Here is a 72089-nt window from a genome sequence, read left to right as displayed (position 1 = left end):
GGCCTCTTGCTTTTTCCTGTTGATGGTTTTCTAGTCTAGACTTTGAAGCTGGAGAAAATGGTTTAATTTGTGATTTCATGGCTCACTGGCTTCATGGGGATAATAATGTTTTTAGGAAGCTTACTGTGGGTCACTCAGCGAGGTAAGTGTTCTACAACCTATTTAATTTACTTCTCACTATGACTGTGAGGTGGGTCCTTTCATCATCCCTATTGTATATATGAAGAAAAGAAGGCCCTAAACCTGCCCCAACCCTTCTGCGACACTGGACTCTGGAACACTGTCCATTCATTGCTTCTGGACAAGGGCCAACTCACACCACACAGAAGAGTTAAGGTCTTGGTGCCACACAGCCTCTGTTGACATCCTGTCTTAGCCACCTATTAGCTGGGAAAGTTGCTTGGATTCTTTTGGGCTTCGGTTTCCTGACCTGTACAACAGCAATGTTAAGAATGGTAGTGATTTTACCTCTGAGGGCAGCTGAGAGATTTAACCAAGAAACATTTTCAATGTATATGCCAAAACAGTACAACTACTGCTAAGGTTGCAAACCACAAGTTGAGGATGATAGCTTCTGGGATTAACCACTAGGAGCTCTGCTTGGGCACGGACATTTATTTATTTACATTAAACTGTGAATGACTCGCGTGGAACTATCTGGATTGTTAGGCACCGAGTGAGTTGGGGCTCAAAGAAGGTGAAGTATTTTTTTTTCCAGCTTTGATGTATTTCTGTTCATTTTGTCCAGGACATGATTTGTCTGGTTTTTGCTTTCCCTGGGTTGAGTTTGCAGGCCTCCTTCTCCTATAAGCACGTGCTTGTAGAAGTGGGTACAGGAAGGTTGGAGTGTGCCTAACCAGGCTTGAGCCATTGCTTTCCAGCGTAGTGGACTGATCCCCCACCTCACCCTGGGGAGAGTGGTGGCACAATGCTCCCCACGGTCTCTATGGCTTATGTTTCTTTTGCACTGATGAAGGCCACCTGAGAAGGCTTCTGCTTTTTCTTTTGATCCTGTTTTCTCAAGTTTAGAAGGAAGGAAGGGACTGCAGGAGATGACAGGGACGTAGGTGGGAAGGAAGCAGGAAGCAGGTTCCCAGAAGTGACAACATCTTGTTCCCAGAAGCCTCTGCAGGGAGAAATGGCAGGAAGGCATGGTGACGGGCATCTAAGCAGGACCAAAGAGCGGAAGGGCTCAGCTGGGCTTCTCCTAGATGACTCCCAGCACCCCGTCACAGAACCAGCACCAGAGGAGGCCTACAGCCCCGAAAGAATGACTTTCAGTTTTGTTCTTCATTCCCAGCATCCTTTTCTGAGGCTCTCCTCTCCTTAACTAGGTCCTGAAGACGCTTGGCTGAGTCTTTTGGCTACTTTATTGAAAATGAAAGGGACCGTTGTGGCCTGAGGAGACGTCACAGTTGGTGAAGTATTTGATTAGTAAGCATGAGGACCTGAACTGATCCCTGGAACATGTGTTAAAAAATTAAAAAAAACAAACAAACCAACAACCTGGGAGTGGTGGTACACAATTCTAATCTCAACACTGGGGAGTTGGAGACAGGTGGATTCTTGGGGCTTTCTGCCCAGCAAGCTCAGTCTTATGGGTAAGCCTCAAGTCAGTTAGAGATTATGTCTCAAGAAACAAGGTAGACAGCTTACACACACACACACACACACACACACACACACACACACACACACACACACTACTGGGGGTCTATCCTCAGCTACCTCTTTGTCTCTGGAGACAGAAATGAGGACAAGAAAACACAGCTTGGAGGGAAGGAGCTGGCTTTCTTAAGACTGCAGCTTTCCCAAGGATGCTTCGGCTTTCCTTGTGCATTTGTGGGGAGATGTGAGGTCCAGCCCAGGTGGCTGCTTGAATGTGGAGTGTAGTACGAAGCCTCTCAAATTTTCAGTGTCATCATGGACAAGGTGAATCTTTGTGGTGGGGGAAGTGCTGTCCTGGGCTGTGTGGGATTTTTAACAGTCTCTCTGGTCTCCACCAGTTGAGGGTAGGCAGCACCACTAATGGTTGTAACTAACAAAGATGTCTCTAAACATTGTCGGATATTCCCTGGGGACAGAATTAGTTCTGTGGCTGAGAACTGGGGCACAGAGGGGTCCCGCTGTCCTCCAGGAAGTGCTCTGGGGGCTTCTGTGGCTTATAAGAAAATGGGTGGGTTACCTTGGTCTGACATTGAAAGTTTACCCAATGAGTACTTATGAGTACTTATCTATAAGTGTGTGTGTGTGTGTGTGTGTGTGTGTGTGTGTGTGTGTGTGTGTGTGTGTGTGTGTGTTATCGTGCTCTCTGGTAAGTACCACAGATTTTCAGGCATTGCAACTTCAGGTAGTCTACTATCTGAAGCTGCTTTTTTTGTGTTAAATGTGGAAATGCACTTGACTGGGCACCAAGTGGGCAGGTGCCAAGCCTGACTGCTTCCAGCAACTGTTGACTATGGCATCTGCTCTGGTTGGAGTACTGTCTGTCCCCTCAGAAAATCTGCACTGAAACTGAATCTCCATTTAATGTATTAAATGAGTAGGGACTTAATTTGACTATGATGTGTATAAGTGGGGCCTTTGGGGGTGGTGGTGGTTAAGATCATATAAAGTCACCGAGTAGAGTCCCAGCATTGAATACAGGTGACTTTATAAGAATGAGGAAGACCATGATTCACATGTGCTTCCTGTATTTGCCTTGGGACTGTCACAGCAGGAAGGCCACCAGCAGATGTAGCTGCCTGACCTTAGGCCAGAACGTGAGCTAAATAAACCTCTTTTCAGCATAAACTTACTCAGTTAGTGGTGTCATGCTATTAGCAACTGGAAAGAAACTCAGCGTCTTTGCAAGGAAAACAGGACCATGGTCTCCCTGTAGCTTACACAGCTCCACCTCTGCTCCCAAAGTATACAGGGTAGTGATGGTGCAAAACCTTGGAATAAAGACTGGGATATTTCAGTTGTCTTTGACAGTGTCTGTGCGTGGTCCAGGGTGTAGTGTGGCCAGGAAGTGGTACTGCCAACTGGGACTGAACCTATAGGGCTAATTTGTGCTTGTGGTTGTAGCTGGTACACGGTTGGGGAGGATCTGGTCTGAAGTGAGGAGGGGCTGCCACCTGAACAGTATCCTGGGAAGTGGTGGCAGCTATAGATGGAGGGAGCTTGAAGGAGAGGATAGAACTGCACTCAGGACCGATCGGGAGCTGCAAGACCAGACAACCACTCTGCCTTGGGTCTGCAGCTGGGATAGCTGTGGCAATGTTATTCTAAACTCAGAGACAGGATGACCAGGCTTTACAGAGGAGCCAAGCAAAGTGGAGGAACCGAAAGTCTCTCACGATTACTACCGAAAGCGCCTCCTTGCTTGTGCAGCACGCTTGAATGTGGGTGTGATGGTAGTAGAGGCCTTCTGGGAACCAAGAGATAGGCCAGGCAGACTGCACCTGGAGCAGAGGCTGGAGGTTTCTGCTGTGAGTTTTTAGGCACTGTTTAAGGACAAGGCCCCTTATCTTTATTCATTCATCCAGTCCTTCACCAAACATTTGGATGTCTACCATACTGAAGCACAGAGCCAGGTCTATAGGCAAGGGCAGCCAGGCTAAGCTGATGGAGTTCAGAGCTCATCCTTGATTCATGTGGACTGAAACAGACAGAGGGTCACGGTTCATGGGCCCACTCCTTATGGGTTTCAGTGGTTGGCTGTGGCCATCCAGGATGCACTTGCTTGGAACAACTCTCGAGGGCTTGCTGATGCTTTCTTAGAGACTGAGCTTGGGCTGGGCCTTAGTAGCCACTTTTCTTGCCTGACTTTGGAGCCCCAGAACCCATGCAAGAAGCTGGGTGTAGCCGGGTGGTGGTGGTGGCGGCGGCGGCGCATGCCTTTAATCCCAGCACTTGGGAGGCAGAGGCAGGTGGATCTCTGTGAGTTTGAGGCCAGCCTGGTCTACAGAGTGAGTTCCAGAACAGGCTCCAAAGCTACACAGTGGAACCCTGTCTTGAACCCCTCTCCCCCAAAACGAGAGAAGCTGGGTGTAGTGGTCTACACTTGTAATCCCAGATGGGAGATGGGAGGCAAAAAGGCAAATCCCTAGGAGCTCTTAGACCAGTTAGCCTATCATACATGGCAAAGTTTAGGTCAACGAGAGACCTTGTCTCAAAAACAAAATGGTGGAAAGTACATGAAGATAGACTCCTGAAATTGTTCTGTATCTCCACACATACATGTGCACACACACCACAGGTAAACCTACACATACATGCACACACACACACCACATCTGCATGCACACCTGCACACACTAAATAAAAGACTGAGTTTCTCATTCAGTGGATCACCCCTCCCCCCCAATAAGGCCAGAGCTTGGGGGTCGATTGCAGTGTCTGCACAGAGACCTCCGTGTCTTTGAACATTCTGTCCCAGCCTCCTGCAGTGACAAAGACTCCCCCCCCCCCCCGTGAGCGTCGAAAGAACTTGATTCCATCCTTTCTCTCAGCCCTCACTCTTAATAGCATTTGTCTAGACTTTCCCAAGCCATCTCTCCACAACATAACAAAAATATTGACAAAAATAATGGAAAAGATGGCTATTACCCTGCTTCTACCTCCCACCCTGTCTCAAGTTGTCACCACAGCAGATAAAGCTTATTTTATGGGACAGCAACCCACCCCTGCCATGTCTGAAGTAAAGTTTATTTGCACGGAAAAATACAGGCAACTTTTTAAATCTGCCACGTTGCTGGGAGGAAATACAATCCCCTCCCCTTGTTTTGTATTAGCCTTCCTCTTCCTGGTGCGTTTCCACCCCACACTGTCTTGTTACTTCACAGAAATCACGTTCTGTGCTTTTGGCCTTCCCTCCCATTCTTGTAACATTCCAGTTTTCAGAAGCTCTGTCACTGTCTGTCATTTTAGGGGGGATGGAGGTGGAGACACAGTCCCAGGCTGGAGTATCCATGGCTCTGGCCCATTTTTTTTTAAACAAGGCTCGTGGGCAGCTGGCTTTCCTGTGTGACGGCGGCTTGTCCCATAGCCACTCTTTCATGCAGCAGGGGCGCCAGCATTGATCAGTGGAAAGTTCAAGGTGGCTTCGACAGCGGGTTCCAGACAAGGTCTGCAGTAAATAAGGCTCAGTAACAAAGAGTCATATGTCCTTCCTTCGTGTGCATACCACCAGATCTAAATTTCAGAGTCTGGGCGTGGGTGTGATCTCCCTGCCCTGCATGCCAGACACAGGATGGCGTCTCTCTCTGAGAAGCTGCCTCAACAAGCATCTGTAGCTGTCTTTTTCTTAGAAATAGTCTGGAAGTGATGGGGAATTGGCAGACTGGAAATGTTTTGTTGACCACTGATAATATTTAAGGATGTGCTGGAATCTATTTCTCACATATATTTTAATTGACTCAATCTCTCCTTCAAACCACTTTCCCCCAGTAATAATTCTGAAATTTCTTTGTAAATATATATAGAGAACAATCTTTTGCTTTAAGTTATGAAGGGGACATTTTTTTTTTTCCTTCTTCAAATGGCAGTGTGATAAACCACACACCCGATGAGTCCCTCCAAGATTATTGCTATTGATTTCTTTCTTGGAAACGTGGGAACGTTACCAGATGGGGTGTGGGGAATAGGTGTGTGGGTGCAAATGCAGTTTATTGCTTGTTGACTAAAAATCCGTGAGCGCCTTCACCATCTCTGTGTCTGTGCTGCATGCAAAGATGGATTTTGCTCCCAAACCTGTCCTTATCCAGGGAAAGTTTATCTTTGAAGGACATAAGCTTCACGGCAGATTCAAAATACGCATAGACCCCGAACGTTTATTCTGTCTGGTTTGTTGAAACCCGGTGGTATTTGGAGTTCATACCATCGATGGAATTTACTTACCACAACCAGACTTCTATTGTGTCTGTTTTCCTCTGCACGCCATCATGGATGATGGGCTCCTCCAGCTTCCCCCAGGTCCTTCTCAGCAAAGTGTTAATCAAGTCACTGCAGGTTAGAGGAAGCCAGCGTCTGGGCCTCGGGGAGGTGCCCATTAGGGAAAGAAGCTGACCTTCTGCCCGTCTCCTCCTCCTTTTAATGATTCCTTCTCGAAACTTCAGAGGAGATCTTTCATGCCCTTTGACCCCTGCTGGAAGAGGAAAAGCTTAAACAGCTAAAAGGACCTCAACATGGAGGCTTGTCTTTCAAGCTAAGCTCCACAGGCCTTTTAGCAAAGGCTGAAAGACGGAAGCCTCAGCTCTCCGTGCGTTAAGAAGGCAGATCCCGAGCCCAACACCATTTTCTCCGTTTATTTCAGAGACGAACTGCGTTTCTGTGGTGAAACCCTCCCCCCGCCCCCACCCCCACCTTGCCATCGCCTGTCAGCAGTGTTGGCATCCACAGGTCTGCAGTTGGCTTCTAATGACAGTCCTCAGCGGCATGAGAACTGTGTGCTCTTTGAAAAGGAGCAGGGCAGACGCATTTTAGCTGGGTCCCCAGTATGCCACTCTGGGGATCACAGACCCACTACAGTAAGCATAGAGAACTATGTCCGGGGAGGCTGCTGCTCTCCCCCGGACTGGTGAGATGTGGAGGGCTGACGTGCAGATTCGCACACAGGTTTTCTGTAGTCAAGATACGGAAATTAATGGTATCTAAAGAGCTTAGAGTGATTTTATTTTTCCTTCACCAAAAAGCTGACACACGGGCTTGGATTTGGTTCCATGTCAGGGGTGAAAGACTACCCAGTGTCTGCTGGAGGTAGCCACGTCTAACTCAGGCACAGAACTAACGCGTGGCTTGCAGTCACCGAGTGGTCTTTTTGTATGTATGCACACACTTAGTTTATTTTTTTATTTTTATTTTCTGCCACACTAGGCATTGAACCCAGGGTCTTGTGCACGCTGGGCAAACACTCTACCATGGGGCTACACTGTTGACCCATTCTTTATTTTTTTCTTTTGAGATCGGATATTACCAAATTGCCAATAGGGGTCTTGAGCTTATGCTGTAGCCCAGGCTGACTTTGAACTTGTGATCCTTCTGCCTCAGCCTCCCCAGTACTTGAGCTGATAGGTCTGTGTCAGCCTGCCTGGTTTAGTCGATTGTTCACTTCGTATTATAAGGTTGAACGTTTCTCTTTATCATTAATGCAGTCATTACTTGTTGATGGATTATGACGCTCTCACGGCAGAAAGCAACTGAACGGAGTTAGAACTGTCCTCTTTAGGGGTTCCAGAAGTTGGCTGTGTGCAGCTTAGCCAGTAGCAGCTGCTCAGATTTTCCTTCCTGATGGTTTTGAATGTGTTATGTATAGGCAGTGTATTAGTTACCTTTCGGTTGTTGTGGGTAAAATACCAGGGACAAAGGCAATTTAAGGAAGAGAGGGTTTATTTTTACTTCCAGAGGGACAGAGTTCACCATGGCAGGGAAGCTATGGTAACAGATAGGAGCAGGAACATGGCCATCATATTTTCACCCATCACAGGAAGAGAAGAGAAAAGAAGAGGAGAGAGAGAGAGAGAGAGAGAGAGAGAGAGAGAGAGAGAGAGAGAGAGAGAGAGAGAGAGAATGAATGTAAGAGGAATCAGGCTACAAAATCTCAAAGCCTCAAAGCCTGCCTTTAGTGACATACTTCCTCTTCCAGGGCTCTACCTAATGGGTCCATAACTTCCCTAAACAACATCACCAATTGGCGACCAAGCCTTTGGGGGACGATTCTCACATCATTCAAACCACAACAGGCAGCATGTTATGTAGCAAGTGTCTTAAATTTTTTCATCATGTATAAATTTATAGTCATTGAAATAATTTTCCATTTCCTCCTTATGGCATCTCAAAGCAGCCACTATTCTGTTTTCTGCCCTTGTAAGCACAATTATCTTAGATACTTCATGTAAATAGAGCTATGTAGTATTTATTGTTCTATGACTGATTTATCTTATTTAATACATTATTTTTCCCATCTATTAATCTTATTGGAAGGGGTCAGATTTTCCCTGTTCTAAAGACTGAATAATGTTTCTTTCTTTCTTTCTTTCTTTCTTTCTTTCTTTCTTTCTTTCTTTCTTTCTTTCTTTCTTTCTTTCCTTTTTATTTTTCTTTGAGACAGGGTTTCTCTGTGTAGCTTTGTGCCTTTCCTGGAACTCACTTGGTGGCCCAGGCTGGCCTCGAACTCACAGAGATCCGCCTGGCTCTGCCTCCCGAGTGCTGGGATTAAAGGCATGCGTCACCACCGCCTGGCTGAATAATGTTTCATTGTGTGTATATACTGCAGTTTCTTACCCCATTTGTTGATGGACAGCTGGTTGTTTCTCTACTGTGATGGTTAATTTTAACTGCCAACTTGGCACAGCCTAGACTTGCCAGGGAAGAGAATTTTCTTAAGAAATTATCTAGATCACATTGGCTTGTGGGCATGTCTTGGGGGATTGTCATGATTGTTAATTGTTGTAGAAAGACTGAGCCCATGGTGGGACCATTCCCTAGGCGGGGGACGGGGGCGGGGGTTGAACAGTGTAATAAAGGAGAAGATGGCTCGGCACAAGCAAAGGGCATGTTTGCATTCAATTTTCTCTGCTGTTGGCTGTGGATGAGATGTGACTAGCTGGTTTGAGTTTTGGCCTCAACTCCCTCTCAGTGGTGTTTTGTAACCCAGAACTGTAAGCTGAATAAACTCTTTCTCCCCTTAATCGCTTTTTGTCCATCCGTCCATCACAGAGGCGGAAATGAAACTACAACACTCATCTTGGCTCTGGTGGCCAGTGCTGCAATGAACAGGGGAAGGCAGATATTCATTTGGGATCCCGGTACCAGTTCTTCCAGATGTACATACAGAAGTGGATAGGATGGATCGCCCGGGAGTTCTGTCTTCTGCTTTTTGAGAAACTCCCACATGGTTTTCCATGTTGTCTGTGCAGTCTTTTATTCTCGCTACCAGAGTGCAAAGGCTCCATTTCCTTACATCTGCTTGTTGCCTCATTTGCTTGGCCAGGAGCTGCCGTGTATGTGAGATGGTATCTCACTTGAGTTGTGATTTAGACTTTCCTATGCATTTGTAACCTGTGGCCATCTGTAGAGGTGTCTACTTAAACCTTTGAATTTGTACATGAATAAGCATGTTATATATTTGCTATGGAACTGTAAGAATACATTAACTCCTTATCAGGACTGGAGTGGGTGTTCTCCATTCTGTCAGCTGTTTTTTCCCCCTTTGTTGATTATCTTCTTTGTTACAGAGGCCATTTGATTTTTATTTGAGGTGTTGTGTTTTTCTGTTGTTGCATGTGTGTGTGTGTTTATGTGGTGTGTGTGTGTGTGTGTGTGTGTGTGTGTGTGTGTGAGATATTCAAGACTGACCAGTGTCATGAAGCTATTCTCATGTATTTTTTTTTTAAGGAATTTGATAGCTTCAGATTTACATTTAAGTCTTTAGTCCATTGTAAATTGAGGTTTTTTTAAAAAAAGATTTATTACTAGTTATGTATGTGTATTTGGGTGCAGCCTGCAGAGGCCAGAAGAAGATGTTAGATGCCCTGTAGCTGGAGGTACAGGAAGTTATGGACCACCCGGTGTAGGTGATGGGAACCAAACTTGGGTCCTCCGAGGAGCAGTAGTCACTCATAACTGTTCAGCCACCTCATCCCTTTGTATCTGGATACATAGCTACTCATCTGCAGTTATTGAATAGGTTCCTCTGTCCAGCGTGTGTTCATTGCTGAAGATCAGCTACCAGTTCGTGTGTGAATTCATTTCCAGGTTCTTGTTAGTACTGGTTCATCTGTTTATAACGCTATTACCATGTATTGTTTTAATTACTTCTGTTTTGCAAAATAGTTTGAAGTTAGGATGCACACTTTGCATTTTGTTCTTTCTGAGGATTTTTGGGTATTATAAGTCTTTTTATTTTTCATATGATTTTTTATAATTTTTTTGCAAAAGTCATTTCATAAAATACCATAGAAACACTGCACCACTTTTAGTCCATTTTAGTAATATTAATTCTTCCAGTCAGTGAACCTGAGATCCTTTGTCTTTTTCAATTTATTTTATCATTGTATCCTGGCTTTTAGTGTACACATCTCTCATCTCTCTCATTAATGTTGTTACTAGGTATCTCATTATTTTTGATGCTGTTATAAATGGGACCATTTTCTCAATCTCATATAGTTCATTGTAAATGAATAGAAATGCAACTGATTTGATTTTTATATGTTGACTTCATATCCTATAACTTTACTGAATTTGTGTTTTAAATGAGTTTTGTGTGTGCACATATATGTATGAGTGTGCACACACCTGTGTACATATGCACATACATAGAGGCAAGGTGTCAAAATTGGGCACTTTCCTAAATTACTTTTCCATCTTGTTTTCTGGGATGGAACTCTCACTGACGTGGTGCTTGATGATTGGCTGGGATGGCTCCGGTGAGCTTCAGGGATCCTCCCATCTCTGCTTCTCTAGTGCTGGTTCACAAGAGGGGGCCACCATGCTGTTTCTTCCCCCTGTGTTGGGGATTAAACTTAGATTCTTTTTTTTTTTTTTTTTTTTTTTTTTGGTTTTTCGAGACAGGGTTTCTCTGTGTAGCTTTGTGCCTTTCCTGGATCTCGTGCTGTAGACCAGGCTGGCCTTGAACTCACAGAGATCCGCCTGCCTCTGCCTCCCGAGTGCTGGGATTAAAGGCGTGCGCCACCACCGCCCGGCTTAAACTCAGAGTCTTATGCTGTGTAGCAAGTACTTTACTGACTGACGGCCCTCTCCAGCCCCTGAGTGTGTGGTTCTACCTTGGTATGTCTGGAGGACCTGGTCATTCTTTCTGAAGCAATACAATATCCACTTTGGGGGTTTTATGTATCCGTGGACTCTGGAGACAGGACTGTTAAACTCAGGGGCTGGTTTTGTTTCTTATTAGGTATGTACTGGTTCATTTTCCCAGTGCTGTGATAAGATACCCCGACAAAAAGCAGCTCAAGGGCAAGAGGATTTATTATGGCTCACAGTTGGAGGCTACAGTCCATCATAGCATCCATCGTAGCCGGGAAGTCCTGGCAGCAGACGCTCGGGATAACTGGTTCAAAGGCATCTGCAGGCAGGAAGCCAAGAATGATGAAGGCCTGTGCCCAGCTCAGTTTCTCCTCTTCATTTAGTCCAGTATCCTAACCCAGGCATGGTGCTGTCCAAAGTGGGTGTGTTTTCCCACATCAGCTAATTAACCAAGATAATTTCCAGTTGTGCTGAGAGGCCCACCTCCCAGGTAATTCTAGATCTCATCAAATTGACAATTGAGATTAACCAGGTCAGCATGTAATCTCTTTGTGCTTCAGTTTCTTTACCTGCTAAAAGCAGGGAGTATGTCTCCTTTTTGGGAGTTGTGGATATTAGATCAGATGGTACATATAAGAATACCCCAACACTGGGGGCTGGAGAGATGGCTCAGCAGTTAAGAGCACTTGCCAATTTTTTATTTTATTTTATTTATTTATTTTTAATTTTAATTTTTATTTTGTAGAGGGCTCCAGTTAAGGTCCCAGCACCCACATTATGCATCCACAACTGCCTATAACTCCAGTTTCAGGGAAACTCTCTGGCCCCCAAGGATACCTGCATACAAATGGTGCACATAAACTGATGTAGATACACACACATACACATAAATAAAAATAGTAATAGGGGGTGGGCTGGGGGGAAGGTGAGGGGGGCGGGAGGGGGGAGAACAAGGGAATCCATGGCTGATATGTAGAACTGAACTGTATTGCAAAATAAAAAAAAAATAGTAACTAACTAACTTACTAAATAAGAACATCCCAACAGAGTACTCAGGGAATGGTAGTTTGACCCACCTCTTCTTTCCTCCCTTCATGTGCTAAATGAGTTCAAAGATGATTTCAGAACTCTATTTTAGACTTAGTATATTTAGGACTGGGGCAGGAATTTATTCTATTTGTTACTCACTTATGAATGAACCAAAATAAATCATTTTCCAAGGAAGACATGTTTGAATTCTGTGCTTAAGTGGTGAAGTATTTCTACTTGCTCATTGAATAATGAGCTACTTGTGTAGTAATAACTTCTGAGGTATGTATATGTGTGTATGTGTGTATCTGCATGTATGTGTGGTGTGTGTATGTGTACATGTGGTTATGTATGCATATGTATGTGTGTACATGAGGGGAGTCAGAAGGCTAATATATGGAAATAAGTGCCCCACGAGTGATCCTTATCATTTAGACCAATTAGTGCTCTATGATTACCATGAAACTGGCAGGACACAGCACTCAAAAATCACTATGCAGATTACAGGCATGAGCAGGGCGGAAAGAGGTTAGTGAGAGTTCACGGTTGAGTAGCAAGAAGATGGACTGAATTCATTTGCATGCCAGAATCTGTCAGCACAGCTATGTTCTGCAATAATTCCTCTTTCTGAAAGTGAAGCATTTGGTCTCTAGGAGAGGAGGGAGTGGCCCTTGCCCCGTCAACAGACCTCGGTTCATGCAGATTCTCTTGTCAGCCTCCAGTAGAGCTAAAGAGGTAGACATGTAAAGTTGATACTGAGTTCCATAAGTTGATGGGATGGAATTAAAATTCTGAGGGAGCCAATGAAAATGACATGCAAACACTGTGGCCATTTGTTATCATTATAAAATGTGATAATGTCATTGCTGACTTATGGAGATGATGACCTGAAAGGCCATGACATTATGACATTACATTTTATCAATAATGAAAAATTGCTGCCCTTGCATGGTGGTTGGTGCGGCTCAGGTGACCGTGGAAGGGGGCTGCAAGAGAGAGAGAGAGAGAGATGTTTCCTTACCCTACCTGCCAGGGAAACAGGAGACCTAATCAACCCAAGAGGTTTAATAGTTATTAGTGAGAGGCTTACTTCCAAGTCATTTCAATGGGTGGCAAGGCTGCCTTCATAACATGTTTCCAGACGTGAGAGAAAACGAGTTAGCATTATTTTTGGAAAGGGTCCTGGGGCCTGGCAGATGGCTCTCAGTCCAGAAATGGGACACAACTGATGTGGAGACCTCAATTAGCTTATTAGCTTGCTCTCTGATGAAACTACAGTAAAGGTTTCCTGGCTGCTGAGATATCCGTGCAGAGGACCTAACGTTCAGAGCACATATTGGGGCAAAAGGCCGTCCTGAATCGTTCAGGTCTGACATGGCCTTGCTGTACTTTTTTGACCACAAGGAGGGTTAAATATGGCACTTGTAGCTGGTGTGGGAGAAATGCATGCCCAGGTACTGTGGCTGGAATGCTTGTCAAAGCTGTGGCTTCTAAAGCTTTCTTAGTAGATCACGCCAAGGTGGAGGCTTTTGTGTTTCAAGAAAGATGTTTTTCCACACAATGGGAGGATGGGACCATGTGGTAACTTGGCTTGTAATTTTCTCTCTCATTTGTTCTATTAGAGAGCTATAAAGGATGGACTATGTGTATAAAAATGCTGAGTCTTAGCCTTCATATAAAAACCTGGAAGGAATGTAAAATCTTGAGATTTGAGGTATAAAATAGATTTTCTTGCCTTTTCTATTTTATGCAGGTATTTCATGGCAGACACATAAAAATACCTATTTGCTGTGTTTTTCCTCTTTGCTCCATGCTTCTGCTTAGATTTGGAGGAATTCATGTCAATGTCAACATTTCTGGAGAGAAATAAACTGATCTCCCTGTTTCTGAGGTGTGTGTGTATGTGTGCATTTGTGTATCTGTGTATGTATGTGTGGTGTATATTATGTGATTATGTATGTATATGTGTATATGTGTGTATATGTCTGTGTATTTATGTACATGAATATGTATATATGTATATTTGTATGTATGTGAACACATGCCCAGTGTATGTGCATCTATTTGTGCACATTTTGTGCATATATATGTGCATATGTTATGTGAATATGCATGTTTATATGTGTGTGCAAATGTATATATGTACATATATGTGTATTTGAGTGTGTAGGTGCTATTGTGTGTATGTGTGTGCATATTTGTATGTGTATATGCATATATGCCTATGTACACGTGTGGTATGTGTATATGTGCATGTGTGTTTGTGTGTACATGATATGTATATGTATGTATGTGTGTGTGTGCGTGTGTGTGTGCTCCTCTGCTCTCCCTTCTTGGTTCAGCATGCTGTATCCTTTTGGGCACTGTCTTTCCAAGCTGGAAGCCATATCCCTGTGCTGCTGCTGATGTGACTGTCTCATGGTGGGTGAGGTGGAGGTGCAGCAGGGTTGGAGTGGATGTGTAGAGGTTCCAGCCAAGTCTTCTTGCTGGTGCTCACACCTCAATCTGACCTCTCACTAGCAGGCAGTTTTTTCAAGGCCTCTGGGCAGCACTGACTCTCATGTAAGCTGTGGCTCTCAGCTCAAGTCTTAGCTGGATCGCGATACATTAATGTGTTTCTCTTGATGCTTGCCATAATGTCTGGTACGTTTTAGAACTTAATACATGTCAAGGCTGAGAGCAACTGCTGGACAGAAAATTGATAGTTCTCTAATTTAGTCCAAACATTTAGGGAAACTCAGGACATCCTTTCTTGACTGGAGAAGAAACGGTGTTCTCAGGATGTGATCTGTGGACCGACAGCATCAGTGTTACCTGGGAACATGAAGAAACACAAAATAAGAAGCCCTGATTTGGGACTCAGCAGTCCATGCTGAAGGTCTCTGCAGGTCATTTTAGCAAGAGAGCCACTGGCTGAAGGGAACACTCAAATCTCTTCTTGCTAGTGTAGCAGCAATGGGGGAACTGTCAGCGAAGCTGTACTTAAAAATAGTTTCATTTTCTAACGGTTACAATTCTTATGCTTCGTACTTCTGAGAGAATCCAGAAGGAATGCGAAGGTAGTCTGAGTCTGGAGATTGCTCAGTCTTCCCTCAATCAGGCAGGATCCTGTAGGTGAGTAGACAGATGGTGATGTCATATAGTGAAGTTCAGATAGATCTAAAATCCACTTTCCCCTCATCAGGTGCTGCCTGCTGTTCAGTGGTTGGCTTCTCACCTCTCTGGTTTAAGATAATATCTGATGGTGTGTTCTACCAGGAGGAGAAAGTGAGTTTTTCAATCAGCAACACACACACTGTTGAGTATGGGTCTATGGCAAAGTCTTGGTACATCAGGACTTACCAGTTAAGCTTCAGTGACTTGCAAGTGATCTTAAAGCTTCATGGTGCTTTGTTTCAGTACCCAGTTGTGTAGAATGAAGTTTCTCAGTCCCAGGCAGCAGCTGTTTTTATAAAATAATCACTCAGAGGTTTAGTATTAATTACAAACTGTTTGGTCTATCTATGGCTCAGGCTTATTGCTAGCTAGCTCTTACATCTTAACCCATTTCTGTTAATCTATGTATCACCCTGTGTCTCATGGCCTTATCTGTGTTCCATTACATCTTGTTTCCCTGGAGGCTCTCAGCATCTTTCCCACTCTTCCTTTCTTCTCCCTGTATCTTTGCTTGGATTTCCCTCCTGGCGATAACCTGCCCTGCCATAGGCCAGAGCAGCTTCTTTATTAACCAATGGTAGCAACACATATTCACAGTATATAGAAAGACCATCCCACAGCACAGTTGTATCTGATGGTTGATGTAGCTCTGGAGGATGCCCAGAGTTTTTATTTTATAAGCAACTTTCTTCCTTCCCTTCTCTTTCTCTTCTTTTTTCTCCATTTCCTTCTTTTCTTCCTTCTTTTCAGCTTTATCCTTCTTCTCCTCTACCCCTCCTCTTTCTAGTCATCATTATCACCACCACCACCATCATCTTTGTCAGTCTGCTATTTAAAAGGGGGTAGGGTAAAATGACATTGACCTAATGGGGTTTCTATGAAGATTAAGTGACTTGGAAAGAACAATTATGTAGAAGGAGGCCAGATAAGGACATGATACACTTACAGTATCATTGTGACCGAGCTTCTCTTGTTCTTCTGGTGTGAACTCTGTGGTAGTCCTGACTGGGCAGTGGGATGAGAGAGAGTCTCTGTGCTGAAGCTGCATCTTGCTGGAGTGAGGTATGGTAGTCCTCTTCCAGCTCATCAGCAAATACAGCTTCTGCCAAAGGAAGTGTCAGATTTGAGGTGCACACAAATCCAAGTAGTGTCCAGGGATGCAGACTAGTGGGTTTTTAATTTTTATTTATTTAATTTTTAATTTTTATTTTTTGCAGTGGAGGGCCAGATAACAGGTATTTCTGCATAGTACAGTTGAATAGTGAGATTGCACAGGAGTCTTTTGAAATCTTCAGAGCTCTTGTAGTGATGCTTAGCAAATCTTGTTTCCTGGAGAAGCAGAATCTCAGGATGCCTGCCAAGATGTATTACTTAATGTCCTCCATTTCTCAAAGGCTCAGTAAGCAGAAGGGGTTATTCCAAGCAAGCCTCTTGGACGAAGGCAGGAACAAACACCTCAATGTATAAATCCCAGACCTTTAACCCCTCGGCTGTCAAATTTCAATATTTCTGGTCACAATGTTAAATGCACTCCACTATCCACTTCAGAGAACTCTGATAGCAAAACAAATGTGTGCTTCCGTATTTGGACATGGTTAGGAGCGGTTAAAATCAGTGAGACCAGGTGACTGCTAGCAGGTTTTGCACTCCTGGCTTCACACTCTCAGAATAATGGAACAGAACCCATTTCTCCTGTGGCTTGTAGCACACTCCAAACAACTGTTCCTGCCGTTCAGCGTCTCCTGCCTTTTAAAGATGATAAACACAGCATGTGAAGGTGACACTTACAGTCAGGACATAAAGGGAGTAGGGAAATATGGGCTAACGAGTGACTTTAAGGCCCTTTTGCTTGAAATCAAATGTATGTGTGTCCATGAAGGGCACAGTGTGTCATTGTCTCCATCACTCAGACATATGCAGAACCACCTAAGGCAGACTGTTGGAATGGAGAGCAGGGTCTGTGTTCTGTTAGGTGGACTCGGCATCGCCTTTTGGTAGCAGCACTAGTCTTTGTTTGGTTCTGTGCAATTCTGTAGACACGTCTTCCATCATAATGACCTTCCTGACAGCGGATGGGCAGGGGGGAAAAATGGCTGGAGAAAACCATTTTCCTTTCACCCAGTGAGTAATTATTACTTGAAGTGGCCAGGCTGATGGGGTGGGCATGGTTACCAAGGACTCACCCTGGAAACTTCCTGTGATTCTAGCTTGTGGTACCCTTTGTCAATGCACTGCAAAGGAGAAGGCTTAAATTTTTACCCTTTTAGAAATCTGTGGAGCTTCAGAATGAGGCAGTTTTACAGATGTTTTTAGGTTTCTTATGGGGATCTGTACACTAGATTGACCAGAGCCCAGGCAGGTTCTACTGATGTCCACTTGACACATTTCTCTGCCTGGCTGGGAACTGCAGCCACGACACCATGGAGAAGGCCACCATGGGCCATTGATGAGAGAGTGGACAGTGACAGAGGAAGCTGGGCTTCCTGTCAGGGCATGCATCACAGGGTCTGGGAATATGAGTAATGACCTTGTGCCTCTTGGGCCCCGGCAACTGAGTGTTCTTTATACACACAGAGTGTAGCACCTGCCTATGGCCACAGCCTAAGTTCATTTTCTTTGTGTAAGTCCAGCCCCAATGCTGGTAAACTGAACATTTAGGACAAAGATCAATGTGGAAAATATGTCCAAATTTCTGACAGTGGATATCACCTGCATGTATCAAGCTTCCTGTAGGGAGATGAGCATGGTGAGGGCTGCGTCTGAGGAAGGGTGCCTCTTCTCAGGGCTCTTCTCTTGTGGATATAAACAGAGTTTGTGGAGGCTGGGAGATGACTTAGTGGATAAGGTGCTTGCCAAACAAGTGTGAGAGACTAGAGTTCAGATCTCCAGCACACCTACAAGTGGGGTGGGCGTGGCAGTCTAGAAAACCCAGCATTGGAGGGACAGAGACAGAAATCCCAGGAGCAAACAGTCTAGAGCTAGACTAAGTGAGTTGGTGAGTTCCAGGTTTAGTGAGAGACCCTGCCTCAGTGAGTAAGTAGAGTGATAGAGGAAGATATAACCCTATGTCAACCTCTGGTCTACACACACACACACATACACACACACACACACACACACACACACACACACACACACACACACACACAAATACATATACACACACCCCTGACAAACACATATACACATATGCAAACACCGCATAATGTACGTCTGCACTTGTGAACATACATGTATACCTACACACATGCATACCTCCACCCACAGCAAACAGCAACAATCTTCATAGTAGTTTCTAGAAAAGACATCTTGGGATCAAAGCACACTCATGCTTTTCTAATAGACAATTTCATTCTGTTGTATGCTACTCTAGTAGAATACACAAGACTGGGTAATTTATAAAGAATAAAGGAGAAGGTTCAGAGTTCTCAGAGGATGTGAAGGTCAAGGTGTTGGGAAGGTTGGATCTGGTGAGGGAGCCCTTTCTCTTGAATGGTTCCTTGAATGTTATGTCTTCCCAAGGGGAGGAATACTGGATTCTTGAATGGCAGGAAGTGAAAAAGCCCAGAGAGAAAGGAGCTGAATTTTTCCTCTTGTACTGACATTAATCTCACTTATGAGGGCAGAGCCTGAGTGCACTACTCATCTCTAATGTCTCATCTCTTCACACTGTGACAATAGCAGTGAAATTTCAATGTTAGTATTTTAGGAAGCTCTATATTCATTCTAACAGTAGCACCCACATGCTAGTTAGCTTTTGTCCACCTGACCCAGACTTAGACACACCTGGGAAGAAGGGAAGGTCAACTGATGAATTGTCTCCCTCAGACTGGCCTGTGGATATGTCTGAGGGACAATTTCTTCATTGTTGATTGATGTAGGATGGCCCAGCCCACTGTGGGTGGTACCATCCTTAGGCAGGTGGTCCTAGGTCATATAAGAAAGCAGGCTGAGCAAGCCCATTCCCCCAGGGTCTTGGCTTCAATTCCTGCCTTGGCTTCCCTCCACGGTGGCCTGTAGCCTGAAGCTAAATAAACCCTTTCTTCCAAGTTGGTTATGGTTAGTGTTTTATGACTGCAACATAAAGCACTGTAACAGAACAACCCTCAAATACCTTCCAGTCCATGCCGCAACTTCCTGGTGTACCAATCATAACAGCACACTTCCTGCTTCTTTAGGCTAACCCTCCATGTTGGTCCATACTATTCCCTTGATAAAAAACACAGGGCTCTCCTTCATTTGCCCATACAAAGGGACATCAGTCACCTTTTTCTTCAAATTCTTGCCCTGGCCTTGATCTGATCCAAATGTCTATACTCATAATCCTTGTTAGACTAGCTACCTTTGAGAGCACTGGCAGTGGAGAACACTTAGCATCCACACTGCTAATCACATCAGGTTTAGTCCTGAGGGATAGACTTTAGATGTGTGCTTCACGGCCTTTAAACTGGTGTCTCAGATGCCAAGACATTTACATATTTAGTTAACTATAAAAATCCACACATGCATGAGAAGAAATTCCTTCGTTATCAATGATCCGCTGTTGGTGAGTCTCTTCAAGACTTCAAGAACAAGGCATAAGGGTTGTGTAGATTGTCTTGACGCTAAGAGGGGAAAGAAGTGTTGCCTAGAATGGCCTTTTAGAGTTGCTTAGGAATTTCTTTCTAGCTCCATCGAACTTTTATATGACGATATTTAAGTGGGTTGTACAAATTACTTAGTGAAATTTCATTCAGATTTATCTCCCTCATGTGTGTATAACTCGGTGTCATGTTATTATACATTTATTAGTCTTCCTTTGGTAGGAAAAACCACTCCATATCCTTCCAGGGATATGGAGACTTACAGCTAAATATTCTTTTTGAAGGTTTATCTTAGGTATTTCTAAGCATGATAGTGCTTGGCACTTAGCTCATGTGCAATACACATTTGCTAAAATAACCAGGTTATAAGGAGGGCCTAAGAGGGGATGCATGGATCTCCCTGGGAAGGGGAAATAGAATAGATTTTGTGGTTACACTGGGGCAGGTGGGTATGGGAATAGGATGGATTAGGTAGGGGAGGTGGAGGGAGAGAGTACTGGAAGAGACCTGGAACTGGGGACATTTTGGAGGCAAGGAAGAAATTTGGTCCAATGGAAACTCCCAGGAGTCTATGAGAGTAACACTAGCAAAGACTCTTAGTAATGGAGGATATGGAACCTGAACTGGCCATCTTCTGTAATTAGGCAAGGCTTCCAGTGGAGGAGTTGTGTGACACCAACACAGCCCCCAAACCACTGACCTATAATTAGTCCTGCCTGCAAGACATGCTGGGGTAAAGGTAGCACAGAACTTGTGGGAGCTGCCAACCAATGACTGGTCCAACTTGAGACCCATATCACTAGAGGAATGAACAAATGTATGCATGGGTAATCACCTTGCTTTCCTCACTCTTACACAGTTCAGAATCCCTGCCTAGGGGATGGTGCCATCCACAGTGGGCGAGTCTTCTCTCCTCAATTAACCTAATCAAGACAACCTCACATAGACATTCTTAGCTCCGGGAGTCCAGCTGGGAGACCAGCTCCCACATTTTACAACAAAGTACTCTTGAGGAATGAGGGATAAGAGATATTAGATAGAAAAATAGAGGTGAGAGAAACAAATAGAAACACAGGATAGCCTCAGGAGGGCCTGGATCAATATCTACCAGCCCCTCCTGTCTCTTCTAGAGGGCTATTTATAGGGATGCCAAGGGGTGGAGCAGAAGATCTCCCCCTAGCTCAGTCAAGTGTAGACCTTTCCAATCACCTAGTAACAATGCACATGGTCAAGCAATCCTCTAATGCAGCTCTGCTGGGTGAAGCAAGCTCAGATCTCACTAGAAAACTTTTGTGGGCCTCCACAATTCCTCCTTGATATAATAAAGCCCCCTCCCCACCCCCTGTCACATATACTGTGCCTGTCTTAGGTCATTCATCTTGATTAATTTTACATACATGCATTTAGGAAGCTATTAAGAAAGTTGCCCGTCTTTGGCTACCAGCCTCTGACAGGAGTGGGTACAGAGCTCTGATCCAGATCCCTATAGAGCTTGCAAATATCCACAGTGATCTCCATAGCTGCCACTCCTCCCAGTAAAGGAGTAGAGGATAATAAAGATGGAATATCCTTTTGGATTAGGTCTAAGATGACTACAGCAGTCTTAGCTGCACCAAGCCCTTTTCTAAATCAATACTATCTCCTAGCAGATGTTCAATAAAGTTTTCAAGAGACTATTTTGATTCCCAGGAGAAAACAGTCATTCCAAAACACTTCAAAGTATCCACTCAAGTAAACAAAAACCCATGCTAATTATAAAGACACTTTTAGCTGTTTAAGTAGCTCATATTCTAAACAGAAACAGAGGAGTGGAAAATTTTAGGAATAAGACAGAAAAGCTCCCCTAATTATAACACCTTCACTTAAGCTTTCCAGGGGCCATTGAGAACATAAAATTATATTTTAAGCTATCATAAAATGTGTTCAAATATATCTGAAGGTAAAAGAGTAATAAAAACTATTCTAGTATGAACATCACTACTATACAATTCTCACAAACTTACATTCAACATTTACACTTTTTCCATTCATTATTTACTCTTTTTCCATTCAGTATTTACACTTTTGACATATTTACAAATAGCATGAATATCACTATACATATTTATACTTTTTACAAACTTTATTCAAAAGGAAACTCTATAGAACCATTTTACAAACTTTAGCCCATATCTAGAAGAGATTTCTTAAAATAAATATTTATATTATTTTTCCAAGAAGACAGAGTTCACAAATCATGAGTAATTACCATAGTGAGCTGCTGTAAAGCTCTTAGAAAAACTTCCTGCACAGCTATTAGGTCTCTGGAGGAGTGTCATCGGAGTTGACGTTCCTCTGTTCCACACTCCTCACCAAACTCAGACAGCCAGCAAGCTTCTGAGGGTACATTTTCCCCCTTCTTAATTTTTTGAAGCTGCATCTTAAGATTGCCATGAGCTCTTTTAATGATGCCAATGTTTCTCTCTCGCATTTCAAGTACAACCCAAGTTTTTAATTTGCCCATAAGTTTTTTCCACACCCAAAACAACTTTCCAGTGTTTGGATTGCTTTCCCTTGCTTTCCAAAGGGTTTCAAAATGACTTGAGAAGTGTCGTTAGCATCTTCTTTGCCCTTTGACAGATATTACCTGTTTCTTGCTCTTGGGAAGTAAAGCTAGCAGCACTTGGAAAAAAAAACAATGTTTTTAGCTGAAGAAGCAGAGTTTTTTGGGCAGCATTTGAAAGTTTTTGTCCCAGTCTATCTGCCTTTTCTCCAGGCCTTCTTGTCTATGCCACCTCACTTTTATGAACTACATTTCCCAAGCTGACTTTTGCTATAGCATCACACTACTACAAACTAAATTTCCCAAGCTGCCTTTCGGGTCTGCCACAGTCCCCTTTTCATTTTCACAGTTTGTGTTCATACTGAAAATCAAGATCAAGTGAGCTTTTTCACCATGGGAGGATTCTGCTCTCCCTGAGCTGGCATTGACAGGTGTACTTCCTTCACCTGATATTTTTCCCAGAGTGAGCTGCACTCGCCCATGTACACACTTACAGATTGGCGCTTGTTTCCTGCCTTACCAGGTCAGTGAAAGAAAATGAAAGTACTTGAAATAAAAGCTTTTCAGAAAGATTTTTTCCCTGATAGATCTCCTTTGTCCCTGCTTGTCCCTTCCCCCAAGATGCAGGAGTTACTGATGCCTTAGCTCAGTTCCTCTGCTAAGTGCTTTCTGTTCAGTGGGTAGGAGCTTGAGTCCCTGATCTAGGAACTTAGACCCTGCCTCCCCCATTGCAGGGAGGATTTCAAAGCCTCCATTGCTGCCTTCATGCCAGCAGCCCCTCCCTGAGTCACATACCACCTCTGCTGTAGTTCCACCCTGGATGAAGCTGTCCCTGCTGGGCTTTCTGCCTACACTTTCTCAGGGATAGGCTCTGGCTGCAGGGGATTCTGGCTGCTGTTTTTCTAATAATGGCTTAAAGGAGAGACAGGACTAGCAGAGAGGATTTGCCATATTCCAAGAGGTTTTTTGTTGTTTTTTCCTAGGAAAATTACAGGTGTTTTTCTCAGTCTGATAGATTTTCCAGGTAAGTTTAATTTTGCCTTTGTAAGAAGAAAAAAATCTGACTTTCCCTAAGACTTCTGTTCCCTAAACTCAGCTTTTTCAAGAGGAAACTGACTCTGATGATATGATGCTATCAGCAAGCGTTTTCATCCAGTGGCACTGGAGTGTAGGGTTTTGTCTCATTTTTGTACACCTCAGGGAAATTTTTTTCCCCTGACACTTAGGGCTTAAAGCTAAGCTATCCACAGGCCAAAAGCTTCTACAGGAATCTTTTCTCTGCCTGTTTTCCTCAAGGTATTTTTCATGACTTCAATTCTTCCCCAGGAGTTCATAGTCCCATAGTTGGAAAATCAAGGACATAGCTCCTCTGTCTTGTTGCCTAAGTTATTTCTTACCCAATATTTCTACATTCTACATTACCCTAAGTTTTTTCTTATACTATATTCCTACATTATGTTTCCCCCCCTAATTTTTATAGATAGAAATTAAGAGAGAGAGAGAGAGAGAAAAAAAAAAGAAAGAAACCTAGATAGGGAGAGATACTCGATGCAGCCTCACTTTTAACTTTGGCATTCAGCCACCTTACTTTCAATCCTGAGAATAAAATACCATAACCTTTATTTTTAATTCATTATTAGGCATGCCCCCTGACACCCACAATGCCCTGTAACACTCCTTTTGCAAAGTCTCTGTCCCTGTTCCTGGTGCCATTTGTGGGAGCCCAGCTGGGAGCCCAGCTCGCACATTTTATGACAAAGTACTCTTGAGGAGTGAGGGATAACAGATATTAGATAGAAGGAGAGAGGGAAGAGAAACAGATAGAAACACAGGATAGCATTGGGAGGGTCCCTCCTGTCTCTTCTAGAGGGCTATTATAGAAATGCCAAAGTGTGAAGCAAAAGACCTCCCCCAGCTCAGCCAAGTATAGATCCTTCCAATCACCTAGCAACCATACACATGGTCAAGCAATCCTCTAACGCAGTTCTGCTGGATCTCACTAGGAAAACTTTGTGGGCCTCTTCACTTAGCTAAGTGTAATATAGACCTGTGTCCTAGACAATCCCTCACTGGTGTGCTCAGAGGCCTGCTTCCTAGGTGTTGACAACACTGACCATCATGCTCTTTGATGTCATTCCTTTCTCTGACCTACCACAAAACCTTCAGTGAGATGAGATCACTCCATGCTTGGTTTTGAGTGAACTGGGTGTGTACATGTACACTGGTTTCATGAAAGCTTACTTCTTGGATGATATATGAACTGAAACAAACAAAACGTGGCACATGAGGCATCTTGTGCCTCTGCTGGACCACAGAGGGAGAGCAGTGCATGGTCAGGGACTCACTTGGAACACTCCTGATACTGGAGGTAAAGGACTGATGGAGCCAGCTTTCTGAGGGACAGTGAAGTACTTGATAGAGGGAGGGGCCTACATTTAAAGAGATCCTTTGAGAATGAATTCTTGACTGGCTTAAAACACAAATATAATGACTATGTAGTTCTTTTTCACTCTTTAGGACAAAGCTGGGGTTTGTCAGTGGTCTACAATATCCAATGCAATCCAGGGACAGTCTTCTGTCATATCCATCCTTGTCTCTGCCACTTCTCTTGCTTTCTGAGTTCCCACACATTGTCTCCCTCCCTGTTTTCTATGTACTTTGAACACACCCACCCTCTGCCTTTGCATGAATATCTCTGTTGTGAGGCTCCTGAGAGTGATGCAGGGCTTGCTCCTTGCCCCCTGCAGTGATCTGTGCAAAAGGGAATTTTCCAGGAGCATCTTACTTGAAATAGCTATTTCTCACTGCCACCTTCTATTCTCTCTCCATATTACACTATAGTTTACTATCCATCCATCCATCTATTTCATCTCTCTATGCTGTGAGATGTTCTGTATGGCAAATGTGTTGCTGATTAGTCAATAAATAAAACACTGATTGGCCATTGGCTAGGCAGGAAGTGTAGGCGGGACAAGGAGGAGAATAAAGCTGAAAAGTGGAAGGCTGAGTCAGAGAGACACTGCCAGCTGCCATGATGACGAACAGCATGTGAAGATGCCGGTAAGCCACAAGCTACGTGGCAAGATATAGATTTATGGAAATGGATTAATTTAAGCTGTAAGAACAGTTAGCAAGAAGCCTGCCACGGCCATACAGTTTGTAACCAATATAAGTCTCTGTGTTTACTTGGTCGGGTCTGACGGCTGTGGGCCTGGCAGGTGAGAGAGATTTGTCCTGACTGTGGGCCAGGCAGGAAAACTCTAGCTACATCTCTATCTCTCTATCTGTCTATATCTATCTATCTATCTATCTATCTATCTATCTATCTATCTATCTACCTATCTTTCATCTACCTATTACCTATCTACTTGCCTAGCTATTGTATAATTTCCTCCACTAAAGTTTTAGGTTTAGAAGAAAAGAAGTCTTGCTCCCATTGTCATAGCACTAGCACCGTGAATAATGCCTGATACAATCAGTACTTAATACACACTTTCTGAGTTAGTAAAATGATTTTAACCACACCGGTCATGGAATACAAAATTTAAGAGCTCAAGTACAATGTCCATCAAAGGGTGTATCTCTTGCAGCCAGTTCAACATTAGAAAGTTTTAATTCAAATGATGTTGGTGATCACTCACTCTGCCTTGATCCTGGCTTGCGTTCCCTTCTGAGCATGGCTGGGTGAGCACTGAGAAAAGTTGGAAAATTAGTGTTGGGTAAGCCCTCCATACGGTTAATTTTAGGAGAGGAGGTCACTGAAAGTGAAGTTGAATGTCAGAATAGCTTTGTTCTTCACAGACCTGCAGCATCTAGAGAAGATGGATGGCTCCCATCCTTTTTTATTGTAAACTTGCTTTTTTATTTTGATACTCTTTTTTTATCAGTCTGGTAGAAAATGTCAGGCAGCAAATACACCCCTGACAAGTTTCTTATGCACTGCACACAAGTCTGCTTGGTTGATGGAGAGGAATTGAAGCCCCTGGGATAGATTGAGGGTGTGGGAATGGATGAGAACTGAATGGAAGTGGGTTTGTACAGGGAAAGTTACTTCATCTCTCTGCCATTTATACCTGATAGAGCTGCAAAATGAGAAGGAATTGCCTGAATTCTGTCCTCCTTTCTCATTCTCTGCCTGTTTCCAGCAGACAGTTGCTCAGTTCTTGCTGGTGGTTTCATGGTTCTCAGGCCCCAAGGCTCATGGAGAATCTCTGGCCACTTAGGAAGACTTGGTAATAGGAAAAATCTGGCAGCTTCAGGGAATCCACATCTTATTCACCACCTGGATGGACTGAGCTTGGAGTTAGGGCTCAGACATGGCAGGGCCTCCCTTCTTTTTTGTCCCTGTTCCCTAAATGTGTCAGAGGTCTGTCCATTAATTTTATCTGAGACTAGTTTCTGATTCTTCCTTGTGCTCATTAGATCAATATTCCTCAATGAATCTGGTCTTTATGAAAAATAGGAAAATGCTTTTCAGAGTAGTTTAACAAGTGTATTTCAATATATATATCTGTTGTCAGAAGTTCTCATTCAAATGATTTTAGCAATTCAAGAGTCTCAGTCCATGAAAATCATAGCATTGGAGTGATCCACTTCAATTACTGAGATAGTGAAACTGACCTGAGTTTTTATTTTATTCAGCTATTATTTGTGAATAATACAATGGTTAGAATTTCAGTGTCCCAAAGTAATCTCATTTGGCACAGGGTCTCAAAAGCCTTATGAAACTTGCTGTGCTCTGTGATTTCTATCACTGAAGGATTAATCATGTCCCCTTTGTCCACCCGAGAATGCTCTCACCCACCCTCATGCTTCTGTTCTTCTTATTTCATGGTGCTTGGATTGCCCTTTCTCTCTCCTCTCTTCTGGCCTCCAACAGAGATATAAAAGCAGTCATTAAAATTGTATTTAGTTTCTCAAGAGCTGGCTCAAAAGCCACCTCCTCTGGGAAGTCTTTCCCAGTATTTCAAGTTGGTTATCTAACTAGAGGTGTTAGGACCAGTCCCTTAAGGGATATAGACAAATTGAAAGTGTGACAAAGTTGCCCAGTCAGTCATAGAAACCTCACTCTGTATCTATATGTATATAATATATAAAATTATTACTTTTCAAGTAGAACAAAGAGAAACAACCAAACATCGACTTTCTTGGGTAAAGATCAAGGCAGTTGCTACCTTTATGCATCCTCTAAGGTCCAGAAATAGTTTAATTCTGCCCAGATTATGTCAACAGAGGTCAAGGTAGGCAGAGAGGATGTACAGTAGAGGTTGAGTAGGTGAACACTCACCTCTGAGGGCCTTCCCAATATCTCCACATGGGATGTGTCCTAATTAGTTTTTATTGTGACTATAACACAATCTAGAGCAGTGGTTCTCAACCTTCCTAATGCTGTAGCCCTTTAATATGGTTTCTCATGTGGTGACTCCCAACCATAAAATTATTTTTTTGCTACTCCATAACTGTAATTTTGCTACTGTTATAAATTGTAATGTGAATATCTGTGTTTTCTGATGGTCTTTTGGGGTTCATGACTTACAGGTTGAGGACCATTGATCTAGAGTCACCTAGGAAGATACAAACTTCAACTGAAGAATAACATCAATCGGATTGGTCTGTGGCCATGTCTGTGGAGCATTACCTTGATTGCTAATTGATGTAGGAGGGCCTGGGTCCACTGTAGGAGGTGTCATCACTAGGCGGGTGGACCTGGGCTGTAAAAGAAAGCTAGGTGAGCAAGGACGAGTGATCCAGTAGGCAGCATTCCTCCATGCTCTGCTTGAGTGCCTGCCTTCACTTTTCTCAACAATGGACTGTAGTATGCAAGTGTGAACCAAATAAACCTCTTCCTCCTCAAGTTGCTTTTGGCCATGGTACTTATCACAGCATCAGAAAGGAAACTAGAACAGGGTCTCACTCATCATGGTGGTCTGTGCTTCAGTCATAAGTCTTTTCAGTTCCATCTTTTTTTTTTTTTTTTGGTTTTTCGAGACAGGGTTTCTCTGTGTAGCTTTGTGCCTTTCCTGGGACTCACTTGGTAGCCCAGGCTGGCCTCGAACTCACAGAGATCCGCCTGGCTCTGCCTCCCGAGTGCTGGGATTACAGGCGTGCGCCACCACCGCCCGGCTGAGTTCCATCTTTATTATTGTGGATTGTAATTGCCTTGAGAAAAGGGACAGCCTCCTGGGCTACTGCTTTGTTACTGGGTATCCTTATTTGCTTTCTGTTGATGTCACAAAATGTTGACCCAAAACCATCTTGGGGAGGAAAGGACTTACTTCATCTTACAGCTTATAGTCCATCATGAAGGCAAGTCAAAAGAGGAGCTCAAGGCAGGAAGCTGGGGGCAGGAACTGAAGTAGAGACCATGGAGGAACATTGCTTACTGGCTTGCTCCGTATGTCTTACTCAGCATGCCTTCTTATGTACCTCAGGACCACTTGCCTAGGGATGGCACTGCCCGTAGCAGACTGGGTCACCCACATCAATCATCAGTCAAGAAAATGTCTCACAGGCTTGCCTACAGGCTAGTCTGATAGGTTGTTTTCTCAATTGATGTCTCTTCTCAGATGACTTTAACTTGTGTCAAGTTGACCAAAAACTGATTAACATACTGAGTTTCATTTCTAGTTGGTATTCAGTGCTGACCAGAAAGAATGTAACTACTGATAGCCAGGACCATATAGATTGCTGAGGTCCTTATACCCCTGCTGGATGGCTGAGTTCACCCCCTGGATTCCTGATCTGTTGTGGACTTGCCTGGTGTAGTGTTGAGGCAAGCTTATAAAATAGGATATTATCTTCATATTTAGAAGCTTAGCTTCTGAGGTGGTTTTTTTTTTTCTTCAGAATTTGAGACTAGGCTCTGAATAGAACAGAGGCTCTGTGAAGAGTGAGAAAAATCAATGATCGAATCAAGCCTTAGAATAGATGCAGGACCATGGAATGAAGATGGGGTCTCAATGTAACCTTTTGGGCACATTTAATGTGGTAGTCCCAGTTTCATGGATCGATATGAGGAGACCCCTCCACAATAGCTAGAAGATGATGCCTGATTTCTTTGGTGACCTTGGACATCAAGATACCAAAGCTCAGGGCTTCTTTGGCCTATACAGTTATCAAGTTTGAATCAGTCACTTCTTCCTCTGCTCTTCCTTACCACTGTGCAGCTCTGTCACAGACCTGAGGTTCACTTTCTATGGCCTTTCCCCCTCCTCCTCCACACCATTGCTTTTTAATTCTTATAATTGCCCCATTAACACAAGTCTGGGAAAAGCTTTTGTACAACTTACTGCTGGGAAGAAACGTCTTATCTAAGGTCAGAAAACCAGACCTCAGACATGCGTACACCCGAGCGTAGGCTTCTTTGACTTCTAGTATGGGATTTTGGGGGCGGGCTTTATTACTTTGCTTTTTTTGAGACTGTGTCTTGCTAAGTGTGATGATTACTATTGATTGTCAACCTGACAGGGTCTAGAATCACCTAGGAGACGGGCATGTGTGGGAACTTCTAGATTGGGATCATCGATGCAGGAAGACTCACCCTAAATGGCACTGCCCTACGGATTCTGGACCAAATGAAAATGAGAGGTCAGCTGGGCACTAGCGTTCATCTGCTTCCTGATTACGGATGCAGTTTGATCAACTGGTCCAAGCTCCTGCCAACTCACCTTCCCTCCCATGGCGTCTTGTATATCCTAGAACTACGAGTCCAAATAAACCTTCTCTCACAAGGCTGCTTATGTCCGGCATTTGGCACAACAACGAGACACACATATACCTCATATTCTGAGCATCCTAGCCAGGTTTTGAACTGGCCATTAGTTATTCACTTCTTTTTCAACTGCCGGCATTACAGGTGTATCCCATCACGCCAGCTGACATGAATGTTCCTGAGGCTCCCATTGCCTATGGGGGCAGGGGGGGGGCGTGTTTCAAGAATGGAGAGTTTTAAGTCTGCCTGTGTATAATCACGTGGTTTGTGGCTTTGGATAAACTTTTGCGGTTATGTTTTGGAAAAGGAGGTCTGGATAGGGAACAATGCCTCTTCCCTACCAAATCTAAAGGCCTACAGACTAGAGGTAAACAATTAAATTGAAATTTAACTTTGTAGAAAAAAATTGTTTAATTAAAACGCAGCTCTAAAAAAAACCTTGCAAACAGCAATTTATTTCATTAAAAGAACTTGCTGATTTTCAGTGTCTCAAGTTACTGCAACATAAACTTCCTTGTTCTCTTTTCACCCAGGATAAAACATTCCATCTTGCTCGAATAAGGTCAGCCGGAGACTCAGGAAGGGCAGCATCACTGAAAAGGGCTGCATTTTGTTTGTGGGTTTTGCTGTGTAGAGGAGGATAACCCCAAGGCAGAATTGCTTCCTGAGAACATGCAATTAGCTGGGAAGATGAATGCGTGGTTAGAGACCCTCTCCCACCTCTAGTTGAGAGCTTTTGTTAATGGTGTTCCAGGTGAGGGTCTTGTTGGCGTCATAGCTTTTCTTACTACTTAGTGAAATGGATGGCAGCTGTGTATTATCCATATGGAAAGAACATGATTTTGGTAATGAGGATTGTAACACGAATCTAAAGTGATCTTATTAATAAAAAAAACAAACCAGGAGCCAAATATTGGGGTGAATTCTGAAAGATCAGAGAAGCAGAACAAGCCACAGCTAACCTCATTTTGACCACTCCTCATCTGATCCTGTTTCCTTAAAATGGAAGCCTCTTGAGTCCTCATCCAAATGGATCTCAGCTGAACTGCTGCTAAAAGCCTAAAAGCTTAAAAAGCCTAAATGCCGAAAAGCCTCTAGTTCCTGGTCTTCATACCTTATATACCTTTCTGCTTCCTGCCATCACTTTCCTTGGATTAAAGGCATGTGTCGCCGGGCGGTGGTGGCGCACGCCTTTAATCCCAGCACTCGGGAGGCAGAGCCAGGCGGATCTCTGTGAGTTCGAGGCCAGCCTGGTCTCCAAAGCGAGTTCCAGAAAAGGCGCAAAGCTACACAGAGAAACCCTGTCTCGAAAAACCAAAAAAAAAAAAAAAAAAAAAAAAAAGGCATGTGTCTTTCCCAAGCAAGACATGAGATCTAAAGTACTGGGATTAAAAGTGTATGCCACCATGCCTGGCTGTTTCCAGTGTGGACTTGAACTCAGAGATCCAGATGGATCTCTGTCCCTGGAATGCTAGGATTAAAGGTGTGTGCTACCACTGCCTAACCTCTATGTTTAATATAGTGGCTGTTCAGTTCTCTGACCCCCAGATAAGTTTATTGGGGTGCACAATATATCATTCACAGAGGATATTTGGGACCAAGATGCATTTTCAATGCCCCTTCTCTTCCTTTTCCTGTGGTGATATATTTCATACCCTAATAAATTTGCCTGAATATCAGAGAACCGAACAAGCCACTTGATTAAACATAGAAGCCAGGCAGTGGTGGCACACACCTTTAATCCTAGCACTTGGGAGGCAGAGATCAGTCTGGATCTCTGTGAGTTCAAAGCAACCCTGGACTACATGAGATTGACTCAGTCTAGGAAAGAAGCAGAGCCAGGAAGTGGTGGCACACACTTTTAATTCCAATACTTGGGAGTCACACGCCTTTAATCCCAGCACTAGGAAAGTTGAGACAGGAAATGATATGGTGAGCAGAGAAAGATATATAAGGCATGAGGAGACAGGAACTAAAGTCTTTCAGCCAAGGAGTCCTAGAGGTTGGAGGTGCTTGTTCCTTTGTCTCTCTGATCTTTCAGCATTCACCTCAATGTCTGGTACTGTTTTTTTTTTTTTTTTTTTTAAAGACCTTTTAGAATTCGAGTTACACTTTCTCTTTTAATGAGTGGTTCATTGGGTGGATCAGGCCAGCTCTTCAAGACCACCCATAAAATTATTCTGGAGCCAACGTTTGTACATATGCCTACAGGTGCTGGTTGCATCAGCAGCAAACTAGGGTCACAGGAGCTAAGCTTGTTCTAGCAATTGACTTAGGGAAGGTAGAACATGTGGGTTCTGGGATGTTCTGAGTAGCTGGCATGTCGTTTCCTTTCCCACCTCCTGCAGTGCTCTCTTATTTAGCCTTTTCTTTTTGCTCTGGGGGCATTTTCACAAGTAACAAGTTTATTTTCAAGTGCAATTTTAATGCGTGATAACCAGAAGCCCCTAAGAGGTTGAAAAATAGATGAAGAAAGAAGAAAATGAGCACAATGGACCTTTACTATATTGTATTTGTGTAAAAAACTGTATTTGCTTTCAGTCATTGCTGATTATTTGTGCCCTTGTTTTCCTTATTCGGTTGATATCTGTACTGATCAGTTTTAAATGTCTACTTTGTCATAACCCAGAAATGCCTGAGAAGAGAGCCACAGCTGAGGAGTTGTGTGATCATGGGGTCTGTGGGGGATTGTCTTGACTGTTAATTGATGTAAAAGACCCAGCTCATTGTGGATGGCACAGTTTCAGGGGAACTATCTAGGATAAGAGGAAGCTAGCCGAGCAAGTGGATTAAGAAAGCAAGCAGGCAGCATGGGCATATTCATTCATATTTATATTTCATTCATTTCTTTCTGCTCTTGACTGTTTATGTACTGTGACCAGTTGCTTGAGTTCCCACCTTGACTTCTCCTCAATGATAGACAATAACTTGGAAATATAAACCAAAATAAACCCTTTCCACTGATAAGTTGCTTTTAGTCAAAAGTTTTTTTTAATCAAAATGTATTAGTTACATTTCTATTGCTGTGATCAAGGCAACTTATAGAAGAGAGAGTTTATTTCAACTTACAGTTTCAGAAGGTTAGAGTCCTTGATGGCAGAGCAGAGGTAGCAGATGGGTGCTGGAACAGCAGCTAAGAGCTCATATCTTTCACTAAAAGCAGGAAGAAGAGAGAGTGAACTAGAGATGGCATGTCTCTAAACTCTTGAAGTCTGTCCCCAGAGCTGTACTTCCTCCAACAAGGCCACACCTCCCCAAACAGTGCCTTTAACTGGGGACAAAGCACTCAAATGCCAGAGACTATGCGGGACATTTTCATTCAAACCACCACACAAGGTAACAAGGAATTGCCATTAATGCTTTTTAACTTTGTAGTCAGTTTTTCTGGAAGGAATGTTAGTCCTTCATGGGGAAGCTACTGTATTAATCTGTCAAACCAACAAGAAGTATGGTTTTGAACTAGATGTGGTTTTCATGATGGGAGGTGATGATGTTTAATGAAGTAGTGGCCAAAATGTATAATAAGTTCTGGGATGATGAACAAGCATGAAAGTTATCATCTTGGTTTGGGGATTCAAGGTGGGAGGCAGTGATCACATTTCTGAGGGGTAATCTTTTCATTGTTCGTATTTCCTTTTTCATGGCTTTTCTTTTTTTTTTTTTTTTTTTGGTTTTTCGAGACAGGGTTTCTCTGTGTAGCTTTGCGCCTTTCCTGGAACTCACTTGGTAGTCCAGGCTGGCCTCGAACTCACAGAGATCCGCCTGGCTCTGCCTCCCGAGTGCTGGGATTAAAGGCGTGCGCCACCACCGCCCGGCTTTCATGGCTTTTCTTAACCCCTTCCTTTTGTGATGTGGAGGGCTGGAATCAAATGTGGACTCTCTGTTTCTTTTCTGAGGTCAACTAGCCTCAAGAGCCTCTTAGTCAAGTTGAAAATCTGTACATCAATTTGTTAGTTGATGGGGACTATGAGGCAGTGGAAGGGGACATTTGGAGCCAGACAACCAGGGAAAGGCTTTGTTCTAGATCACACTGTGACATCCTCAAAAATCTCTCAACCCTATAAGTATTTGCTATCATTGTCCTTTCCAGTATCAATGTCAACATTTTTGGAGCCCAGTCTAGCCTAGAACACTCAAGACAAAGAACATCAACAATCAAGAAGGAAAAGACATGGTTCAATTATATTCCACCTCCAGGATCTGAGCTAAGTGGCTGCCATGTCTTATTTTCAGCTTCCTCTCTGACCCCTGGCGATTAATCTCTGTGATTTAGTTGTTGCTTTTAACCCTTTGGCAGCCTGTGCTGCTATGAGTAGTTTTGTTCTCTGGGTTATTCTACTTCGAGGATTTGGTGGACATGCTGTGGGATGTTCTGTATGGCAAATGTGTTGCTGATTGGTCAATAAATAAATCACTGATTGGCCCGTGGCCAGGCAGGGAGTATAGGTGGGACAAGGAGGAGAATAAAGCTGGGAAGTGGAAGGCTGAGTCAGAGAGACACTGCCAGCCGCCACGATGAGAAACAGCCTGTGAAGATGCCGGTAAGCCATGAGCCATGTGGCAAGGTATAGATTTATAGAAATGGATTAATTTAAGCTGTAAGAACAGTTAGCAAGAAGCCTGCCACGGCCATATAGTTTGTAAGCAATGTAAGTCTCTGTGTTTACTTGGTCGGGTCTGAGCGGCTGTGGGACTGGCAGGTGAGAGAGATTTGTCCTGACTGTGGGCCAAACAGGAAAACTCAAGCTACATGGACATTTTTCTTTCTTAGTTCCAAATAAGAACTTGCAATGATTAAAACAACATGAATATCATTATCTCATTATTCCCTCCTCAAAGTGCTTGTGGTAAGTTTGTATTTAGAAAAGTAGATGTGATGTAATTTCCCTTTATGTCAAGGTTGTTTTAACTATGTGTTCTTTTTGGTTTGTTTGTTTGAGGAAGGTAGGATTTCTCTGCACAGCTCTGGCTGTCCTGGACACTGCTCTGCAGACCAAGCTGGCCTCAAATTCAGAGACCCACTTCCCTTTTGCCTTCTGAGTGCTGGGATTAAAGGAGTGTGCCACCATGCCTAGCTCTATATATGCTTTCTTTAATTCATTTATTTTCTTGTTTTTGAGGAACAGTCTCTTATATAAGGCTGGTCTTGAACTTGATATTTAGCCAAGAATTGTTTTGAACTCCTGATCCTTCTGCCTCTACCTCCCAAGTGCCAGGAGTACAGATGTGTGTCAATATTCCCAGTTTATGCAGTACTTGGGATTATGCCAGGGGTTTGGTGTGTTCTGTGCAAGCAAGCTACCAACTGAGCTGAGCCCCAGCCTCTGCTCCAGCTTCGCATTCTTGATTTAGAAAATTCAAATCTTTGAATTGTCAGTGGAAATGTCAATTTATCATGGATCCTTAATTTTCTACATACTCTTAATTCTTATTTTCTACATACTCACATAACTGAGGCCCTCTATCAGAAGTGCCTTGGTTAAAGTAATTTCTGTACCTAAAAGCATAGCTGAGAATGTTGGCTGCTTCTTGTAATACCTTCAATGTGCAACCTCAAACCATGCGTTATTTTATTTTTTTTCTCTAAGTTCTTTAAAAATTATTAATTCTTTGAGAATTCCACACAGTATGTTTTTGATCATTTTTACCTCCAATCCCTCCCTTTAACTCCTGCTAGCTCCACTTCTATCTCTCTACTTTCTATCTTTGTGCTCTTTAAAAATAATGAACAATAGACTCCAATTTGTCCTGTGCATATTTTCCTGGCTATGGGGCCAACCACTGGAGTGTGGTTGACCTTCCTGGAGCTACATCCTTAGAGAAAACTAATTCTTCCGCTCCTCAGTGAGGCATGTGGGCTTGTGGACCCTTTACTACTCCAAAGCTAGAGTGTTGGCTGGCTTGGTCTTGTGTAGATCTCGTGCAGGCAACCATCGCTGCTGTGAGATCATGAGTGTAGCCGTCTTGTTCTGAAGATACTGGTTTACTCTGGTCCTTCCGTACTGCTGTCTCTTATGATTCTTTCATCCTGTCTTCCAAGATGATCCCCGAGGCTTGAGTGCCAAAGTACAGAAAATCGGTGTCAGTGGAATGTTAAACCCTACTTTAGACTTACAAAGCATAATCTGCCTGATTACCCCAGTGAAAGATATTTTCATTACAACCATTAAACATCGGTTGAAATGCAATCACTTATAGCTGAACATACAGGCATGAAGGAGGAAATGGCTGGGTCAGAGGGAAATTTGGAACTGAACTCAGCATCCCTGGTTCTCAATGGTGTATGTCCACACTGTTATTCCTTATTAGCTGGGATTTCAGAGAAAAACAATGAGTATAAACTGTGTTTAGTTCATTGAGTACTAATAACCATAAAATTTCTACACTTAGCCAGTTCAGAGGATCCAGCCTATTACAGGTACATTGCAAGTACACATAGCTTCAAATACTACTTCTCATTAATCAAATCAACACTATGTCTGATCCAGTATGACACAGAAACTTTTGCTAACACCAAAAGGAACTTTACCTCTGCAAAAGAAACCCCAGGCTAGACCCTACTTCTTACTATAAAATCCATCATCACCAGTGGGGAGCAAGCTCCAAAACTCTTGGGAGAGGGCGAATGGGGTCACCTGCCTGTCTGTGGGGTGGATTCCCTGAACTGAGCCCTGTAGGCTGAATGGTGGGCACAAGAGTAAAATGAGATTCTAGTTTCTGAATGAGCCTATGTCCTAACAGAAATAGTCCTCTCCAGCTTTGGTAGAGAATTCACAGGGTTAATGACTAAAGAATGGAGTTCTTGTAATCAATACAGTCCTCTGGCTTTATTGATTAGAATCACCTGCTTATTTTGCAGCTAAGATTTTTTTTTTATCCCATTCAAAACAAAGACACCCTAGGGGACCATTAAGTAAATAGGCATTTAAGACTTTTTTCATTGCTAAGAAAGTAGTTAATTATTATTAGTGCCTAAAAGTCTCAATTTAGACAGAACACCTGAATGAGCACACTGCCAAAACAGTAGTGACATGTCTCTCATGAATGGATGCCAATTTGTGGGTTAATGAAAAAAATTGATGCTTCCTTCTTGAGATTGCTGGGGAGGAGTGTGACTCCATATTTAACACCTGCAAAGCTTCCTTCTTGGGATGGTTGGGGAGGGGTGTGACTCCATATTTAACATCTGCAGAGAAAGGAGATTTGGCAGAATGCCTCCATGAAGGATCTGGGAGCATGCAGCCTTCCTCAATACTGCCTGTATCTGTACCTGGTGGACAGCATTGTTGTATCTAGCACACCAGAGGCTGTTTAAGGAGCTAGGTTGCCAGTATGAAAACCCTGAAAGACACAGGTAAATTTATTTCATTTCAGGAAAACATTCATTGTTCTGCTTCAGGAAAATAAATCCAACACAGATTCATGGTCTTCCTTGATTCTCTTGCTTCTGTTTGTCAGGAGGCAATGCTCAGGATCCTTAGCACCACTTAATGATTTGTTTCTTTTCTCATTGTTTGATAATTATAGAAATCCTTCTGTGGGCTTATGTTTCTTGAGTACCTACTGTGTGTGTGTGAAATGTCCTGTTTCTTGCTTTTGAAGTTTGATGCTATTGAGGGTTTACTCCAGCTTTAGTATGCATAGAGTACTATTCTTTGTTTTGTTGGCATGTGTGTGTCTGTGTGTGTGTGTGTGTGTGTGTGTGTGTGTGTGTGTGTGTGTGTGGTGTTCACATATATAGGTGCACATGTGTTCATGTGTGTGTGGTGGTCAGAGACTAAACTGGGTATTATTCTTTAGGAACTACCAATCTTTATATTTTTCTACATTCTTATGAATTTCACACATGTAAACCATGAAACATGATCATATCCACACTCTCATTTATTCACTCCAACTCCCTCCCATATCTCCTCCAATGTATCCCCCTCCCAACTTCGTGTTTTGAGACAAGGTCTCTCTCTCTCACTGTTTGGAACTCAACCTCTAAGCTAGGCTGGCTGGCAGGCGAGCTCCATATGTCTTCTAGTCTCTGTCTCTCCAGTGCCATGAGTACGAGTGTGCACCATGCCAAGATTTAAAAAACAAACCAAAACACATGAATTCTGGAGATCTGCCTCAGGTCCCCATCCTTGTATGGCAAGCACTGTACTGACCAAGCCTCATTGATTATTTTAATACTTGATCCCTATAACATCCCCCTGGGGTGCATTATTTTCTTATTATGTTTTGATAAGTGAACTTGAGAAAGTTCTGTGACGCACAGAATTGCTTATGTCACCCAGCAGTCCCATTCCTAGGTATAGACCTAAGAGAACTGAAAGCACATATTCACAAAAACAGGTGCATGCAGGTTTGCAACTGTGTTATTTCTAACACTCCCAGACGGAGGCAACCCAAACGGTAATTGATGAATTAATGACTAAACAAAATGAGGTATATAGTGGGATCATGTTCAGCAATAAATAAGTATTGATTTAAGTTTCAGCATGGATGAACTTTGAAAGCATTGTAGTAAGTGAAAGAAGCCAGACACAACAGGCATGCACTATATGACAACATTTGAATTGTTTAGAATAAGTAGATACACACAGAGAGAAAGAAGACAGATTTAGTGATCAGAAAGATGGAAGTGGGGTATCAGGAGTGAATATGGAGCTTCTCTTCTGAAAGATGAAAACATCCTGGGATTTGATAATAGTTTACAACCTTGGTGAGTGTTCTAAAAGGCATTGAACTTTGTAGCATGTAAATTCTATCTCAATTAAAAATAAATTTTAACAGTGTCTCACCGGTGCCCATGTTTCAGAACACCAGACTTGTGTTCTGGTTTTGTGTTCAGGCTCAAGATTTAACACCGGATTGTAATTCTACTGTGTATAATCAGTAAATATATTTTCTGAATTAAAATTGAGGTAGGGCATTTATCCTCAGGGAACTTGAATAATGAACATGAAACAAAAAACATGCCTTTATCTAAAGGCACCAGGCAATAAAGAATGAATAATATGAATGCATGCCCTCAGAGCCAACTCCTAAGTAAGATCCCTAGGACTCACACCCAGAGGCTCCTGTCTTTGATATATTCTCAGGACTCTGTAGTTTTAAAGGACTTTAGATGTAGAGAAGACTCATCCATAGCATGCTTTTCCTGCTCCTTGGGAAGTTTATGCTTCCTCAGTCCCTCTAGTTGACTGTGTCATGGGACTAGTTCTGGTTAGTGGGTGAAGTGTAGAATGTATGCCTACTGCTCCAGGGTGGAAGCATTTCATTGCCCTGCCAGACCATCCAGCATTTTCTTCCATTGCTATATCAATAGGGCAGGTCATGTGATCTGACAGTATAGGTGTAAGGCCTGGAGGCTCCATCACCCTGGGTGTTTAAGTCACTTTATGGAACAAATTGAAAACTAGATAAATTGCCTAGATGGGACAGTAACAAATAAACCTTTCATGTGTTAATCATTGAGATGTTGGGATGTTTGCTAGTGTGATGTAAATTAGTTCATCCCTCCAATCAAGTGATTTTGATGGTTGGAAAGGCATGGGAAGGAATCAGCAGCAGAGACGATACATTTTCATGCACTGGGAATGGGCTGTGGAGAATAGCCACAACTATCTGGATGGAAGATGCTCCACGAATTAAAACACTAAAACCCATAATTCATCTAATTTTCTTCTCTCATCAACTCTCTTCCTTTCAGTTGGATAGAATGGAAGAGCAGTTCACCTGTAGGATCACCAGGCAGGTCCCATGTGGAGTCAGCTCCGTACTTCATTTGCTCTGATGGACAGATGTCCTGACTTTTCTATGCACAAGGCATGTTGGCACATCATCTTCAGTGAGGTCAGGGAATGGTCTCTGAGGGAAGACTCAGATGCTAGACTCCTCACTACCATCTCTGGAGGAAACGCCATGTTTCCCCTGGGTGCTCACCACCAGATGACGTATTACCATCACGACTGATTTCCTCTTTGAAACAGCCGCTTTTCCTGCTTGCAGGCTGGCATGCTTCACTTTGGCCCGACTGTCTTTCTTCCTTTTCTGCCTGCCTTTAGCTACTCTCCATCTTCCATCCTCTAGCCTCTAGGACAAGACTGGGAGGGATGGGGGAAGGGAACTTAGATTAACAAGGGCTCAGTGCACATCACACAAATACTCACCAGGTTCCTTCTCATTGATGAGAAGGCACCCTTCTCCCTGTTTTGAGAAGATGCTCAGGTTGTCAAATGGATTTCCTAGATGGACACAACTAGAAAACAGTGAGGCTTGTACTTACATTGATGACAGACACTCACGTTGTTAAAGACCACACTGCCCTCAATCTAAAGCATTGTAATTTATTAATCTGTTTTCCTTTGGACTAATACTGTAATATATTTTTTTATTTTAAACATATATCTTTGTTGATTCTTTGGAAATATCACATCATGCACCCCAACTCCACTTACCTTCCAGTTCCTTCATATCTGCTCCTCACCCCTGAAGTATGCCCCCCAAATTAATTAAAAATAAAACAACCAAAAATAAAAACACCAACCCCACCTCACTCCTCCATCTTTCCCACACCTCTTCGTTCATCCTAGTGGCATTGGGAGCTGTGGCGTGTCATACAGTGTACCCCTTTTGTCCAATCAGCCCACCCACAAAATGTTCGTTGCAATGAGTCATTGGTCTGGTTCAAGGCCTCTGGTTTCTGGTACATTATCATCACTGGGCTGGGCCCTCACTGAAACTCCTCTTGGATATGTTGTTTTTCTAAGTCATGGAGATTCTGTGGTTATCGTTCTTCAGGACCAGTCCCTTTGCACACTCCAGCAGGTCAAAGATGGGGCAGATGATGATGTACCAGTCTTAATTGGAAAGAAAGGGTTATGGATGTAAGTTTTTCCATTTCTTACACTCGCCAAGAAATTGTTATTTTACATAGTAAGAAGTTGCTCAAGGAAGAGGGATTACGAGCGAAGCTTGTTTCTGGTAAATCCTACCGGGGACTTTTCCTTTAGAGTGAATGAAGGGATGTGAAGTTTTCAAATACTTTTTTCTCATTAAAAAAAATCAGCTCTTTGAGACTTTCATACAATGTATTTTGATCATATTCAGACTCACACCACACATCCCAGATCCATCTCCCCTTCCCAACCCACTCAACTTTGTGTCTTCTTTACTTTTTATTTATTTTGCAACTCATCAAGTACAGTTGGTGCTGCCCATATACTCTTGGATGTGTGCCCTTCTGCTGGAGTGTGGCTAGCCTACCAGGGGCCACACTTTGAAGGAAAACTGACTCTCCCTCTCCCAGAAGCTATCAGTTGCCAATAGCTCCTCTCTCCGTACTAGGATTTGGTCTGGCTTGAGTTTGTACGACTGTTTGCACACTAAGTGCCTACAGGAAGCTGCTCTGCTGGATCCTGGCAACACCTTTTCTTGTAGTCATCTACCATCTCTGGTCCTTAACAGCATTTCTGTCCCCTCTTCTGTACTGACACCAGAGCCTTCATTGGAGGGGATGTGATGTTTAAGCTGGGTATTTTCAGTCTCTTATTCTTATATTCTGCACCTTTTAATTAAAGTGCTCTTACCCTGCTTGCAGTCTTGAAGAATTATAGTACATATTTGTTGTAAGTTTATAAAGGGCATTTTAGGTGAAGCAGAAATACTTTACAGATGATCAAGGACCACCACAGCACAGCAAATATCAGAACAAATAAACTGTTCGGTGTTCACTTGTCTCACAAAAACCTTTCCTCAGTGGCCACATGTACCTGCTGCTGATCTCTGTGCTACTTGCAAATGAGACAAAGTCCTGGCTGCCACCAAGTTTTCAACCTGTGGAGTAAGTTAGTGTTGTATGTGGTAAGTTGGCAGGATAATACTGCCCCCTAACCTGTCTATCCCCTAATTTCTGGGACTGTGAACATGATCCTTATGTGCAAAATAGACTCTGCAAGTGTCTTTAAGTTAAGGAATTTAGTTTTATTCATTCTTTGAAGATTTCACACATGTATGCAATGTATCTCGATAATATCCACTTCCTCTTCCTCCCTCCAACTCCCCCTCAATCCCTCCTAAGGAATCTTGTGTTGGAGCCCATTTTTCTTGGTGGCTTTCCCCAGCAGGTCGGCATAAAGAGGATGATTGGACCATGGGCCTGAGTACAGGTATGTGAGATGGTCTGCACTTGGCTGTTCTGGGGGGAGGTCTTTTGCTCCATCCCTTGGCATTTCTTTAAATACCCTAGGGCAGAGACAGTTGAGGCTCAATGGATTAGGGTCAAGGCCCTCCTGAGTCTATCTCTAGCTAGAGTTCTATCTCGTATTTTGTAACTGTTTCTCTCTCCTCTATCCTGCCAACTAATATTTCCTGCTGCTTCTACTCAAGAGCACTCTGAGGAAATGTGGGAGTGAGGGATGGCCTCTCACAATCTTCCTCCTTACTTCATCTTTACTTAAAAAAATAATTCTCTGAATCCAATGAATGCTGCTCAGGTGCACATGGGTATGGAGTCACCCACTGTGGCATGGACAACCTACCAACAGCTCTCTCCTCTGCCGAACTGACTTTCTCCTCCAGTGGCCACTGATTGCTAATAGCACCTCGGATGGGGTGGGGCCTTGGTAGCCTTCATCTCACCCATGCTGGAATTGTGCCTGGCTTGTTGTTACGCAGATCGCTGTAGCTGCTGCGAGTTTATGGTGTAACAGCCATGCTTTGTCCGGATGATAGCATTTCACAGCTCTCCTTCTCATCTCTTGGCTCTTCCATTCCTTTTCCAGTACCGTTGAGATGAGATCATCCTAGAGGATCAAGATGGAGCTAAGCTAATCACAGGGGTCCTTAAAGTGAGAATACTTCTTGAATGGGGCCAGAGGGAGATGCTACCATGAAAGAATGATTGGAGAAATGCAATACCTGGGTTTTGAAGTTCGAGGCATGGGTCAAATGCCAAAGACTGTGAGTGGGTCCTGGAAGACACAAAAGGTTCTGAAATGAAGTCTTCACTAGAGTCTCCAGAAAGGAACTGATCCTCAAAGATACCATGGTTTGATTGTAGCTAGAGTTACATCAAACTTCTGAACTATAAAAATAGGATAAGACTTGTGTTATATTCAAGCTATTAAGATTATGGTATTTGTCAAGGTAGTCTTTGAAAAGGAACACATGATATAAATGTATTTTATGAGAGTAATAATTACTCTGAAGAAGGTAACAGAGGTATCTGGTGTTCCCTTGTGGGGCATCTCCTTTCCCTCTAACACAGAGTGGTCATGGAGGGCCACTCTGAGGATGTGATAACTGACAGAAACCTGATTAAGAGGAACCAGCCAGGAGGAAATCCAGGAAGAGGGTTGTAAGCAGAGGATACCAACTGGGTCTGGAGGGATCTGTCAAGAGTGTCATGCTAGTGATGTGGTGTCAGAAGGGTTTGGTATGAACAAGTTCATCAGAAACAAGGCATTCCTTCCCCTCTCCCCTCCCTCCCTCCCTCCCCTTCCCCTCTTTCTCCCTTCCTTCCTTCCTTCCTTCCTTCCTTCCTTCCTTCCTTCCTTCCTTCCTTCCTTTCTTTCTTTCTTTCTTTCTTTCTTTCTTTCTTTCTTTCATCATTCTTTACTAAGCAGATACTTACGGTGACTCTGCCCTGCTAGGCATGGTTCCAGGCACTGGGGACACAGCATTGAATATACTGTGTATACTGTGAGGTTTAACTTTGTTGGTGGAATTCTCTATTCCAGATGAAGGCTCCAGATGCTTTTGTCTTAAATGTTCCCTTACCTCCCTAGGGAGAGAATCCAGCCTGTTAAGATTCGTGGCAAACCTACCCAAAGCTGGGTATATTTCTCCTTCAGATGTGGGGTAACACTTAGGCAATTTTACCTCTAAAGGTTTCTAAAAGGAACTATTATAAGAATACTGCTTTGCATTTAAATTTTATGTTCATCTTTCTCCAGATACTTAGTTGCAGTAATCATATTAATGATGACCTTTCATTCATTTTAGGAACAATTTGCTTTCTGATACCTAACGTGTCTGGCAGACTGACTCTTTAGATGACTTGAAAGTTTCCTAAAGAGATATGAAATGATTTTTGTGGACACACACACACACACACACACACACACACACACACACACACACACACACAGTGAGCATTCTGATCAGTCTTCTTTGATGCCTATGATTCTATCCAGACATCTTCTGTCACCAAATCCCCAAAGTTTTTCTTTTTCTTGTCATCTTTGTTAAATTTACTAATTTAGCCAGTGAGAAAGATAAGCACGGATATATTGGAGAAGTCACCTATCTCTTCAGACAGCTGATGTCCCAGCAAATCAGAATTGATTTGAATTAAGGTGAATGATAACCAGGTGCTGTCGGGCCACCTCCTGAGAGCCTGTTGGGTGAGTTTTCAGGGTAAATTTTCTTTGTCCCCATGGCTTCAGACCAACTCTGCTTCTGCCTTTGTCTCCTCCCCAAAGCCAACTTCATCTCCCTCTGCCTCATTCTCCTCACTTCATTCCTCTCTCTAGCTGCTGAGGTAAGTGGAAGCTGAGCCTGGTTCATCCTCAGAGCCCTAGATGGGCCCTTTCTTCCAGATGCCCAGTTGGCCATTGTTAGAATTCCAGTAGCATGCTGAGCAAGGCTGAGTTTCTGGAGGGGGGCAAAACCATGTGGTGATCTGAATCCTTGAGATTCTGACCTGTGAGCGAGGGACTCTTCATGATGTTAGAGGAAGCAACTATAGGTTTTTGTCTAGTCTCTCTGGGGAGAAGGCACATGGTATGTGGCCCTTTCTCTTACACTTTCCTCTCAGGGATGCTTCAGCTAGCAATATTGTCATGTTTTTGAATTTCCTTCCCACTGTCTCAGAGGCCGTCTAGGATATGCATACATAAGAATAGTCTTGAAGGGAAGGGACACATTCCCTGGATGCTTAGGCCCCACTGTCCTTCCTGCTCTTGCTGTATTGGCTTTAACTCCCTTTGCCTCTTCATCCTGAGCTCAAAAGTTCAGCTCAGCTCAGATATGCCAAGGAGGCATTTTCAGGCCTTTGCCTCTCGCCGTAGATGGGATAGATATTTGAGACCCTCATACCCTTGGGCATGCCTCTGTCACAGTCATGTGACAATAGCCCCTCCCTACTGGCTAAATCTTGAACTTTTTTTTTTTGGTATTTGTTTCTCCAAGACATCCAGGATGGCAATGAGCTAGACCCTGACTCATGCAAGCTCACAAGGTGCTTATTGAATGCACATTCCTCAAGGCCCAAGTGTAGAACTGAGCAGAGTATTTTTTTTTTTTTTGGCTCAAATGATTGTAGATACCTACTTTAAATCAATCAGCAATCTAAGTACAGGGGAGTCTGGGATTAAGAAGCATGCTAACTTGATGTATGTTCTTTGTGTGAGGAAGAGCATTCATGAATCAGCCAGATTCTTTTCTGAAGAGCAGTGGGCACGTTTTATACATATTAGCATTTTTTTTCTTTTTTGGCTTTTCGAGACAAGGTTTCTCTGTGTAGCTTTGCGCCTTTCCTGGAACTCACTTTGGAGACCAGGCTGGCCTCGAACTCACAGAGATCCACCTGGCTCTACCTCCCAGTGCTGGGATTAAAGGGGTGCGCCACCACCGCCCTGCCATATTATCATTTCATCGGTCTTACCACATAGGCTTATAATTCTGGCTTAGTCATTGGGATGACAACATATGTAGAGAGTCAAATGAATTTTCAAAAGGGGGACTTTTCACTACACAAATGCAGAAAACCAGGAAGGGCCATTCAAACCACAAGTGGAGGAGCTATTGGTGGTTGATCGCTTCTGGGGTGGGGCAGAGTCAGTTTTCTTTAAGGGTATGGCTTCATACCCATGAGTGTATATGGATAACACAAATGAAATGAGTATAAAAATAATAAAAAGTAATAAAAGGGGCAATAAAAAGGGGGTGGGACATGAAGCTGGGAGGGGATGGGAAGGTGAGTGGTGGATTTTAGAGGAGTTAGGGGGAAGAAATGGGGTAAATAGGGTCAAAATGCATTGTATATATGAATGAGATTGTCAAATAATTAATAAAAACATTCTACTTAAAAGGTTAGAAAACCTGTACCCTTTGGTCCATGATTTTAATTCTAGAAATATCTTTTACATTTACAGATGTTGTTAATAGAGTTTATTTTTTTTTAACCATCTGTATATTATAGCAAATAAACCAAGTACTATTAACAAAAAGTCAACCAAGAAACCAACTTCAAGTATTCCATCTGGAGGGAGAGACATAGATGTCCTTTTTTAAGATTGAAAAACAAAATAAAAACCAGAGTTTTCTTGGGGACAATCTGAGAAAATCCATCAACAGCAAAGAAGAGCCTCACTTGCCCCTCTGTCCTCAGAGGGTACAGGGCAGAGATGCCAGCACTTCTGATTTCCAGAGCCTTACCTGCCCCAGGGGTTCCTGTACGCACACTTCCTGAAGCACAGAAAACTACAGGGGCTTTTCCTGATCTCCAAGTAAGGCCTTGACATCTCCAATTATAGATGCATCTGAGCACTTTAAGGCCAAGTGTGCCACAATCAGCTAGTTCTTAGCTGTAGTCATTTACACTGGAAAATAAAGAACTTTGTGCTCTTTTTTGGTAGAAGATCTTAAACAGATCCTGAGGGTTGGGGTACTGATGACTGACATTCAAATGAGTGTAGTTTATATGAGAGACACCAGAGCTGAATGAAAAGCTGGGTATCTCCAAAACTTTGACATTACAGAGAGATGCTGAGGTATGAAAAGTGTCCTGCACTACTTGGCATCATCACATGCCTTTCCAAAGTCAAGCTTGTTAGTTGTGCTTATCATATTTTCAAGTTTGGGGGACCTGGATTTGATGGGTTATAGAAACTATTTTTAATATTAATATATTCTTTGGGGCTTTAACTTGCATTGACCCTCATTTTTGTCTTTTTTTTTTTGTCAACAACACAAGCTAGGGTTATCTGGGAAGAAGTACCCTCCATTGAAGAGATACTTCCATCACATTGCCCTTGGGCATGTCTGAGGGTTATTTTCTTGATTAATAATTAATGCAGTGGGACCAAGACTATTGGTGGCAATGCCACCCCTGGGCAGGTGGTCCTGGGCTGTATAAGAATTTGGAATGAGTGAGCGATGGAGAGCAAGCAGTTAGCAGCTTTCCTTCATGGCTTTTGCTTCAGTCCATGTCTCCAGGTTCCGGCCTTGAGTTCCTACCTTGGCTCCCTCCTATGGATTGTGACTCAGCCTATGAAAGCCAAATAAACCCTCTTCTCTCCAGGTTGCTTTTGACCATGGTCTCTATCACAACAACAGAAGCCCTAACTAAAATACCCTATCTTCCTTCTCTGTGTCTCTCTCCTCTGTGTTGAGGATGGAACCCAGGAACTCAACTTACATTATAAATTATACATTAATGACCCATTACTTTGAGTTATTGATTGGGATTTGGCAGAATGGAAAACAAATAAGCACATACCTGAGTTTTGAATGGTTCAAAAATTGCGCATAGGAAGTGAGTCATTTTGTAGACAGATTTGTTTAAGTACAAACTGTTCCTGCAGATAGTTATACATACACTTGCTTACACATGCAAACATACACAAGTTATTATTGCTCAGATGCATAGAGGTTCATTTCTAAACTACATAGCTACAGTGAAGGATAATAATTATAATGCAGTAGTCTTTTGAGCATTGCTGTATGTGGAATGCCCACTAGGTAATAGTCTTCAGGGGGCAGGCAGCTGTGCTGTCTAGCAATGTATTTCAGTGCCATCCTTGGTAATGGCACATCTCACATCTCACATTTGTGATTCATATTTCATAAGAAGCCCCAGTTTCCACACCAGCTACTGACATGCAGCAACCAACTGAACCATCAAAAGTACCCATGGTCATTGTTACCATTTCCATTTTTCAGAATGAAGAAAGAAAGGTCAAGAAAGACAGAGCCTGCTCAAGATGATGCTTTGTGATTAATGGAAGAGCAAGGATGAAAACCCAGGTCTCCTGATTTCCTGTATCAGAAATCTTTATTAACTATCCTACTGTCTCTGTGAAAATGCACTCTTGTGTGTGCTAAAGATCAAATGCGGATTAATCTCTATCAACAAGGTACAGTTATCACTGAATTAATTACCAAAGGTCATATTTACACATCACAGCATGGTGTTATTTGTTTGAATGAAGATTTCCTCCATGTTTTTTTGGTCAGTCATTGCTGCTCCTCTAACAGGGATGACTCTAAATTTCACATCTGGGTGAAACTGCCCTTGTGTTGCTTAGCAAAGGTAGAGTCTCAGTCAACACTGTTATAGAAAGACACTGCTATGGGAGACTCTGGGTGTTACTTAAGCTAATAAATGAATATTCATCAATACCAAATCACAAGCAAAACCCATTCATGAAGGTGGTCACTGTGACTCTTTGTTCACATTGTTGCTGTTGCCCAACTTTGGTCATTGGCTCGACTGTCTATGTCCCCAGGTGATTTACGAATCCAGAGCGAAATGGGGAAAACATAAAATTTATTTTTCTGCAATTTGAGGCATGAGCTTCCCTAGCATTTCAGAGCCCTCCATTTCTGTGATGGGCTTTGATTCAATCCAGCCTGAATGAAAGACATTTCATCACCCCAGAATGCATTTCTTTATTTGCCTTGGATCTATGATTCTGTCAGTATTGAGAGAAAAGAAAAATCAATGCGGCACTATAAACCCTGGGCCGCCTCTGGCCAACGTGGTCAGCATGGTGTGAGCAAAGGAAATGGCACGGGAAAAAATTGACCGCTCAGCAAGAGTGTGGCCAGTAACGGACACAGCTCAGGGCTAATAACAGCTTGCAATTACACATGGAAAAGCCAGAGCGTGTAGGGCACTCGGTGCGAGGGGGGTGTAATACAATTTATTGAACTGCCGGTTAGAGTTCTGTAGCTCCTCAGTAAAAAAAAAGAGTGTTGGACCTGCACTCCTTAAAATATGGACTTGCATGGTGCCAATAGGTGAAGGGGATTTCGGAGAAGTGGAAATCAGGTGTCTACCAGTGAGATTTGGTGTACGCATGGAGTTTTGGCATCTGTGGATCTGTCTATCTCCATAGTATTCCAGTCTAGGATCAGGGTCTAACTATATGGAAAAGCAGGGTAATGATAGTGAGCTGAACAAACAGATGCCAGGCATAGGTGTTTTGCAATAAAATGCCCAGGACACTGGCTTTGAGGAACACCAGACATGAAGAACCCCTGCTAATCAACCTTCCCTTGCGGTCTGTTTTCCCAGCTCTCCTCTGAAGGGCTCCTTTCTCGATGGCCTTTAACTCAAAGTGTTGCAGAGGAACAGGGTAAGAGTGTCAGTGTGTTCTGATCGGCCATTGGGATCCCCCAAGGAAATAAAAGGGAAGCAGTTTTGGGTACCAGCCTGCTGAGTCCTGATTCCCTGGCTCAGATGGGGCTCATTGTCGGTAGACATTGAATTCCCCAGCAGGAGATGTTCATGGCTGGTTCTGAAAGACTCCCAGGGCTTGGTGGCTGTGTTTCTTTATTTCTTTAGCTAAAAAATATTTTATTAATTCTTTGATAATTTCAGACAATATACTTAGATTGTATTTACCATCTCCCTCAACCCCTTAATGAAAATGGACTCTTTTCCCAGCAGCTATCAATTGCCAATAGCTCCTCAGCTACCAGTGGGACTTGATGTCATCTCCTCACTCCATGCTTGGATTTTGTCTGGTTTGAGCATAAGGTGGTGGATAACTATAGTGGACCAGTGTTCTCCAGCCATAACAGGCCTGTTGAACATATGAACTTGAAGTGGTTGTGACAGCGTTCACAACCTGGGTAAGCTCAAGGCAGACATTAAAAAAAAAACCACAGTGATATTAAAGGCTTTATTTTAATAAAGTGATATTAAAGTGATATTAAAGACTTTATTTTAATAAACCAAACATACATATAATTTATACAAATGTTTAACTAATAAAAGTACAAAAATAATCTCAGGAGATGCAAAACCAAGAAACAAGTCCATTGGAGGCATCACCACTCTATTTAGTACTCAATGCAAGGTGAACTGCAAGGAACAGAGAAGTCAGGTCCATTGGGCAAGGCCTGAACATGAGTGACAAGTGCCCCAGAGTGGGGAGGCAGGCAGCCACTTTGGCTCTTCCACCCCACCCCATGGCTTTTGTTCTTGGTGAGTGGACAGGTAACAGTTGATAGACCGTACATCTCCTCCTCCTAGACTTATGGTAGTCCTGTGTCAAGGTTTGGAAACAGGGTTCTCTGGGTTCTTCTTCTTCTTCTTCTTCTTCTTCTTCTTCTTCTTCTTCTTCTTCTTCTTCTTCTTCTTCTTCTTCTTCTTCTTCTTCTTCCTCTTTTTCTTCTTCCTCTTCCTCTCCTCCTCCTCCTCCTTTTCCTTCTCCTCCTCCTCCTCCTTTCCCTCCTCCTCCTTCTCCTCCTCTTCTTCCTCTTCCTCCTCCTTCTCTAAAGCTAGGCCTTTACTATTCCTCCAAATTCAAAACATTTGACCAAATTCAACTGTAAATGTAAAAACAATATGGTGTTTGTAGTAGATGATTTTACACACTGTAGCCTCTTTGTCTCCAGAACCAGTGACTATGTATTTATCATCCATAAATATGTCACAGCTAAGCACTGAAGATGATTCCTTGGCCTGGGTCACACTGGCTTGGTGACAGGTGTGCCAGGCATTGAGGAGGTGTGGTCTTGTCCAGGACTCATGAACCACTCAACACAATAAGCGAACTTTAGGGACGGCACACAGCTTTCATGGAGATGCAGAAACTACTCAGTAGGTTTGTTCATGCACATTGCTTCTGCGTTGCTGCACTCCAGGCCTACAGAGAGCCACTCCCCAGTGGGATAGCTTCTTATGGAGTTCCTCTCTTCCTTGTTCTGACCTCCCAAGGGTGACTCATGGAATCTCTTGAGTTCTGCTTTATGAGATGAACACAGGAGGTCTGGGGGTTCTCCGAATAGCTCTGCAGCTGCTAAGCACCTGCCAATATAGGGCTGTCCTGGGTCCTAGGGTTTTCTTTTTCTTTCTTTAAAAATGTTTTATTTATTTGGGGGGGGTTCTCCAAGGCTTATTTGTTATTATAAAATTAATGTAATGTGTTATATTGCCAGAATATATATACATACATACACATACATATTATGTGTATATTATGCAAACACATACACATATACATGAGACAGGGTCTCTCTAAGCCCTTCAACTCACTATGTAGAATAGACTGGCCTTGAACTCACATAGATCCACTTGCCTTTACCTTCCAAGTACTGGGATTAAGAGTATGCACTACCATACCTGGTATAGCAGAATATTTTTATAACATGATAATTTCAGTAGGGAAATAAAACATATATGATGAATTATTACATCTAATTATGATTTTTGTATTCCTTTTTTAATTTTAATTTTTTCTTTTATTCTACTCTCATACATTACGTTCTGACCACAGTTTCCCCTCCCTCAATTCTTCCTAGTCTTCTCCCCACCTCCTCTCTCCCTCAGATCTACTCCTCCTATGTTTCCCTTCATAGAAAGAGCAGGACTTCCAGGAATATCAACCAAACATGGCATAACAAGTTACAATAAGACCAGGCACAAACTCTCATATCAAGACCAGATGAGGGAACCCAGTAGGAGGAAAACGGTCCCCAAAGCAGGCAAAATAGTCAGAGACATCCCCCCACTCCCACTGTTGGGAGTCTCCCAAGAACACAAGCTACACAACCATAAGGCACATGCAGAGGACCTAGCTTGAACTCATACGGGGTCAGGTTTGTCATGCCAGTCTCCGTGAGCCCCTATGAGCCCTGCTTAGTGGATTCTGTGGGTTGTGTTCTCATGGTGTCCTTGAACACTCTGGCTCCTGCAATCCTTCCTCCCCCTCTTCTGCAGGATTTTCCTGGCTCCTCCTCATGTTTGGCTGTGGGTCTCTGTTGCTCCCCTCAGTTTCTGGATAAAATCTCTCTGATTTTTATTGAAAATAGATTTTTTCCATGTAATATATTCTGACCATGGTTTTCCTTCCCCTAAGTCCTCCCAGATCTTCCCCTTCTCCCCACTCACCCAAATCTATACCCTTTGCTTCTCTCTTATTAGAAAACAAACAAACAAACAAACAAACAAACAAACAAACAAACAAACAAGCTAACTAACCAGAATAGGACAAAACAAGCTGAAAAGAAAGAGAACCAAAGAAAAAGCACAAGAAACACACAGGCGCGCGCGCGCACGCACACACACACACACACACACACACATGTGCACACACACACACATGTGCACACACACACACATACAGAGAGAGAGAGAGAAAGAGAGAGAGAGAGAGATCCCATAAAACATAAAATCAGAAACAATAATATAAAATATATAAACAAAAGACTTGTAAGGTTAAAAAAAATTCCCATTCAAAGCAATACGAGATAAAAACCCTACAAAAATACCTTTGAGTTTGTTTTGTGTTGGTCATCTACGGCTGACTGTATTTTATTTTTAAATTAGTATACAAAGAAATAAGTTTCTTTGGCACTTTCATTTTTTAAAGCTTTAAAATTGCATTTATTTATTTCTTCATTTATGTTTATGTACGTGTCAGGGCATGTAGGTGAGGTCAGAGGACACATAGGAAGCTGGTTTCTCTTTTTTACTGTGTGGGTCCTAGGGATTGACCTTAAGCACCTTTACCTGCTGAGCCCTCTTGCTGGCCCCTCAAATACTAAGTATTTCATACTTAGTTTTGGTTGATCCTCCCCATCTCCTCCTCCCCATCATCTCCTCCTCCCCATCTCCTCCTCCCCGTCTCCTCCTCCCCATCATCTCCTCCTCCCCATCTCCTCATCCCCCTCTCCTCCTCCCCATCATCTCCTCCTCCCCATCTCCTCCTCCCCCTCTCCTCCTCCCCATCTCCTCCTCCCCATATCCTCCTCCCCCTCTCCTCCTCCCCATCTCCTCCTCCCCATCTCCTCCTCCCCATCTCCTCCTCCCCCTCTCCTCTTCCCCGTCTCCTCCTCCCCATCTCCTCCTCCCCCTCTCCTCCTCCCCATCATCTCCTCCCCATCTCCTCCTCCCCCTCTCCTCCTAGCCCTCTCCTCCTCCCCCTCTCCTCCTCCCAATCTCCTCCTCCCCATCTCCTCCTCCCCATCTCCTCCTCCCCATCATCTCCTCCTCCCCATCTCCTCCTCCCCATCTCCTCCTCCCCATCATCTCCTCCTCCCCGTCTCCTCCTCCCCGTCTCCTCCTCCCCATCTCCTCCTCCCCCTCTCCTCCTCCCCATCATCTCCTCCCCATCTCCTCCTCCCCCTCTCCTCCTCCCCCTCTCCTCCTCCCCCTCTCCTCCTCCCCATCTCCTCCTCCCCATCTCCTCCTCCCCATCTCCTCTTCCCCATCTCCTCCTCCCCATCTCCTCCTCCCCCTCTCCTCCTCCCCATCTCCTCCTCCCCCTCTCCTCCTCCCCATCATCTCCTCCCCATCTCCTCCTCCCCATCTCCTCCTCCCCATCTCCTCCTCCCCGTCTCCTCCTCCCCATCTCCTCCTCCCCCTCTCCTCCTCCCCATCTCCTCCTCCCCCTCTCCTCCTCCCCCTCTCCTCCTCCCCATCTCCTCCTCCCCATCTCCTCCTCCCCATCTCCTCCTCCCCATCTCCTCCTCCCCGTCTCCTCCTCCCCATCTCCTCCTCCCCCTCTCTTCCTCCCCGTCTCCTCCTCCCCATCTCCTCCTCCCCATCTCCTCCTCCCCATCTCCTCCTCCCCCTCTCTTCCTCCCCGTCTCCTCCTCCCCATCTCCTCCTCCCCATCTCCTCCTCCCCATCTCCTCCTCCCCATCTCCTCCTCCCCGTCTCCTCCTCCCCGTCTCCTTCTCCCCATCTCCTCCTCCCCATCATCTCCTCCTCCCCGTCTCTTCCTCCCCGTCTCCTCCTCCCCATCTCCTCCTCCCCATCTCCTCCTCCCCATCTCCTCCTCCCCATCATCTCCTCCTCCCCATCTCCTCCTCCCCCTCTCCTCCTCCCCCTCTCCTCCTCCCCATCATCTCCTCCCCATCTCCTCCTCCCCATCTCCTCCTCCCCATCTCCTCCTCCCCGTCTCCTCCTCCCCATCTCCTCCTCCCCCTCTCCTCCTCCCCCTCTCCTCCTCCCCATCTCCTCCTCCCCCTCTCCTCCTCCCCATCTCCTCCTCCCCATCTCCTCCTCCCCATCTCCTCCTCCCCCTCTCCTCCTCCCCGTCTCCTCCTCCCCATCTCCTCCTCCCCCTCTCCTCCTCCCCGTCTCCTCCTCCCCATCTCCTCCTCCCCCTCTCCTCCTCCCCGTCTCCTCCTCCCCATCTCCTCCTCCCCATCTCCTCCTCCCCCTCTCCTCCTCCCAATCTCCTCCTCCCCATCTCCTCCTCCCCATCTCCTCCTCCCCATCTCCTCCTCCCCATCTCCTCCTCCCCCTCTCCTCCTCCCCATCTCCTCCTCCCCATCTCCTCCTCCCCGTCTCCTCCTCCCCATCTCCTCCTCCCCCTCTCCTCCTCCCCGTCTCCTCCTCCCCATCTCCTCCTCCCCCTCTCCTCCTCCCCGTCTCCTCCTCCCCATCTCCTCCTCCCCATCTCCTCCTCCCCATCTCTTCCTCCCCGTCTCCTCCTCCCCATCTCCTCCTCCCCATCATCTCCTCCCCATCATCTCCTCCTCCCCATCTCCTCCTCCCCATCATCTCCTCCTCCCCATCTCCTCCTCCCCGTCTCCTCCTCCCCATCATCTCCTCCTCCCCATCTCCTCCTCCCCGTCTCCTCCTCCCCATCTCCTCCTCCCCATCTCCTCCTCCCCTCTCCTCCTCCCCGTCTCCTCCTCCCCTCTCCTCCTCCCCGTCTCCTCCTCCCCTCTCCTCCTCCCCATCATCTCCTCCTCCCCATCTCCTCCTCCCCATCTCCTCCTCCCCATCATCTCCTCCTCCCCATCTCCTCCTCCCCATCATCTCCTCCCCATCATCTCCTCCTCCCCATCTCCTCCTCCCCATCATCTCCTCCTCCCCCTCTCCTCCTCCCCATAATCTCCTCCCCATCATCTCCTCCCCATCATCTCCTCCTCCCCATCTCCTCCTCTCCATCGTCTCCTCCTCCCCATCTCCTCCTCCCCATCATCTCCTCCTCCCCATCTCCTCCTCCCCGTCTCCTCCTCCCCATCATCTCCTCCTCCCCATCTCCTCCTCCCCGTCTCCTCCTCCCCATCTCCTCCTCCCCCTCTCCTCCTCCCCCTCTCCTCCTCCCCATCTCCTCCTCCCCCTCTCCTCATCCCCATCATCTCCTCCTCCCCATCTCCTCCTCCCCATCTCCTCCTCCCCATCATCTCCTCCTCCCCCTCTCCTCCTCCCCGTCTCCTCCTCCCCATCTCCTCCTCCCCCTCTCCTCCTCCCCGTCTCCTCCTCCCCATCTCCTCCTCCCCCTCTCCTCCTCCCCGTCTCCTCCTCCCCATCTCCTCCTCCCCCTCGTCTCCTCCTCCCCGTCTCCTCCTCCCCATCTCCTCCTCCCCGTCTCCTCCTCCCCGTCTCCTCCTCCCCATCTCCTCCTCCCCATCTCCTCCTCCCCATCTCCTCCTCCCCATCTCCTCCTCCCCGTCTCCTCCTCCCCGTCTCCTCCTCCCCATCTCCTCCTCCCCATCATCTCCTCCTCCCCATCTCCTCCTCCCCATCTCCTCCTCCCCATCACCTCCTCCCCATCTCCTCCTCCCCATCTCCTCCTCCCCGTCTCCTCCTCCCCCTCTCCTCCTCCCCATCTCCTCCTCCCCATCTCCTCCTCCCCATCTCCTCCTCCCCATCTCCTCCTCCCCATCTCCTCCTCCCCGTCTCCTCCTCCCCATCTCCTCCTCCCCGTCTCCTCCTCCCCCTCTCCTCCTCCCCCTCTCCTCCTCACCATCTCCTCCTCCCCGTCTCCTCCTCCCCCTCTCCTCCTCACCATCTCCTCCTCCCCGTCTCCTCCTCCCCGTCTCCTCCTCCCCGTCTCCTCCTCCCCGTCTCCTCCTCCCCGTCTCCTCCTCCCCATCTCCTCCTCCCCATCATCTCCTCCCCATCTCCTCCTCCCCATCTCCTCCTCCCCATCTCCTCCTCCCCCTCTCCTCCTCCCCATCTCCTCCTCCCCGTCTCCTCCTCCCCCTCTCCTCCTCCCCCTCTCCTCCTCCCCCTCTCCTCCTCCCCATCTCCTCCTCCCCATCATCTCCTCCTCCCCGTCTCCTCCTCCCCGTCTCCTCCTCCCCATCTCCTCCTCCCCATCATCTCCTCCCCATCTCCTCCTCCCCCTCTCCTCCTCCCCCTCTCCTCCTCCCCCTCTCCTCCTCCCCATCATCTCCTCCCCATCTCCTCCTCCCCATCTCCACCTCCCCCTCTCCTCCTCCCCATCTCCTCCTCCCCCTCTCCTCCTCCCCGTCTCCTCCTCCCCATCTCCTCCTCCCCTCTCCTCCTCCCCGTCTCCTCCTCCCCATCTCCTCCTCCCCATCTCCTCCTCCCCATCTCTTCCTCCCCGTCTCCTCCTCCCCATCTCCTCCTCCCCATCATCTCCTCCCCATCATCTCCTCCTCCCCGTCTCCTCCTCCCCATCATCTCCTCCTCCCCATCTCCTCCTCCCCGTCTCCTCCTCCCCATCATCTCCTCCTCCCCATCTCCTCCTCCCCGTCTCCTCCTCCCCATCTCCTCCTCCCCATCTCCTCCTCCCCTCTCCTCCTCCCCGTCTCCTCCTCCCCTCTCCTCCTCCCCGTCTCCTCCTCCCCTCTCCTCCTCCCCATCATCTCCTCCTCCCCATCTCCTCCTCCCCATCTCCTCCTCCCCATCATCTCCTCCCCATCATCTCCTCCTCCCCATCATCTCCTCCCCATCATCTCCTCCTCCCCATCTCCTCCTCCCCATCATCTCCTCCTCCCCGTCTCCTCCTCCCCCTCTCCTCCTCCCCATAATCTCCTCCCCATCATCTCCTCCTCCCCATCTCCTCCTCCCCATCGTCTCCTCCTCCCCATCTCCTCCTCCCCGTCTCCTCCTCCCCATCTCCTCCTCCCCATCTCCTCCTCCCCATCTCCTCCTCCCCATCTCCTCCTCCCCATCTCCTCCTCCCCGTCTCCTCCTCCCCATCTCCTCCTCCCCATCATCTCCTCCTCCCCATCTCCTCCTCCCCATCTCCTCCTCCCCATCACCTCCTCCCCATCTCCTCCTCCCCATCTCCTCCTCCCCGTCTCCTCCTCCCCCTCTCCTCCTCCCCATCTCCTCCTCACCATCTCCTCCTCCCCATCTCCTCCTCCCCATCTCCTCCTCCCCGTCTCCTCCTCCCCGTCTCCTCCTCCCCGTCTCCTCCTCCCCATCTCCTCCTCCCCATCATCTCCTCCCCATCTCCTCCTCCCCATCTCCTCCTCCCCATCTCCTCCTCCCCCTCTCCTCCTCCCCCTCTCCTCCTCCCCATCTCCTCCTCCCCGTCTCCTCCTCCCCCTCTCCTCCTCCCCCTCTCCTCCTCCCCATCTCCTCCTCCCCATCTCCTCCTCCCCATCATCTCCTCGTCCCCGTCTCCTCCTCCCCGTCTCCTCCTCCCCATCTCCTCCTCCCCATCATCTCCTCCCCATCTCCTCCTCCCCCTCTCCTCCTCCCCCTCTCCTCCTCCCCCTCTCCTCCTCCCCATCATCTCCTCCCCATCTCCTCCTCCCCATCTCCACCTCCCCCTCTCCTCCTCCCCATCTCCTCCTCCCCCTCTCTTCCTCCCCGTCTCCTCCTCCCCATCTCCTCCTCCCCATCTCCTCCTCCCCATCTCCTCCTCCCCATCTCCTCCTCCCCGTCTCCTCCTCCCCATCTCCTCCTCCCCATCATCTCCTCCCCGTCTCCTCCTCCCCATCATCTCCTCCTCCCCATCTCCTCCTCCCCATCTCCTCCTCCCCATCCCCTCCTCCCCATCTCCTCTTCCCCATGGCCTTGCATCGGCCTTATGCCCTTCCACTCTCAGGATTTCCCTTTCTAGTTTCCTATCACATGCTTTCTATTACTGTCCCCACACTCATCCTTTAAAGCCCCTTTCCCTCTTCTCGTGGGTCCCTTTCTAGTTTCCTGACCTTTACATCCACACAAATATACATACATAAATATTAGAAGCCAGGATCTGCTCAGGAGAGAGGACATGTGGGGTGTGTCATTCTGCGTATGGGTAACATTACTTAACACAGTCTTTTCCAGTTCCATCCTTTCCCTTCATAATTTCATTTTCTTTAATGGCTGAATTAAAATTTCATTTGTATCTATGTATCACAGTTTTATTATCCATTTGTCTGCTGACGGTCTTCTGCTGCAAAGTCAGGTGGAGCTGGTGGGGATCTTGTGTAAATGATGCCCTTGTGATTCCAGGTAGAGCTCCAAGGCTCTCAGCCCGTCTGGTGCATGTTTGCACAGATAGTGGTAAGTGAAGAAGACCTTGGAGCAGGGGTGGGGGAAGCTGTTTACTTGGTAATGGACAGAACACCCTTTAGACATTCTTGCTCTAGAGATCTAGAATTTAAATCGCTACCGAGTTCAGGGGAATGGAGTCGTGCTCCAGTGATTACAGGGGCAGTGGGTCCTGAGGCTGTGCTGAGGGAATCACTTAGTTTGGCGCATTTACTAAACACACAGTGTGGGCTTGGACACTGGGCAGAATGTCAGCTCTGGGTCGAGGGTAGGCACCGGGGAGTTGGCAAAGAGTCGTCTTTGAACTCCACATTTGCTCTGGGTGATTAAAGGCAGAATGAAATTAATGGAACAAAAACTAGGTGACCTGTGAGCTCTCTGTCCCCCTTGCAGCAAAGTCAAACAGGGTGGGAAGAGCGGATAGAGAAAGAGGGAAAGGCAGGGAAGTGGCGCTCTCAGCCCTGGCCCTCAGATCCCCCTCCCCACTCCCTGTCATACCTTACTGTCCTCCAAGGAAGCTAGACACTTTCCTTTCCATCATGTCCAGCTTAATCAGTCTCACCCAAACACACACTGTCTTGTCTTCTCATTTTGATTTTTGTCTCATGGGGCTCATGTGCACACACACATGCACGCGCAAACACACACACACACACACACACACACACACACACACACACACACACACACACATACACACTCACATGAATGAGCCCTCACAAACAGCTGCCGACCTGGAGGTGTTAGCCACTCTGCAGCTGCTGTCCTTCTCACATTAATCTATAGGATCAATGGACATTTCATTAGAGTAATCAAGTGCGGATGCCTCCTGCATTTATATTCTGTCCCCCCACCCCGCCACTTTCACGGGCTAATTGGTCCTACAGCCAAGAGTACATGGATATTTCTCCCTATAGATGAGTGTCAAGAACGGTTTTTTTACTGCTGGTTGAAACACCTATCGATACAGCGTGTGTATAAAAGCCTTCGCCCATCGAAACCACAGGGCTGTTGATAATAATACATTATTCGCTCTTGTTCTATTCACTTCCTCTTCTTACACCTTAGCACACATCCATGCACCATGTATGTTTGTCTCATCAGAAGAACTAACCAGTCCTGGGTTACCTTTGTTTTAATGGTTAGCCCTAGAAATAGCCCCTTCCACACACACACTGTGTGTGTTGTCAACCATTCAGAAAGAGCGGCTGTAAGGAGCCAGAGAAGGATGGTGTTTGCTAGCGTGGGGGTGGGGGATGGGGCACATCTTCCATTTCTGTTTATTCCTATCTCACCATTAAATGTACTTTTTCTTCCGAGGACCCACGTGTCTGGTGAAGGATACACACAACATCTTTGTTCGGAGCAGACTTTCCGTGACTGTGGTTTGATAAAGCAAACAAAGAGACTCCCGCTTCCCTCCTCTGCAAACATGTGGCCAGGCATAGCGATGGCCAGCAGCTCACAGGACGAGAAAGGTCATGCATGAAAGAGTCTAGGCGCTAAAATACGTGCAGGGCCAGGCGGTGACTGAGCTCGGTGGTATCCCCTCCCCCACCATTCCTATTGAGTCCCCTGCCTCATCTGACCAGGGTGTGGCCAAGAACATTTTGGAAACGGTGAAGAGGGGTGAGAGGAGTGCACAAAAAGTTTCCAGCTGTGAGGATGGCTTGGGTTAGAAAGTGCCTCTCTTTTCTAAAGGTGAGCTTGCAGTGTGATTGAGGAAAAGAATATGGGTGCCCAGATAATTATAATGAGTACACCGAAGGCAAATATGGGGTGTATTAGGGACAGTGGAAGAACAGAGGCAGAGCCCGGTTCCGGTACTTACCTTTTCCAGGTGTCGTTCTCTGAACCCTGGACTTGGCACCCAGTTCATTCACTGTCTTCTCAAAGTCAGCCATGCGCTCAAGATCTGTTGCTGGCCCACGCACATAGTCCCCTCCCCCAGTTTCTGGAAAGGCTGATGGCTTCCTCTCGCCAGCACCTGCTACCCTCTTTCTGCAGCCATCTGTGGCTGAAGGAGTGTGCTTTTCTGCCACACAGGCAGGCCAGAGGTGCTGAGGAGAGAACACCCTGCTTGTCTCGTTCCCAGCCATCACATCCGAGAAGCCCTGGGGGACACGGGCCTCAGTTTCCTTCCCCTGCTTGTAAGACATTTTGAATGGCATTCTTTCCCCTCTGTCTCCCTTCCTCCTCACCATCATTTCAAGACAGGATCTCCCTAGAGAACCACCTGGACTTCAGTCTTTGTCTCAGGCGGTTTCCTGCAAAACCTAATAGGAACAGTTAAAATGCAGGCATTCATTCACTCATTCACCCATTCACTCATTCACTCATTCACTCACTCATTCATTCATTCTTGTTGATTGATGACTCACCGTGCCAGAGTCTGTGCAAGATGTGGAGCTGGCAGAGTTTTACCTTACTTCTCCTACATCTCTGCAACTAACAGAGTCCTGTCTGTGTACATGCATGTGTGTGTGAGTGTTTGAACGTATGTGAGTGTTCATGAATGTGTGTATGTATGTGTGTGTGTATGAATGCTGTATGTGTTGCATATGTGTGAATGCGGGTACATAAGTCTACTTATGTGTGTGTATGAATGTACGTGTGCACATGTGTGATTGTATGTGTATGTTGTACATGTGTGTCTGTGTGCAAGTATGTATGAGCTGTATATGTGGTGTTAGTACATGTGTGATGTGCTTGTGTGTGCATGTGTGCACATGTATGTGAATGCATGTGTATGAGCACATGTATTGTTCATGTGAGTGTGCTGTGCATGTGTGTATATATGTGTATGTGTGTGTGAGTATGCATGCAGATATGCTTTCTGGTCTGTGCAATTCTGGGTCAGTCTTAGTGGTGTCATGAACTCAAATGGACTTACAGGCAATTGTGAATTGCCTGGTGTGGGAACTGGGAACAGAACTCAGGTCCCCTGGAAAAGCAACAAATGCTCAGAACCATCAGTCATCATCTCTTGTCCCCTCAGTATAACCTTTTTAAAATTTTTTTGTATTTATTTATTTTAATTAAGAAATTTTCCATTCATCCTACACATCAGTCACAGATTCCCCTGTCCTCCCTCCCCCCACCCTCAGTATAACCTTTTAACCAGACACTTTGCCTATGTGGATGCTAGTTTTCACATTTCAAAAATAAAAGAGGAGGGGGTTAAATAAGTGATTTGTGACGTTTCATCCGCAGAGACACATAGAGCCATGCTGTGTAGACGGCCATCTCTAACATGTGCGCTTTTGTCCTCTTGTATGGAAATGCCAGCCTGTGGCTCTGGCTGGATTCAGATAATTTATTTCCCTGCAGAATCTATTATGTCCAAGGGGGCAGAAGACATAATCCAGTAACATTTGATTTGTACACTGAATATTCAAAGGCTTGACTCTGGTGTTACCAGTTCCTTCTTTCTATTTAGGGTGATGAACTGAGAGTTCATATAAGTGGCATCCATCACTGGGAACCTCTCATGTCTGGAAAAATGAAGACAAATCTGGGCTAAAGTCCCAGTCACGATTTTAAACTTCCTCTGTCCCTAGCAGAGGTGATGGTAGAATGAGACGGATTGATGTCCCAGAACGTGACGAGGGACACCGGGGCTGTTTCACACACTGGAGTTGGTGCCCTCCACTCTGACCTGGAGGGCACAGTGTGAACGGCTTGGGCTCTACATCCATCAGCTCCTCTGATTTTCATTTGAAACTGACAAGGTGACGTGGGCAACTGTCCACACGGCTCAGGACAGAGACCATCAAGTCATTCCACATGGGCCACCAGACAGCACCTAGAGGTAATGGCCTCTGTCAGTAGTGTCCTGGCTTGGATTCAAATCAGCGACTTAGGGGTGAAAGGCTCTGGATTCTATTAGGAAGTGCCCTGAGCTGTCCAGGGGCTGAAAATCATCCTTTACTGCACTTAATGATAGAATCTCAGCAGCTGCTCTTGCTCTTCTCCCTCTCTCTCTTTCTTCCTTTCTTTTGCTTTTGAAAACTTACACCCAAGTTTAGATCAAACAGAAGATAGATCTGGTACTTGACATGGTGGAAAAGATCACTTAATATGCTTTACGCTGAGTATATTAAAGGTTAGAACATAATGTATTTCTATTTCTTCCTCTCTCCCTACCCCTTCCCTTCCTTCTTCATCTTTTTCTCTATCATATATATTATCTCTATATATTATCTATATAGATAATTATATATAATCTATATTATCTATCTATACCTCTTTTCCTTCCTTCCTTTCATCCTTCCTCTTTCTTAGTACTGCTTTCTTTCTGAGCTGAATGTAAGTACAGCTCATTTGAGTCAATTTGTTCTCTTACGGTTAAATCCATGAATGCAGACAGACAAGCCTATTTTTAGGGGCACACTACGGTCTCAAGAATAGGACATGCCTATGGTCAAGAACAGAGAGATAATCCTTCCAGAATGAGACCCAAAGGTGCTCAGCCTGGGCAGGTGGGCGAGCCGGCTAGAACCTGCAGCGGGGGCTCCCGTGGGGCTGAGGGTGAAGGGCCTATTCTTGCACCTGTTTGTTCTCACCATTAGCTGTAATGAAACCCGTGCCTTGCAACCAAAATGCTTGCTAAAGGTCACAGGATCCATTTTTCTTGCTAGCAGCTAGCCTTTTCTTCTCCCCTGCCTGTTTGAATCTTAACCTTGTAACTAACGACATGATCTTAGAAATAAATGAACAATTCAGCTAGGACCGCTTGCAAATTAAGACAAAATAACTAGAAAAGCCGTGGTTCTCTCTTAAAGACTAGAAACTAGGTCGGTAATAATGTTTTAAGCTGCACATTAGGGCTTTGTAACCCTTTGTTCTTAAACTGTGCAATCCCTTTAAGCTGAGGGTTTCAAAGCCTTTCTGAGACAGACTTTGCTGCCTTTCTGCAAGGTTCCTTACGGTAAATATGTGGTATCAAACACCTTCTCTTCAGGCGAATTTGGGGGAGGTGAGGGAAGAAAGCTACTCTCTGTGTTTTCATCCTTATTTTTCTAGGACCATGTTTTTACGGGGCTGCTGGATCAAATACTACGTTGGAGACAATTCTAGCCTTTTGCATGGCTATGCATAGAAAACTGCATCCACAAAGTGATGGAACTGGCACCCCAGCGCAGGGCAGGAGAGTGGTGACCTCCTTCAGGGCAGGTTGTTCAGCAATGCCAGAAAGGCTGGCATGACCTGACATTCTTCCATGATCCAGGTATGAAATATGTGCAGTTTTATCTCTTTAGCATTGATTCCCATTAAAAGATAACTAAACCTAAGGAAGAAATGTTAGATTTTAGTATCAACAAATAATGTAAAAGGGTGGAAGTGGAGGAGTGAGGTTTGGCAGAGTGAGGAGGCCAGGGAAAGATTTGATAAGGAATAAAGGCGACTGTCTGGGTCCCAGTGCAGCAGACAAAGCCTCTGTGACTTCCTTTGTCAAAAGAGAATCATCACCTCCTTTCCAATTTTGCCCAAACAAACTTGAAAACATCAGACTCCTTAGACTTGCATTCAGACTCCCAAGGCTGTATGAATCCTAGACTACCACATAGTTATTTCTAGAACATTCCTCTGGACTTCTCTACCCACTGACTTAGCTCTTAGTTAAAGACATAGCTTCCATGGGAAATGCTTGGCTAAAACAGCCCTTTTCTGCAAATGAATAAAGACATGGAGTCCATGAGTTGAAGACTGAACTACAGTGCCCAGAGGCCCCCACGACAGAGAGAGACTGCTGTTTTGCCATAGGCTAGTGAGAAGGCGTATGTGGTAAGAAGCCATCTGTAGGTGGGTCTTGTTGAGGCTATTTGTGTAAGGCAGTCCTAGAGTGGGGCACATGGCCCTGGCTTTCTACCATCTCTGTTTATGTAGCATGTATATTCACAAAACACACAGGCACACCGTCTTCCTTCAGCCACACAGCTTTCCCTTAGAACATTGGGAGAGATTTTAGGAACAAAAAAGTGCGATTATCTCTTTCTTGCTTGCTTTGTTTCCTCATAAAGGGACTGGATCTATGTTTCTGAAGCCAAATGGATGTAATTAGGTGAAGAATCGCTTTCTCTCTGTGTCTGAGCAAATATGTTTTGCAGTATACCAATTTCTCAAGGGCAGTGGGCTGGGACGGCCAGTCATTGCTGGAGGATGGCTGCTGACCTTCAGGCCAGGCCGACTTTAATTTGCACAACACTGTTGGTCCCAGGAGGCTCTTCAGGCCAGGCCACACAATCAACACAAACCAGAAGCCTCCCACTGCCCAGCTGCACCCACCCACCACCCTGCAGGACATGGCCATGTAGTTAACTAGACATTGCTGCTGCCCAGATTTTGGAACTGTGCATTGGGAAATTAAACTCTGTCTGAATCTAAGCTGATAGGAAGAAGCCAAGATGCCTTGGTATCTCACTGGGGTCTCTTTCCAACTGCATTATTTAGCAGGAATCAAGAGGCAGCATCTACCTTTCAAGTTCTGATTGCACACCCTGTGCCCTTCTTTCAAAACAAGATGCTTAAAGGGAACTTGGAAAATAGATCCAAATTATGCAAATTGTCTGCGAAGAAAATGGTGACTCAGAGCTGTAGTTTACCCAGGGATTGCAGACTGCATTGACTCTGCAGTTTTCTGTCTTTTCTGGACTGAAACTGGACTGGGGAAGGTCCCCTAGCAGTTAGCACAGCTGTCTTAAAGACCGGGTGGAGTTGCTACTAGATCAGTACAGTTGATTGCTGCACAATGGATCAAAATGAGGAGGAGGAGGAGGAGGAGGAGGAGGAGGAGGAGGAGGAGGAGGAGAATAAAAGACAAAAACATTGACTAGTTGAATTTTAAGGGTATGTGTTCTTGGATTTCTTTGAGTGAGAAAAGTGCAAGCATTCTGGGACTGAAATTTTGTTTTCACCTAGGTAAAATTAAAGGGAGATAGCAAGTGAAGGCAATTGTGATTTGGGGGCCCATTTAAGTCACATAGTGCTCCAGTAACTGAAATGTCAGACATGAAAAACTCTAATTGTGGGCTGGGGAGATGGTTCAGTGGGTAGAAGGCTTGCTGTGCAAGTGTGAGAATATGAGTTTGATTTCCCCAAAAATCATATTAAAAAAGGCTGAGGAAGGAGGGGTGCATTTATAATCCCAGCACTGGGGAGGCAGAAGCAAGATGACCCCTGGAGCTGATGGCCAGCCTGTCTAGCCTGACCATGCCCCCCAAAACAAGAGAGATGGCTTCTGAGGAACAACATGTTAGGTTGATCCTGGCCTATACTAGCATGTGCACATGAAAAACTTGAACACATACACACATATACATAGACACATACAAAACCTAACAAACATATAATCATCACTGTGACACACGAGCAGTTAAACTCAATTCTAATGAAATATTACTATCACATGTTGTTAGGTGAGGATTTGAGGAAAAGAATGTTCTTCAATGCCAACCACATGTAGTGAATGACAGGGATGTAAATGAAACAGCTGGCAGTATATGATTTTTGAATGAGGTGGGTGTCAAGTTTGATTTGGGGTAGCACTGGTTACCTTACCCCCCAAAACAACTGGAATAAAAAAAGCCCTGCCTAATACTCTTATGGATCTGTCTAGCTTCAGACATGGAGACTGTGAGGGCCCAGAGGCATGCTTCCTTTCATTCTTTATGATGGCGATCCTAGATAACCAGGCACCTGCTCTTACCGGGCAGTCTTCTGTAGAAACTAACTCCCTTGGCTCTCATGACGACCTCCTGAGAGAAGAGCTGCCCGTGCTCTACACAGATGAGGAAACAGAAGGATGGAGCAGCCAGAGAACTCGCAGTACTTCTTAGTGATGGGCCAAGGATTCAGACTTGAGGGGTCCACCCCTAGAGTGTGTTCTCGGTGTTTGTGCCCACTTAATATTGCTTCATGAAAGAGGCAGGTGGCACTGCCAGGCTTAAGCCTTTAGTTTATTCTATTAGAATATGCTCTGAACACTCGTTTTCACATTCCAGGTGTGATTAAAAAAACTGTTCAATTTCCCCTTTCTTCTTGATTGTCTTACTTTTGACTTCAAGTCCCTGGCATTTGATGCAGCTTTATAAAATACATAGAATAAAGTTCAGTTAGAAATCAGTGTTACTCCAAACATGACTTCAGTAGACAATAAAGCACAGGAGAAAGAGCAGAGAGTATACTGATCTTAGAATTTTATAACATGTTACATTTATTCATTAAAGTTGACAACGAGCTTCCTAGTAGCCAAGGCAAAAGGATACCTTTTGTTAGACGTCATTGGGGTCTGACCCAGTGTTTCGAGGTTCTTGGCCTCTTATCCAAAAAAAGTGAAATCATATGGTAGTTTTATGTTTAGTTTTCTGAGGAACTTGTATGCTGATCCCCATAGTTGGCTACACCAGTTCACAGTCCCAAAAGTATTGGACATATGGAATATCATAAACCCAACGAGATGGTGAAATAGTTATTACTTCCATCTTACTGAAAAAGAAACTGGAAATGAAGAGTTAAGTAATTTATCTGAACATCAGAACTCAACTAGAGTCGGTGCCTGCCAAATTACAAGGGTGCCTGTGCTAACCACTGGGCAACGTGCTGCCAAATACAAGGTGATGGTGCTAACCACTTGGCAACATATTCTGTGTGAAGAGAACAAAGTCAGCCATCACATCTTGGGAAGAGATCTTAGAATCTGTTTATATGGCTCATCGATGTATCTCCCGCAGGGAGAGGGGTGTCTCTCAGCCCTAGGGTATTTTGATTGAGATAAACTGAAGGAGAATTCAGGGGAGGAGTCTTCTCCTTATTGTCGATGCATTTTCCATCATTTCCCTGGTCTAAAACTGCAGAAAGGGTGTTGGGAGGAAGAAGAGAAAATGCAGAGGCAGTTGAACACATTTCCTATGTGCTTTACAGCTAAGCACTGGGACACACTCCAAAGTGCATTATGACATGAGACACAAATTCAGCCACATCCAAGACATAGGTCTGTGTTATTGGTGAAATTATTAAGGCCACTCCACATAGTTAAAAGGAAGATTTATTTAGTGGGTAACTTACAAATGAAGGGGTAGGTAGGTGGCGGGTTCTGGAAAAGATGCAGCACAGTCCGGTGGTGTTCTCTGGAGAACTCCCCTTGGTCTACCTCTAGCGTCCAGGTGTCCAGGTCTAGGAAACAAGAGCACGGTGTGTCCCGATCTCAGGGCCCTCCCTTGGCCCTGCCTTGTAGGCGTGATAGTTACCGAAGCCTCAATGGGGGTTGGAACTTCCAGACCAAAGCAGGAATGGCTACCCACTACACTGTGTGCTCACTTTTGGACCTCAGCATCATGCCTGCCTTGAAGGGTCAGCTCTCTAACACCTTAATCTCTCAAGGTATGGGTCAGCTGTGGTCTTTCAGAAATTTCCTTCGCCACACAGGTCCGTAAATAAACCCATCACACATTGTGTCCCACCTCCCTTAACCAGTGTGCAGGGGGATAGCTGGATGCCATGGGTGTGGTTGTTATGGAAACCAGCAGCTATTCCTGCAAAGGTTTCCAGGTCAATAGGGAGTTTCTGTGAAAGCTCATGCAGTTCTGCAGTAGATGTGACTCATTACATCCTGGTTCTGTCTGTCCCTCAGACAAGAGCATTAGGTTCTTTCTCTTGATCGCAAACTTGCCCAAGAAAGGCAAATGGCGCACACACCCACCGTTGCAGGAAACAAATACATGTTAAAATGCACTGGGGATGAATGAGACCCATCCAAGCCTAGCCTTGTGGCTGGCAGATGAAAACATTTTGAAGGAAGATTCTAGAAGGAGCAGTAGAAAAGGCACACATTATTTTCTTCCCATTTCATAGACCCATCTTTGCCTTCAAAAAGGTATTTGTGAATGGAAAAGATGAATGTATTTGTAACTCGGGACCTTCTAAGAGGCTCTTCAGGGGCCTGGTTAGGAGCAAATGGATCTGGTCCCTTTCATCTGCGTTGACTCCTCTTGTTCTGCTGTGAGTGTGAGGGGCTGCGGATGCACTAATAGCAAGAGGGCACCGTTCTTGGAGACACAAGAACCAGGCCCTGCATCTTAATGCAAATACACTCAGGGCAGGAGCCACATCTAAAAAGCAGCCTCAGATAATAAAAACCTTTCATAGAAGGTTTCTGGAGAAAACACACAATTGAGGAGGGAACATATTACTTGTTTTCTTTTAAAAATCCTCTTAAGAACCCGTGATCAACATCCATTTCAGTTCTGAAGTGGCCAGAGCTTTATGAAAGCCGATGGGATGAACAGTTAGTCCGCAATTCCTAGCTTGGTGCTGACTGCCATTTAATTTTTACATCATCAGAGGGATAACACTAAGGGAGACAGAACTTGGGTCTGGGAGGTGATGAAGTGTGAAATTTGTAGGCTCACTTTGTCTTCCCAGGCAGAGTTCTGGCATGGGTTTCTTTCTTTCCCAATAATGGAGTATCTTCGATGACTAATTCTGTACAAATATGAGTATACACATGTCTGGTGGCAGACACACAACTGGCTGCTTTCTGACTGATACCAGGCATATGATAGATAAATTCTAAAACACCACTCGTGGGACTTCTCTTCACCTGCATAGTATCAGGATATGAGTGGACAGTGGATATAGGAGGCTGAAGGGGATGGGTTGGTTGGGCACTTGATTCTAGGCAGCAGAAGTGTGATCCAGAGTGCTGACATGGACTTAGAATCATCCCTGCTTCTCTGTGAGTACTAACCCTGTACCACCATCATCTCATCATCATTGTGAGATAGCAATAGCCTCCTAGGTGAGAGAAGTTTCTGCTTTTCTTCTCAATGGCTTCATGGCACCAAAAGAAACATAAGATGCACAAATGCATTCTCACTGCATTTAAGGGAAAGCTCTGGATCTTTAACCCAACATTACTTAGCATTCCAGTTTAGATTCTTGTGGTGGTAATGGCAACAGCAGCTGCTTTTCTTTTCCCTCCTTTTCCTCCCCCTCTTCCTCCTCTTCCTCCTCTTCCTCCTCTTCCTACTCCTTTTTCTTTGTCAATGGAACTCTTTTCTCAGTTTCTCAAAAAGGCTACCCTTTCTTCAATCCCAGGACCCCAGTCCATGATACTCTGTAGGTATTTCCTACCCCCTCTTCTGGTTCCAGTGAAACTAGTCAACTGTCTATTCTTTGTTGTTATTCAGTTTAAATGACAAATCCTGAACATTCCAGCTAAGCTGGGTCTGGCTGAACACTGCAACGTGTTCTGTTTCTTCTAGTCTCAATCAAAGGGACTAGTTCGGATTCTTTCCTAGTGGACCAGAAGCTCAGAGGATAGGCACCAAGCCTGTGTCAGTTCCAGTGCCCAGCACACCAGGAAGCATCCAGCAAGTATTTGCCAACTTAGTATGTGGCTGACCATAGAGGCAGCATCTGAGATGTTTTCTTGCTGATCTGTGAATCAGCCATCAAGCTGTGCTCCTTCTCATTTTCGGAGCTTGCCTGGGGCATATGGCAGGGTTGACATGATGAGCCATCAAAAATGGCTTCTTTTAATACCATTTTGCATTGTAGATTTCTCTGTCAGCAGAAAACCGAGATAGAAAGCAAACGGTGCAGTCAAACTTGCGACTTGGTACTGCATAAGAGAAAAACACATCCACTCCATTTAATTTACTGAATTTGTCCCTTAAAAAAAATCCCCTGAATTCAGGCAATCCAGTTTGTGCAGCCCCAGTGCGACAGGGATCAATATCTGGCTTCTGAGAGATGAGACAGTACATACTGCAGATTCAGAACTAAAAATCCATATGGCCGGCTGTGATTCAGGACAGTGCTGTAGGGCTGCAGGCCACAGAGAGAATGATCCCTACCCTGGCCTGCAGGAATGAGAAATGGAAGAGAAGGCAGCCTTCCCATGCATTATCTTGAAACTGGGAAACTGCAGTGAAGGAGTTAGCCAGGAGACAGGTTTTGTTAATCCTAGGATTACAATCATGATTTTCTAATGTTTTCTCAGGCGTTCATCTTTTATAGAAACCTTCAGGATGTATACAGTTTATTTTTGTCACTGTGAATATATAGAATATACAAAATGTATCTAGGTTTTGGACCTTGGCTCTGATTATCCTGTCAGATAGATTCTAAAACAGGGGTATCACTGAGCCAAAAATATGAAAAAAAAGTGAGTGAGGCTCTTCATATGCATTAACGAATTGTAGCTCAATTTATATTCTATAATTTTATGTACCATTTTTTGATATTTGGCTTCCCTGTTCATTTATTAAAAACGTTTGTTAACAAAGTTGTGAAATGCTCTTTTATAGGTTCTATTCTTATTCATTTTCCTGTATATTCAATATTTTCCTTGGTTTACGAATGGGGGTTCTTTTTTTTAAGAATTATTCTTTGATAATTTCCAATGTGTATAATGCATTCTGGCCTCACTCACCAGTGCTCTCTCTAATTAACGCCTACTCTTGTCGTATAAGACCTTATAGGACCTCTGCCTGCTAGTGAGCATGGCATGGAGCTACCCACTGTAGAACGGGGGACTTACTGATGGCTACACCTCTGAAGGTAATGGCTCCTCCTTTCCCAGTAGCCATCTAGAGCTAATAGCACTTGGGGAGGACCAGGGCCTCAGGATTCCCTCTCCTACCCATGACTGAATTTTGACAGGCCCAATCACAACTACATCTGCTGTGAGTTCCTGATTACACTGACCATGCCATGTCAAGAAGACAGTCTTTCACAGGTGTCCTTCACATCCTCTGACTCTTATATTCTCTCTTTTCTTTCCTGTGATGTCTCCTGAGCCTCAGAGGAGTTGATATCAATGTGCTATGGATGGCCACTCTACATTCACTCATGCTCAGCACTTGGAGAGCCATGAGTCTCTATATTCAATCATTCAGTGAAAGAGAGGCTTCTTCGATTAAGTCTGAGAGTAGAACTTGTCTGCAGGCATACACATAAATATTTAGGAAATAGTGTGACAGTGTGTCTACTTAGCAGAACAATAGTAGTAAACTCCTTTCTAGGGCCTACGACTTCCTCAACCATTGGCCTTTGATGATGCAGGACACCAGGCATGAAGGGCCTGCTGCAGAGCAGGCTTTGGACCCAATCATAATGTAGTTAGTTACTCTCATAACAGTTATGCTGTTATTGCAGCAGTGGGCACATCTCGCCTGGTAGTCAGTATTATTACATATAAAGTCTGCAGATGGATAAGACCACCAGTGACTTTTCTCTTCTTGTGGCCTGCATAGAACCTTCTGGCACTCGTAAAGCTAGTTATAGAAAGGAGGTTCCTAGCATCGTCCTGGCTTGATTTCTCAGTATCCTGCAACCAGGGCATGTGGTGTTTTCAGCAATGGGGTCTTACTGTCTAGTTTTAATGGACAACCAAGAGCAGTATCAGTAGCTTGTGTTGTTTGAGAAGTGATGCCACTGGAATGTGCTTGACCAGCAACTCCTAAAGAATTTCCCCACATTATCCCTGGGATCTTTGTTTAATGACTAATGGCTTCCAGGTTTGGCATCCCACCCATGGAGGTTTTCTCTGAAGACTGCTTCAGAAACGGTTTGCTAAGAAGAGAAGGAGGACTATGGAAATGTATTGATAAGTGAGATCTCCCTGAGAATTAAGGTACCCACATGGGAATGTTAGTGAGTATTCAGCAACATAGCCAATGGAGATGCTTGATGAGACCTGACAAGCCCTTGACCTCCATCTTCTATGAACTGACCAAGAAACGTGGAAATCATAAGGAGAGGGTATTAGCCATAGAGCAAGAGTAGGGGTAGGGATTGTAGGGAAGGATGGATGCTAAGACAAGTGGGGGCAGGGCAAGGAAGGGTTGGCGAAGCAACTCAAGTTCAGCAACATGGAATGGTGGC

At 44.9% G+C, this 72089-nt stretch overlaps 1 long non-coding RNA gene across 2 annotated transcripts; it reads left to right on the top strand.

Annotated features, from left to right (window-relative positions):
* The first annotated feature begins 22410 nt into the window (after positions 1-22410).
* LOC128104446 (uncharacterized) lies at positions 22411-50063 on the top strand. Of its 2 annotated transcripts, XR_008216007.1 has the most exons (4): positions 22411-22579; positions 47708-47901; positions 49065-49125; positions 49440-50063. It is a non-coding gene; the product is annotated as an uncharacterized LOC128104446 (long non-coding RNA). The 2 variants fall into 2 exon arrangements; XR_008216006.1 differs by having other exon boundaries at positions 49065-50063.
* The last annotated feature ends 22026 nt before the right edge of the window (positions 50064-72089 follow it).

The sequence above is a fragment of the Peromyscus californicus genome, unplaced genomic scaffold (genome assembly GCF_007827085.1).
Source record: "Peromyscus californicus insignis strain IS unplaced genomic scaffold, ASM782708v3 Scaffold_11__1_contigs__length_118956290, whole genome shotgun sequence".
Taxonomy (NCBI): Eukaryota; Metazoa; Chordata; class Mammalia; order Rodentia; family Cricetidae; genus Peromyscus; species Peromyscus californicus.
Note: the sequence above shows the minus strand (reverse complement) of the source record. Positions and strands in the feature narration are given on the sequence as shown.